Here is a 71,331-nt window from a genome sequence, read left to right as displayed (position 1 = left end):
TAGTCTGGAGAAGAGGAGGCTGAGGGGAGACCTCATCGCCCTCTACAGCTCCCTGAAAGGAGGGTGCAGAGAGCTGGGGATGAGTCTCTTTAACCAAGGAACAAGGGATAGGACAAGAGGGAATGGCCTCAAGTTGCACCAGGGAAGGTTTGGACAAGATATTAGGAAGCATTTCTTTATAGAACAAGTTGTTAGGCATTGGAATGGGCTGCCCAGGGCAGTGCTGGAGTCCCCATCCCTGGAGATGTTTAATAGTAGGGTCAACATAGCGCTGAGGGACGTGGTGTAGTTGGGAACTGTTAATGTTGGGTTGATTGTTGGACTGGATGATCTTCAAGGTCTTTTCCAACCTAGGCAATTCCGTGATTCAGGTTTTTTTATACTTCTTGTAAATAGCTTCCATTCCCGTCATGACTCTGAAGTAATGTAGAAAGTGTTATGTTTGCTTGGCAGACATGGCTTTTGCTTAATTCTCTGCAGCATAATTTTAAGTCACGCGTTTTTGTCCCAGCTTTTGAGCCATAGCTCTTTCATGCTATTCTCCTGCCATCATTTGCGCACACTTGCAAAACTACGCAATGCCAATATTTAACAGATGTCTTTTAGGCCCTTCTCAAATTGCTTTGGGAGTGTGCCTGTTGGTGGTAATGACAATTGTGCAAGATGGTAAGGGAAGCTTGTGGCTAAGCAATGGAGCCAGTGGCTTTCCATGCTCAAGAATGCAGATAGAAAACTTGGACCTCCAAAACCAAAAAGTTTCCTGAAACCACTGGCCCAGCTGCTCCCACCCCTGCTGTTAGACACCCCCTTTTCTGCCTGAATATGACCCCCCAGGTGAGTGGGAGGATGGAGACGCTGTCAGAGACTGCCTTGTCTCTGAAGATACTGAGATTTGTGCTTCAGAAACATTTATGAGTCTTATGAGAATCTAAATCCAGAGGAGATAGTGTTTCTTAAGTAGTATTCCTGGAGTCATAAGCAGAACTGGAAGCCAGGGGTTCCCACTTTTCTGGTTGCAAACCAGACTTCTTGCTCAACATTTTCTAAACATTGCAAGTGTACAAAATTATTGGAGATTTCAGGTGTTATTTTATTCTCATAAAGTACTAAGTTATGTCACAGTTACAGTATAATTGTACTGTGGTTAGATTATTTATTTTAATACCCCTATTGCCACTAATTAATAATATTTAAATATTAGCTGGATGGAAGCAATTATGCCAGGTTGGTGATAAACTGTAAAAATGTATGTGCCATGTGAAACCCAAGGGACCATCATAATCAGGCAATGCAGCTAATTTACTTGTGAGAAAAAAAAAAAGTAATTATTTAGCAAAATATATGACCAGAATAAAATTACATTATAATTACAGTCCTGTATTTATTAAAAAACCCAAGCGACTGTTTTTTCTTTCCCTAAGACTTGAGCTCCAGGCAGCAGGAGAGCTCTGCCCTTGAAGGTGGATATTTTTTAAGAAATGTGATAAAAATTGTAGCACATCACCATAGCAAATCATTTATTCTTTAAATAAATTGGATGTTTATGATGCTACAGTTGCTGTGAAGGCTTATCAAAGTGCTTGTAACCTGCATCATTTACTCTTGATTTTGCTGAGTGATGCAAACGTTCAGTGTCTGCATTGGTAAAAATTTGGAATATGCCTACTTATTAGATTCACATAATATGATTTAATGAGGCTACCACAGCTGTCTCTCGAGTACTTATTTCTGTTGTATTAATGGGGAAATCTGTGTTTTGCTTTTAAGGGAGACATTTAATTTGTTTTACTTTTGCTAAGTAGACCACTGAAATAATTGTTTCACTTGTATGTTGGTTTTAGCCCTGTCAACTCCTTTATCAGTGTAGCAGCATGTTTCATGGCTTGACGCAGTCTGCTTTTATATCGACATGCATAATTTATTCCTACAACCTAGCTTTTCAGCCTGAGGATGTTGAAGGTGAATGTATTGAATGCACTATGCACATAGTTGCAAAGCTAGAAAACTGTAGGTGAGAGTAAAATACTTCAGAAATTCTTGAGTATGTGTACAGACATGCCTTGATGCCCATATGTACGCTTTGTAGAGGAGCCATCAGAAAGTTTTCCCTCACCCTGGTTTTGTGATGAAGCTTGTTGATAAGGGATAGTAAAGCACAAATAGGACAACCCAAGTTCACGGGCATGCCACGTGCACGGGGAGGTGGACCACACACCCACCCACGCTGGGCGAGCTGGGGAGCGCCGGGACTGCTGCAGGGATCTGTCTTGTGGGTTCCTGTGGAGGTGGTGTGTGTACCCCTGCGAGGGCCTGCACACCAGCTGTACAGACTCCTACACCGCAAGGACGCTTTCCGAAATTGATAAACAGTTTCCTCAGAGGAGCTAATGCATTTGGTGGGTATGCTGAAAGTTGCTTTTTGCTCTCACAGAATGCTGGAGCCTTTAGACAGCATGCTCGAGGCAAAATTTCACCCCCTGTGCATTATAGATCAGCTAAAATGATATTGCTATCTTGCCCACATAGTTCATATTTAGCTTTATGTATTCTGTCTCAACCTATTTAATAATTCAATTATGAATAACAATCAGAATTTTTAAAAATATATTACCATTAAACCAGTTTTATTACCTTATTTTATTGTTTTTTTTGTATCTTCGTGGATAAATTTAAGGATTGGGGTTAATCTGAATCAGCGTAAATGTGATTAATGAAGAAATAATTTAAGTTGATTAAAAAGGGCTTAAAATAATGTGATTAGACTATGGAGATTTGGGTGGCTTATTGGATTACACATTTTATTCCCAGAGGGTTGTTGTAAGATTCAGAATGAAATTAAATTGGTCATCCTATTTTGGGCCCCTAGTGACTGGTAATCTCCAGTGCCATGATACCAGACCAGAAGGTATAGTCACGTTCAGTGGTTTTCTCTGGAAAAATAAGGGGTTGAATTTTTGAGCTAATACCTAAATCCTCAGGCCAGAAGATACCACTGAAATCTGATCTGCTCTCCATCATATAGGGTTTAAGTGATCTCCTTTACAATGATCACCTTTGATCTCATGGGACATCCTTTAGGAAGGAATCAGGTGCTGCTGAGTGCCTTTTGAGTGATGGAGACTCTCTTGCCATCCTCAGGAGGTAGAGACCATCATCAGCTGTCCTCACTGCAGGTCGTTTTTGGTTGGTTTTGGAGGGGTTTTTGGTGAGGTTTTTGGTTTTGCTTTTAAGTCTTAGCTTTACTTTGAATGTGTCAACTTCCAGGTGTTGAAGGGATATATCACCTAACAGCACTGATCTTATATAATCATCTATAATCTGTGACAATGACAGTCTACATCTTGAGTTTCTATGGGGTATGTAAGGAAAAGTAATTTGAAGGACTTCTTAAAATACATTGATTCACTGTTTCCTTAAACTACTCAACTGAAACCATTACATTCTGAATAAAATGCCCAGATATGCCTTCCTTAGAGCGTAAGAAGTGACTTTAAAGTGATTCCTTATATTGATTTGGGCTTCTGCAATTGCTCATGACCTGATGATGTGTGTCTTGAACTAAAAGAATCTGGAATCTCTTACTCAAATATGTTTTCCAAAATCTTCCTGATTCTTGTGGATCTTGTGAATTCTTTCCAGTTTTCAAGGTAATTTATAAACTGAGGCTATCACGATGGACAAATACAAAGATATTAGAACTTTTCTATCCTGAGTAGATACCATACAACCCAAGTATACCATTGTGATCTTTTTGTTATAATCTGTGTTAATCATCTCTGATGACAAAGTTGGGTTTTTTCCAAAATTACAATTTCCTGTACATAAGGCCTGTCCCTTGTGTTTCTAGATTTATGACCTCATATTTTGGTCCTTATTGGAACATGCTGCTTTTTTTTTAATGCGTTGCTTGTCAAGCAGTCTTTTGGCTTTTGATCACTGACCCATATTCTTTGTTATTCATCGTTGTTCAAATCTTGGCTTTGTATCATCTTCAGACTCCATGTATATTGACTTTATGCTTTCTTCTAGGTCACTCTGAAAATGCTAAATGGCACTGGGCTAAGAATGGGTCCCTGCAGGATCCCATCTGAAGCATATCTGCGTGATGAGTGTTTCACATTTACTGTTGCATTTGAGACATATCGTTTATCTTGTGTTTGATCCATTTAATGTCTTCTGAGTTTATTTTTATTGCTATATCTTATTAATCAAAATGTCATTCAGTACCAAGTCAAATACATTACAGAAACCATAATATATTACAAAGTCTAAGTATATTACAAAGACTTTATTATGCATATCAAGCAAACCTTTAATCTCATAAAAGAAGAGATATCAGGTTAGTCTGACAAGCTCTGTTTTCCATAATGTTGGGAATAGTTAATGCTAATCATCTTTTTATTCTTTCCTTAATCAAATCTTTTTTCAGCTTTTCCATTATTTTGGCTGTGAAAAATACCCACTTGTGGATATGCTGCAAATCCAGCATTCAGAGGTGTAATAAGGGGAGTACCAGTGGGGCAAGTTTTTCCTTAGACTTTCTAAATTTATTTGGCTTTTCCTCCTGAGTTACTACTGGAATCATTTACTGTTGTTCAGTGAATAAATGCTCTTTTTTACTATTAACACCACCGGTGTTCCTGATCAGTGATGGACTACTGGTGGGATTCAGCCTTTTCCTAATGTTTTCAAATGAACATGGACCTTCTCTGCTGTAACTGCTACCCGCCGCCAGACCTTTCTCCTGCTTGTATCAACTCCACTGTTGTAATTTCTTCTTTTGTCTATTTTTTTCCTTCACTAATTTCATAATTTTCCTTACTTTATAGCCCACACCAAAAACTCTTATTTTCAGTTTGTAATGTACTGCTTGTTTGTAGCTGGTTTTCTTTCCTGTTTAAGAGACAGTGTTTTTAACCAGCACAACCTGGCTCAGGTAATGTTTTCCATGAAATCACTGAAGAAAATTTAGATGGCTTGTCTACAGGTCATCGTTTTCTGTCAGATTTTAAGGATGAATTTCTTTTAAAAAAGTCTTTCAAGTTCCGACAGGTCGGATTCTTGCAATTGTCTCTCTTTTTGGGGTTTTTTCCTTTAAACAGGGGATGCAGAGAAGGTCTGTTTCGAAAAGATGCAGAAATATATAAAATCATTGCAGCTAAAAGCCTGCAGGAAGGTGTGTGCATAGTCTATTGTGTTCATTTTTGAGTTTTTGCATCGTGGGATGTGGTGCATGATGCTGTTCTCCCAGGTGCCCAGGTGATGTGGAAATCAAGAGTCCATCTTCTATAGTTCCAAAGGCTTCAAGCCCAGTAGGTTCTTTCTGGTTTGAATCCTGGCACTCTGAGTCCTGTGGATCGCTGGGATTACTGCCACAGTTTATTCTGCACAGGGAGTGCAGCCTGTGCAGTGATACTGAGATGTGGACACTATGAGGGTGGTGGCCATGGCAGCCTGCACAGCAAGCTGTGGATTCCCTGCTAGCAGGACCATGGGTGAGGACCCTGAAGCTGGGTCAGGTATCTCTGCGTTATCTCGCAGGTGTAGGAGTGACTGCACCTACTCCTGTGCTAATGTACAGAGCAGCTTCTAAATCTTGTTTCAACTAGGGACAGCAGAAAGTTGTTTTGGAAGGACATTGTGGTAGTGTCCTCTGCACTCACTGTGGAGCCATTGCATCTCTGACTAGCAAAAGAGATGAACATTAATGCTGTGCCGAGATGTGCAGATACTGCAGTACTCGTTTTCCTATTCCCTGGGGCCACAGCAGCCCTTATGTCAGGGTTATGCTGTAATTCAGTGAGCCTGAACAGTGTCTGACGGCAATATTTTAGAGTCCTGGTCGTGGTGCTCCAAGCTGTTGGGAAGATGTTGAGGCACCAGATCTTTGGTGTTTCCCAGTTGTTGATCTTGGGTCTTCTTCATTTTTTTTTTTCCTACTGCAGGTTCAGGCTGGTTACATGCCATGTGCACTTGTAATGCTTTTGCTCCATGTCTGTGTAAAGAGTGGATGGAGCGTAGCTTCCCGTTTGTCCCTTATGTGGATCATCTGGCCATTTTCCCCAGATGAGCTCTTCCTACTGTGATTCAGGTTTTGTTCAGTACAAGGCCCCGTGGCTGCAGTCACCTCTGTAAACCTGAAATCAATGCAGAAGTTTTAAGTAGGTATAAATGAGAGGAATTCATGTTGCCTGAACTCTACCAGTTACTCCTGATGCTAGCTGCCTCCAGATTGAATTTAAGGCATGCATTTGATCTAAGTAACTTCGAACCTTCCAACCTGAGAGACTCTTTTGCTGTGCCACCTCGTAACAGTGGTGATCAGCTCAAATACTCAAAATGAATGCTTAATAAGGACTCCTGGTTTGATTACTCACCTCTCCTCCCCGGTCTGAAACAGCCCTATCTGTTGGGACTCTGGTGCAGACTGCTCAGTTCAGTTTACTTATCTGCAGAGGGGGGCTGATAGGAGCTGTGGAGGGAGGAGCTCTGCAAGGCAGGTCCTTTAAGAGGAGAGCAGACAAGTCATTCTAATGATGCCTACTGTTGAACTTCTCCAGTGAGGACTATTGAGCATCCCAGAATAGTTAAGCTATTGTCTTCACTCTGTTTTCCTGTCCCCAGAATGCCCATTTTGCAGGGTGATGTTTCCTCCTGTTTTGATGAGAAGCGGACTGTAAAGTCATTATTGTAGGTCTTGGTGACAGTGCACTACCCACACCTGATGTCTGGGTAACCCTGAGGAGTTGAGAAAAGCCTACTGTAAATGCTGATATTGCTGTTCCCCGTGACACTTTTCTTTCCTCTGTGTCCGAGGTCCCTTAGTTGTTGCTTTCTCATGAATGATGATAGTGCTTAGGCTTCTGCTTGCAGCTTGAGCTGGACAAACTGCTAGTTAGTAACAACTAACTGGATTTGCAGATGTACCATCCTGACTATTTTGGTATTTGGAAAGTTGCTGGATGCTGCTTTCTCATGTATCTGTCCATGTTGTATTTTTGTTCTGTCTTATATTTTCCATTTATTCCATTACGTGTGTATCCCAGCTTTTAAGAGCGCATGCGTTAAACTTTTGATCTGGTCATTATTCCACATGTGCTCAACTCCCTGAATTAGCAGGAATTTTGCCTTGAAGAGGCTACTGAGACCTATCCCACAGCATTAACATCTGCTCATGCAATCTGTTGAGCTGTGCAGTTAGCCCAAGTGTGACTGGCAGCATCCCTGCGGCTGCCTGTGCCAGCGATGAGGTTGGTTGGTTGTACAGCCCCTGTGCAAAGGTAGCTGCTTTGTGCCATGAGGTGTCAGCCTGGATGAATTTTGAGTAGGTAACATTTTCTTTGTTGTCCTGTAAGTTGTCACAGTGGATATCTGATACTTACATCCTACAGGCTTTGCCAAGAAAGATTAGAGGGAGTTCAGCTCATTAATTTGTTGTAATAGCAGAGGCTGTGAGGAGGACTGATAAAATCTGAAAACGGTCAGTCCTGGGATGCTTTCTGGGGATGGCCAGAACGTGACTGAGATTCACAGAAGAAAGCTTTGTGTGCTAATATTGAATACCAGTTTCCAATGGTTGTTGCTACTTGTAGTAATTACATACTGGTACTGTGGGTTCAAGCTTTGAATTATAGATTATCCCACTGCAACTACTGTAAATCTTTTAAGATTTTCAGGGTCTGGGATTCTGTCTATGTATAACTGAAATACATAGAACCATTCCTAAAAACCTCACCCTTTAGAGCTAATTAGTTTCTCCTGGGGAAAAAAAAAAAAAGCAGTTAAGCAGTTGGCCAATTAAGTGGATCATCTGGAGTTTCCAGAGTAGATAACTTTTTAAGATGCACTGTTTATCACAATCTATTTGTGAGGACACAGTAAGCTGACTGTTACTGGTTTCTTAGTGCTAGGTTCATGGGGGATAGCAAAAATCAGTATAAAGCTTCTGGTGAAAATGTGAATTGGGAAAACGGCTCTTAACCACACTTAACAAGTTTAGTTCTCAGCATCATTACTGAATTTCACATCCTTTCACAGAAGCCCTGCAGCTCTTTGAGGGCTTTCGGTGTCTTCCTGTTGCCCTTAGCAGAATCCTGGAAGACTGTCCATGGTTTAGAGGCTTTTCAGGTAACTTAATTTCAGACAAATAATAATTCATGAGCTTGACCTCCGTGTGCAGGGTTGCTATACAGCTCTTATTGCTGCCCCTTTTCTTAAATTCAGATCAACGATTTATGTCCTAAAATTTTGACAAAGTGGGTGGGATGAGGTGGAGAGCATGTTTATTCATATTTTTTTAATCCCACTTATTTATTTCTGTTAGCTCTGTGATTTAAACAGAAGAAGATTGAGTGGTCAAAGGTCAGGGTGGATGGGGTGGAGTTTTCCCACAACTGCTGATGGCTTAGTGATCCCATTGTTTACACATCCAGTCCCTCTGACGAGGATGATGTGTTCAACAGGAGAGCTTCTCCTATTTTAGGAGCATGCTTAGACTGGAGCTCTGAATCCCTCTAGAATCGTTTAGAAAATTTTAGATGCAGTCAGGCCAGCACTCAGCTATGTCTTCTTGGTGTTAACTGATTTCAGAGCATCTGTATGTACACTGACAGCTAAGCACATGTTGAACTGGTCTTGTGGTTGAGGTCTTTAGGCTCAGGAGCAGGAGATGGAGTCAGCCACTGAGGTCACTTTATAGGGGGTGTCCAAAGAACTGAAAGAAACCATAGTATAAGTCACTTTTGAAAGAAGTGTCTTGCTTTGGAAAGCACAAAGTTACCCGTATAAGTAGGGGTTTTCTTTTTTGTATGTGTTATGTGCATGCAAACTCTTTGTGTTTGTTTCCAGTAGCAGTGTTTTGTAAAGAGCTAGGTTATCTCTGGTAGAGAAGGCCTTAGGGTGAAAAAACCTACAAGCTAGTTGCTTGTTTTCACACTGATGTTCTTTTTTTTGGCAAATGTCATCCTTTCCTTTCCTTCTTCCATTGCCACAACGAATTCAGTGTCATCAGTACAAGTGGCTGAGGATAAAGGGCAGTCCTAGGCCAGTTACTATGTGGTAAAATCAATTTTGATGGACCATCTTGGAGAAAGACAGACTTTTGACCTCCAAGATTCAGGTATACATCTCACTGTGTTTTCTGATTACTTTGATTAACGAAGGGGAACAAGTGCTCTTGTGTGGGTAAATACTGTACAGAGGGTTTTACTGGTAATTTGCAGGGTGGCAGGTAGAACAAGAGCATGAGAGAGCAGGTTTGCTATTTATTCACATAGATATTGGTAGCTTTTAGTTTGTCAGGGGGCTGTACTTGTTACGTGAATGGTAAAAGGGAGCAGGAATTTAGCCACTGGAGACACTGCAGCACAGAAATATTCTTAGCTGGATGTCTTGTCTTAGAAGAGCAATGTGTCAAAACTGGCTTAAGGTAAAGATTTAAAGACAATAGCTAAACTAAAATTAGCAGCGTAATTCTGTAGGCTCAGTTCAACTAAACTCAGCATAAGATCAGTGGGGAGGCAAAGTATATTTAAAATGTCTTCTTCAGGCTCTGATATGAGTGAAACTCAGTAGAGGGAGGACACTTCTTGAAGAAAACACTCCTCTGCTCCCCAGGGTGATCCCTTGAATCTGGAGGTGTGTGGCCTGACTAAACCATGGTGTCAGGATCTGGAGATGCTTGTTCAAGCAATGTGAATGTGGTAGAACAAAGGTGAGTGCCTGCATGATTTGTCAGGCTGAGAAGGCAGCATTTGAGTTTACAGAAACACATTTTGAGTTTTTGTAACACTAGAATGAATAACTTCTTCATAACTATGAATGAAAACTTTCACATTAAATCTTAATTAGCAGCTCTCACTTTGAAAGACTTGAGTATATTCCTATTCTGTAGAGACCGAGAGGGGAATAGCTGAAGCAGTAATAAGCTCAGTTAGCAATGGCAGTTTTGCAGGGTTTGTGTGTATTATACAGTATATTGAGGAGATTGTTAGTATCAGTTAAAATAATCCTGTCAATGTCAATAAAACTCAAATATTGTAATTTTAGGCGATTAGTCCATGGATGAGACCTGAATTCCATTCAATTGATTAAAAGATATGGGGAAGTCCTACTCAGAGATGAAGAACTGCTATTGTACAATTCTGGTGTTCTGTACATCATACCACCAAGTATGAAACCAGAAGTATCCATCAAGAATAAAAGCAGGGAAAGAGGACACAGAGGATAATATAATTCCCTCCAAAATCCCTGAGAGGTTAAAACCGAATGTTAAAAGGCAACTTTTGTTGATTTTCTGTGAAGCTAATTAGGTTTTTTCCCACCTTAATACATGAAAAATAGCTGATTAATTCCATGGCTTATGTTCATCAAAGAGCACAGGTATCTTGAAACTAAAAATAAATGGCTTTTATTCTTCTGCAGAAAAAAATTAGTCACATAACAATTCTTGCCTCTCTAGCAAAGACAAAATGGCAGACCTGTAGCTATATCAGTTACGCTGCTCTGATGAATTTTCGAGGTATGGCCCTGAGGAACCATGCACCATCAAGCACTGAATCACTGCAGATTCAGAGGCCATTAATACATCTTCCTATATGAGAAAAATAATCTTAATTAATCATAAATCTAAATATTGCTCATATAAACCTAAAGAAATAGGAAAGAAAAGCTCTTCTAGAACCCACATTTATATTCATTAGCATCTATTGCTTGAAGATTTTCGTGGCCATAGCTGTGTATTAAAATGCAGTATGTTAATGCAGAAACAGAATATTTTAGCAGAAAACTGTAATTTAAAAAAAGTAGCTGACCCAAGGCACTCGCTTCATTGACTTTCTTCCTATTTTTTAAGATCAATTCTCATAAAAGTACTATGACAGAGTAATTTTTCTCATCAGTAGAAGTCACTGTATCGGTTTATTGAGAAATCTTGAGCATAAGAAGTTTAGAGGCTTTGATTTTGTTCCCAGCAGATCCCATGCCTTTAAATCCAGTTTTTGGGTTGCTGAGGTTTTGGAAATATTTCAGATGTTATTGAATGGAGTGAATAACAATAGCAATTTTGTAGAAACATTTATAGTGATTAATTTGCTGAAAGTGTCTATACAGACATGCAGACAGTGATTGGAGATGTTCTTGCAAGCACCAAGACTGATGCTCTGTGACTGGGAGAGCTACACTACTGGGTTCTGCTCAGGCACAGACAGCACACAGCAGCAGGACACGGGTGGATGGAGGGCTCTGCTAGAGCAGGGTTACATTTAGGATTTGCAGGGGAGTATGACTTGAGGAAGGGTGAATGACACGGCAGATAAATGGGTACTGCAGGGCACCAACTCCTGGGGTAGGGGTGGGTAGTCCATGCTGCAAAGGGTTTGAAAGTCAGAGGGTTTGGTGTCTCAAAGCAGGTGTCCAGGGGCTGTTCGGAAGCTGGTCCCTGGTGCATATCTTCTGACTGAGCCTGAAGGCTGTGGTGTAGAGGGCTGTGTGCCTATACCCATCATCAACATTTCCTCACCTTGGGGCTCCTTTTCTACTCAAAATCCAGGCAACAAAAATCCCTTCAAAAGCAGGAGGTAGAGGACTGGGAAAGTGTGGCAGGTGGCTAGGGAAATAAGAGGGAAAGTAAGTTCTGGTAATGCAGACCTTAACCAGGTGGTGGAGCTTCCCATGAAACCTCTCTTCCCATATATTGCTGTTTTGAAAATGTATTGGACACAACCGGATACCACCTCCTCATAGCTGTAGCGGGTTGTTGAAATCTGGAAGGCAGCTTAATAGCTGCAAATGTCACTCATGCAAAAATGGTATCTCTAATGCTGCAATCAATCAAGTTGCTGTATAGCTCAGTATATTTTATAGCTCAGTTGGGAACTGAATTGTGGGAAGAGATAATGTGTTGTGTTTTGAGGTTCAGAAGAACATGAATTATCTTTACATAAACATATCTTCTCTATTATTTATGCACTTGTGGAATGGCCAAAGAAAACTTACTCATTCTTTTTCTTAATGTATTCCACAGGATCCTTCAAACCAAAAATGTGGAAGAAAGAAAACAGTGTCCTTCAGCAGCATGCCATCAGAGAAGAAAATAAGCAGTGCCAGCGACTGTATCAGCTTTATGCAGGCTGGGTGTGAATTGAAGAAAGTTCGTCCAAATTCCCGGATTTATAACCGTTTTTTTACTCTGGACCCTGACCTGCAGGCTCTTCGTTGGGAGCCTTCCAAGAAGGACCTTGACAAAGCCAAACTTGATATTTCTGCTATAAAAGAAATCAGACTAGGGAAGAACACAGAAACATTCAGGAATAATGGACTTGCAGACCAAATTTCTGAGGACTGTGCGCTGTCAGTAATTCATGGTGAGAATTATGAGTCCCTTGACTTGGTTGCCAATTCAGCTGATGTGGCCAATATTTGGGTATCAGGATTAAGGTACTTGGTTTCTCGTAGCAAACAACCACTGGATTTGATGGAAAGCAGCCATAATACCCCAAGGTTTGCCTGGCTAAAAACTGTATTCGAAGCAGCAGATGTTGATGGTAATGGCATAATGTTAGAAGATACATCCGTGGAGCTAATAAAGAAGCTTAACCCGACCTTAAAGGAATCAAAGATTAGATTAAAATTTAAGGAAATCCAGAAGAGCAAGGAGAAACTGACAACACGAGTAACGAAAGAGGAATTTTGTGAAGCGTTCAGCGAACTTTGCACAAGACCTGAGGTTTATTTCTTACTCGTACAGATATCTAAAAACAAAGAGTATCTAGATGCCAATGACCTCATGCTGTTTTTAGAGGCTGAGCAAGGAGTGACCCACATAACAGAAGAAATGTGTCTAGATATTATACGCAGGTACGAGCTTTCTCAAGAAGGGCGGTTAAAAGGTTTTCTTGCAATTGATGGATTTACTCAATACCTGTTGTCCCCAGAATGTGATATTTTTGACCCAGAGCACAAAAAAATTGTCCAAGACATGACACAGCCTTTGTCACACTACTACATCAATGCATCCCACAATACATATCTAATAGAAGACCAGCTCAGAGGGCCAGCTGATATCAATGGTTATGTCAGAGCTTTAAAGATGAGTTGTCGGAGCATTGAACTAGACGTCTGTGACGGCCCAGATAATGAACCCATTATTTGTAACCGTAACAACATGACATCGCCACTTGCCTTTCGAAATGTTATTGAGGTAATAAACAAATTGGCCTTCTTTGCTTCAGAATACCCCCTTATTCTCTGCTTGGGGAACCACTGCTCGGTACAACAGCAGAAGGTAATGGCACAACACATGAGAAGGATCTTTGGAAACAAACTGTACACAGAGGCACCTTTATCCTCAGAAGTCTACCTCCCATCACCCGAGAAACTGAAAATGAAGATCATTGTGAAGGGGAAGAAGCTGCCCTGTGACCAGGATATATTAGAAGGAGAAGTCACGGATGAAGATGAAGAGGCTGAAATATCCCGGAGGCTGTCAGAGGACTTCTCAAGGGAACCGAAGCTGATCTGGCTCTGCAAGGAATTGTCTGACTTGGTATCCCTATGCAAATCTGTCCAATACAAAGATTTTGAGACATCCATGAAAGCTCAAAATTATTGGGAAATGTGCTCCTTCAGTGAGGCAGAAGCCAGTCGAATTGCAAATGAATACCCTGAAGATTTTGTCAACTACAACAAAAAATTTCTGTCCAGGGTGTACCCAAGTGCTATGAGGATAGATTCCAGTAACTTAAATCCTCAAGATTTTTGGAATTGTGGTTGCCAGATAGTGGCAATGAACTATCAGACCCCAGGGCCCATGATGGACTTACACACTGGCTGGTTTCTACAGAACGGGGGATGCGGGTACGTTCTCAGGCCTTCAGTCATGCGTGATGAAGTGTCTTACTTCAGTGCAAATACCAAGGGCATTGTTCCGGGGGTCTCTCCCCAAGTCCTACATGTCAAAATAATCAGTGGTCAGAACTTTCCAAAGCCCAAGGGTGCATGTGCTAAAGGGGACGTCATAGACCCCTATGTCTGCATAGAAATACATGGAATTCCTGCAGACTGCACCGAACAAAGAACTAAAACTGTTCAGCAAAACAGTGATAACCCCATTTTTGATGAAAGCTTTGAATTCCAGATCAATCTGCCGGAGCTGGCCATGATCCGTTTTGTTGTTTTGGATGATGACTACATTGGGGATGAGTTCATAGGGCAGTACACCGTCCCGCTGGAGTGCTTACAGCCTGGATACAGGCACATACCACTGCGGTCTTTTGTGGGTGATATCATGGAGCACGTTACTCTCTTTGTTCACATTGCAATAACCAACCGAAGTGGAGGTGGGAAGGCCCAAAAGCGCAGCCTGTCAGTGAGGATAGGAAAGAAAGCAAGGGAGTACACCATGCTGAGGAACACTGGTCTCAAAACTGTCGATGACATCTTTAAGCTGGCAGTGCATCCACTACGAGAGGCGACTGACATGAGAGAAAATATGCAGGTATGACACTTCGGTCATGTGTGTTGGTGTGTCCTGAATGTGGAAGTGGACATCCTGGTGTGAGCTGCTGGTAGGGCAAATTTACTGAAGCTGGTGGAAGTTGGTGAAGCTTCACACCTACAACTGTTGTCAGCCTTTAACTGGACATTGGAAGACTGACCGTAACAGGCGTTCTCTACCAAGTGTGGGATTAGGCAAAAGTGTTCTAAAAATCAATACGCCCTCTCCAAACACATGCTTTACTAGTTGTTTTTGTTTGAGAAAGCAGAACTAAGGGTACATTTGTGTCCCCAGGCCTCAGGTCTCAAAAACTTAATTTCCTTGCTGGTCCTGGAAAAAAAACAGCAAGCTTTTGTTTTGCTAACTGTGTGAGGATTATGCTCTTAATTTTCTTTGTCTGGATGAGTATAAGAAACAGTCAGTGGATTTGCCATTAAGGTCTTATGTACACCAGAGAAATCCACTGTGCAAAGAACAGTACATTTCCCTCAACGTGTGTTTCCACCGTTTGCCCAAGGGCTGCAGATGTTCAACATAGGCACTGAATGCCACTTGGATGCAATTTACTCCCTGCTAAATGGCTGTGTTGGCTTGGCTGGCTGAGTGCCAGCACAGACACCGGTGCTGCGTCCTGGCTCAGAGGGTCTCCTGGCACGGCGTCCGCTGGCCTGTGCGGCTCCGAGAGCGGCCAGAGCCGGCTGGGGGCATCGGGGTCCAGGTGCACAGCACCATCACAGCTGCTTGGGTTAGACCTTTGTGGCTGGCGGGAGGTGAAGTGGCAGTGAAGCCAGACAAGAACCAGCCTGCCCTGTACTGTTCTCTGGAGCAGGGGGGACTCTGCGGGTTGATTAAGGGGCAGCTCAGTTCCAAGGTCCAGGCGCTGCCTAGAAACAAAACTGAATAGTATTAAACAGCGAGTTTTCCTTAATAAATAGTTGAAATCAGCCATAGCTGTCTCCTTGGTAAAGATACAGAAACAATACATTTTTCTTTCTTGAAAACAGGAGAAAAACGCATGGCACTTCATTGACCCCACTCTTCTGGACAGAGTCTAAAGCAAATTAAACGTTGGCAGCTGGAAAAGTTTACGAAATGACATAAGTTTTAAATCACTCCCAAAGGAATAGTCTAAGCATATTTTTAAGAATGGGAAACTCTTCCCAGCCTTTCCTTTGCTGCAGGCCTTGAAAGTAACTAGTTTGAACCGCTGACTCCACCTTCTGTCTAGGTCAGGCACTATATGTGAACTATATAAAAGAAAACGAATCTCTGAATCTGACTCAGAAACAGCATTAATGTTCCTTCCAAGTGAAATTCAGTACAAGATCTTGTTCTGGGGAATACTTCGTAAAGACACAGTTGTTAGTTTTAACTGCATGTTAATATATTTGATTAATAAGAAAAGCCTCTATTAATTAGCTGGGCATTTTCTGATGACTTTTTTCAGCAAGATGTGGGGGGGAACATTTAGAAGGTATGGTTTGTTATAATACTCCTAGATTTTGTACATCTTGGTCACTCATTGTGTGACCCAGGAAGCTAAATGATGAGGGCATGTCAGCTGTTCATCCACTGACTTGATAAATAAATAAATCCTGGCATGTTAGTTTGGTTTGACCTGTATATCCAGTATTGATTTTCTTACATGTGACCCATGAAGGGGAAAGAGTGTTTGTGTTTCTTTATGATGTGGTAATGCAAGGCTGAAAACAAAGTAGTTTTTTCCTGCTTGCCTTTCCCATGGGAAATATGAGGTCTGTCGAACTTGTTCTTGCTGGAGGATGATAATGACGGGAGAATGAGGCGATTAGAGCATCAAAAGCAATTGGAGTCTGAACAGTTGGGAAGAGAAATAGCATTTTAGGCTGATGGTTTAATATGCTGGGGACCAGAGCTTGTCCCTGTTGGGGCTGGATTTGCAATGCAAAATAGCTGCAGAACTGGCAGCTGGGATACCTGGGCCTGGGGGAAAGCTGCAGCTGGCAGTAGGCTCAGGGAGCTGAGAGCGGGGCTGGCTGGGAATTCCTGTGTGTGCCAGCACCCCGGGGTCCATGGGGGACCCAGGGATGGCGGGCAACAGGGGAGCACAGCCTCACATCAGGAGATGGAAGCGGGCAGGCGCCAGTGAGGTACTGGCAGACAGGGGGGACTAAGTGGCAAGCAGCAACATGTCTCAAATATTTCTTTTCCCTCCCCCAGAATGCCATGGTGTCCGTCAAGGAGCTGTGCGGTCTGCCGCCCATCGCGAGCCTGAAGCAGTGCATCCTGACACTGTCCTCGCGCCTCGTGAGCAGCGACAACACCCCCTCCGTTACCCTCTGCATGAAGGACGCGTTTCCTTACCTAGAGCCTCTGGGGACCATGCCCGACGTGCAGAAAAAGGTCCTGGCGGCGTACGACCTGGTAGGTGCTTACCACTGCTACCTCTACTATCCCCACCATTTGAAGGCGGCAGGCAATGCCCGCTGGCTTTCACATGCCCACATGTTTCAGTTAAATGAACAAGGCTCTTCAAATGACTTAGGCTATGCAAAATTGTTCTTTCATCACCAAAATGCCACACTGGCCTTTTTGTTGTTTCTTTTTTTTAAACACGATTGTGGCTAGCACAGGTTGGCACTTGAAGAGGACTTTGTTTACAAAAAGAGCAACATTTTGGCATGTACTGCCGGCTGTTAGTTGTCCTTGAAAGCAGTAAGATTTGTGCACTGCCCTTTGCTGGCCTCCCCGCAGCAGTGGGCAAGACCGTTAGGCAGGGAGCTGCAGCAGGGGAGTTGCCAGGCAAAGCTGCACCGTCCCCTTCCCCACATCTTTTAGCAGCACTGTAGGTCACTCACTGTATGACAGGAAGCTGAACGATGCGGGCATGTCAGCTCTACATCCCCTGACATGTGGGCAGCGCCCACATCACTGCCAGACAAGTCAGTGTTGCTCTTGGGGAGGGCATGGCAAAGTTGGAAGGGAAGTTTTAAAAATGCCCATTTGCATGGGGAAGGAGAGGTCAATATGGTACAGAAATACTTATAAAAAGGTAGAGAGATGAACTGCAGTAATTCCAGGTGAGTGCCACTGCTCAGCCTTGCATGACATATGTCACTGCTGTGGGTGTCTTCCAGCAGCAGAAGTTGTGGTCATGTTGTGCCTCTCGGGCTATGAGACTGCCCCATTGCTTCCCACCCTTAGTAGATTGTCTGCAGCAACCAGTAGCAAACCGCATGGTTTTACAAACCCTGACTTAGATATTACGCTGTGGCAACCAGACTAAATCACGATGCATGTTCAGTGCACGGCAGTTATTTCTGCAGCTTATGTTCCTAAGTAATAAAATGCTGAATAACTGTGGGGGTATCAGATTGCTTTCGACCCTGAAGCGTTGTGAAGAGGGATCGCAAGTTTTGACCAGTTATTCAAAGTGTCAAATGGTCACCTCCTTTTCATCTCATTTTTTGCAGCTTTAACACACTTTTCAGGAGAAAATTAGCTTGAAGAAAGCGGGAGACACTGATGTTGATTAAAAGAGAGTTACTAAAAATACTCTGAAGTAACCCTTGGGTTCCTCCCAGAGTAGTTTATATTACTTGAAGGTGATTAAGTTGAGGTAATAAAATACCAGCTGTAACAATACCAGAACAAGGATTTGCAAATCCAGCTGATTGCCATATTTTAGATTGGACTTTCTTTGGATAGATTTGTTACATGGTGTGATGTCTGCCTGAAAGAACAAATACCACATAAATAAGAGATTTTTCTGTCTTTGGAGGCCTGCTTAATGGAGTTTTTCCCAGAATGAAAGTGTCACCTCTTATCTTTATAATTATATACTGAAGAGTACACATGGGACATTTCAAGGCCTCCTTGTGCTTTGGAAACAGTTTTTCAATTTAAATAGTTGAAAGGCCTCTTTCGGATACAGATAAAAACACTTGTATAACTGTTTTAAGTCATGTTTGCTATCACATTTGTCTCTGATGGAGGAAGATGTACCTTGAATGTCAAGACACAGTGCAAGGAGTATAAAATCAGAGGGCTGAAAGAGAGAAGGAAATTTTTCTGTGCCTGTATAAGGGTTGATTTGAGATGGAATTCTGGCTAGTGAGAACACGATACTTTAAATTATTTTAACCCACTTTGTCTGTCTGGGACTGCCTTTTACTTTGCTAAAACTGTTTGCTTCTGAAAAAGCAGAAGACAGATTTAATAAATGTTTTTGCTATATTTTGGATATTTGCCTTTTGAGGCAATGCCAGCAGCAGATTATTGAAATCTATTTATCCTTTTCTATGTTTAAAAAAAATGAGCTGGGTCTATCAATCTTGATATTCGAAAATACAGTGTGGGGAGGGGTTTGCAGTTTAATATTGAGAGAGGGCTTTTCATTGCTATGGTGTTCAGAATGACCGGGTATAATCCATGGTGTATTTCTTCTTAATAACAATAATATTTTTTTTTTCTTTTTTTCCACCGTTTTTTTGTGCAAATGAGAGCACAAGGAGATGTTAGTGGAAAGCAGTATAAAATATTTTAGCTTGTTATTTACTGATTGACTTTTATTCAAGTTATACTACAGTTCAGCATTTTAAGTTGTTAATAAATATGGCTTCAAGAAACTGGATCCACAGATGTTTGCTGCATGTCTCTAATTCCCCAGAACTGTCTCTTCACTTCAAAGCACTTTTTGGGGGAATAGGCCTGAGAGCAATTTTAAATGCATAAAATAAAAGCTGTTGATGTTGGCCTCCTTCTTGTATGAATGGGCTGTACCTCTTAATTCCTTTTACAGTAAAACTGAAAAAAATTGACCCTAAATCTCATAGTGGGAAGCTGTGATTGTTGGTCTGCCTCACTTACTGGGCTCCACAGCCCAGGTAGCTTGAGTGCTGGGCGAACCCTTCCTCACCACCTCCAGAAACACAACATATTTCACATTCTTTAAAAAGTCTGCTTTGAAAATAGTCAGATAAAGACAGCCCTAATGTGTTAGAATTTTTTTCCCCGTACAGGAAATTGCCAACTGAACATACTTTTTTCCTTTTTCCCCCTGTGGAAATGATAAACTCTGCCTATGTGTTTAATGGGGCATAGACAGGGCTGACAGTCCAGGCAAATGGAGGTACAAATGCTCACAGACCTGCCACAATGATCTGGAAAACAATTAACTGTCTGTTCTTTCCTACTTGGCCTTTGTCAGCAGGCAGGATAGACAAAGACTGGTTTGTGCAGTTTGTTTGTTTTTTCCTGGGCAATTAATTTTACCATTGTGTTCCACATTAAATTTTTTCTTTTGAGAGAAGCCTTATTAGAATAAAATTTAATGTGCTTTGTTTAAGGAACTGGAGTGATTTTTCAGAACTCTCTTTTTTTTAAAAAATTGTTCCATTGCAACGGTTTAGTGGAACTCAACAGTTGCCATGTCTTGTGGAGGAAGAGACTTCATTGATGATGCTGGGTTGTATGAGAGTTTCTGCAGAGGAGAGCAGGGAATGGGATTTGCTAAAACCAAGAAAATAAGTGGAACAGTTGATAATACACATACAATATTTTTGAAAGTGTGTCAGCTACCAGCAATACAGTTTAGAGTGGTTTATTTCAACTTACAGCTTTGGTTGATACCATACATAGAGCATGATGAATGGATTCCGGTAATGTCACTGATTCCTACACATACGTCTTAGGATAGCGTAGCGTGTGACTTACAAAGCTGTTCTTCAGACCTTTCCTTTCCTACAAGGAAGGACTGTCCTTCTCCCCATGGCAAGATGCTTGTTCAGGTGGGCAGCACGTGCAGTGTGCCTTACAACCTGTCAAATTGATGGTTCATTTGATCACACCTTAAAAAAGGAGATACTCAATGTGAAGAGAAGGGATGGGGCCCAGCTGGACTTGACAGATGGTTGAATTATTCATTGCAAACAGTTACCCTGTGAAGTTAGGATTTTTTTTTGGTTGAGAATTGTTCAGAAACAGATTGTGGTTTCTCTGCACGATGTATTCATGTGCTGATGCAAGCATGCATGAACTGAGGGACACTTGTGCACTTTGCATTTCAGTTACTGGTTTGACATTATTTTTTCCTCCAAGATCAAATGATTGAATCATTTGCAAATCAAAAGCAATAAACAAGTTATAATAAATGTTCTTGGTTTCACCCGATTTCCTGGCTCGTGCGCATACAGGAATTTTTCTAGAAAAATAAAATAAGCTCCCCAAGTATATTTACATGGTTTTGAATCATAAACAACAGAAAGTGTAAAAAAGGTTGAACAGAGAAGCTGTTTGTTCTGCAGACTCATGTTGACATTAATGTTTTTCTCTGTATTCAAACCTCTTTACTGGAACTGATCTTGTTACTTTGGATCAGACAGGTAAAGAAGAACAGCATGTCTGTAGGTACTGTTGAGAGATGGCAAGTTAGTTAAGAATGTCTCAGCCAACATGAAGATGGATTTGGGATTTTTCAGAAGAGAGGTAATATCTATGGTGCTGCTGGGAATTAGTTTGATGTATTTAATGGCAGTGGTTTTGTTGACACAGGCATTCTAGCAGAAATCTTCTGAGGTGTGTGTGGAAGGGAACTTAGTCTTCTGTTCTTTCAGATTCAGTCTTTTTGGGTTTCTTTGTCTTGATGCAGACATGACATCTCTTTATTCCCAAGAAGAAAGTCTGTTTTCCCAGTTTATGTCAATGTAAATGACTAAATAGATTTTTGTGAGCTTTTGCACTAAAATTCGTATTTTGCCGGGGACAGTGTCATCCCCAAAGGAATGTTTTTCACAATTCTCTGAGCAGCTGAAGACAAGGGATATTGCAGAGCAGAGTGTCCACTGCCAAGGAAGTGTCATGAAGCACTGACGTCAAACCCAGTCCAGTACATGGACATTGTCTTGAATTTGTATCTGTTTTAAAGATGAAGATATTTCCATCCAAAATTGGTCATAGACTGGGAAAGCAATTATCCCGTTTCTTTCTCCACTTCTTATAATTCTCTTTCTTCTTTACACACCACTCTCACAGTTTCTCTGTCTGATAGCCCATGACCCTTAGTCCCTTTTTAAATAGGACCTGAAAACGGTCAGATCAGAACTTTTATTACAAAATGAAGTTCCATTTGGATACTTCAGTTACTCTGTTTTAGCATAAGCTTATTGAAATCTGACCCCTCCTGCTGTTCCTCCACTGCTCCTGTTATTTTTTGGAGGACTGGTCTTCATACACCAGATCACATCCTGCAACACTCTGACACCATGTTTTCAAAAAAATATTTATAAGCAAAAATTCATTTAAGGTGAATTTCATTCAGTTCCTTCGGCAGTTTACCGATAGATAAGGTATTTCAGATGTTTCCCATTGATGTAACCATCCCTGATAACTGTTTCTCTTACTGGGCTGTTGCAGGAAAAGGCTCAGATACAGAAACCTGGCTTGAAGCATATTGGGACAGAGACAAGGCAGACTGGTGGCCAGCGTTCCTTCCAACGTCCTGGCACCACGTGCACATCCTTCCTCTTTTGCAAGACTTGCTGGCACACGATTGATTGCCTGGCTGTTTCTTGTCCTAGATGTCTGCAAGAAATACTCAGTGCTAAAGAGGGAATCGTGTTCAAATTTTCGTGAGCTCAATTTGTGCTTCAGCTGTTTTTCCAAATTGGTTGTGGTTTTTTAGCCTTTTTAATTTTTGTCCAATGTGGGTTGGGGGTGTGGGTGTGTGTGAGGTTTGTTGGTTTGTTTGGTTTGGATTTTTTTAAGCGATAGAGGCACAATATGATACTTCTTACCCAGGCAAACTCTTCATTGTCAATGAAAGACATAGGAGATTGGGACAACGGCCATGAGGAGACACTTGAGAGAAAGCTGCTTTTTAGTTTGATGTTCAGTCAATTTCTGTTCTGAACTTTGGAATATTTATAAGAGGATTCTTTGAACTTTCCCTTTTGTATCATTTATCTTCCCAGCAGGAATAGTGCTTTAATTTACCACCAGGAGCTTTTCCTGTCTTTTTTTTTTTTTTTGGTCTTTTTTGGTGAGCTTCTGCTGTGTTAATTTTCTCTTTCCTTTTCAGTTTGTAGAATAGTTTGTAATGAGAAAAGAAATTGGCCTCTAGCACAGGAGTTCATTACAGTAAAAGAAATAATATTTTTTGTTCAGTTTGTACTGATTCTGTGATTAAACTGCCTTTAGTACAGACAATAAATAAGCCTGTTAATTTCTTGTAAGTAAAAATATGATGCCCTTAGTGTTAAGATTTTTTAAATTTCACTTAAAATGTATTTATCTTCATAATTAACACTTAACAGAAGTGACAAAGTAAAGCATTATTCTTTCCATGAAGCAATGGGATTTTAAAATTGATATTGCACATTCTATTTAGACACTTAAGTAAGACAAGTCAAGTTTATTTTCAGCCTGTGGTCTCTTCCACCTTCTCGGTCTTATATACCAGACAAGAGAGAAATTCCTGGGTTTGTGCCAGCTCTTGCTTCCCATGCTTTTGTGAGAAACCAGCACGATTGTAACAGGGTGCTTCAGGTAGGTGGGATGAATCAGGATTAATTTTCTTGCTTTCAGCATTGCATAAGAATTATTTAAATTAAATGAGCTATTTTGCAGAAAATACCTGACCTAGGCAGATGAGGCTTTGTATTCCTCATTCCCATTAATTTATTAAATGTGACTTGTACTTCTGGGACTCTTGCCACGTGCATCTTTTGTCAATTGAACAACCCCATATTCACTTCTTGTGAGAGCATTTCTAGTGCTGCAGCCTCTCCAGGAGGGTTAGCATCTCTAGGACTCAGAAAAATCCATGTGTCCCTGCTCCCATGGAAACGTGGAAGGGGTTCCTGATGAGAGGAGAAGCAGGGCTGTCCTTGGTTCCCACAGAGCTCTGGTGCTGCTGACGAGCAAGCGCAGAAGGAAACCCATGACCTCTCTGCAGGTCTCAGCCCTCAGGACACAGGGCCCAGTACTGAAGTTAGCAGGATCCCAAATGATGTCAAGGTGTGTGGTGGTTTCTCTCATTCAGCCTTCTCCCCTTCTGCTTACTTTAATAAGAATAATAGGAATAAGGTTGGTCAGCAAGGTAGCTTTTTAAGTCCCTATACTGAGGTCTGGTTTTGTGTGCTTTCACTCCTATTCTTGTCCACTTTTTTTCTCCTGTAGTTATGTTAAACCTATCACTCGGTAAAGTTTACCACCTTCTTTCTGACATGGGAAATGCAAGTTGTCCTGAGCAATCTTGCCAGCTTCAGCAACTGCTAAAAATTTCCTCACTGACTCCCAAGTGGACCCAGATATCAGCATCCATCTTGTAAAGGTTGCCTTTCAGTATATGTTGCTTGGAGGTTAATTCCTTGAAGCTCAGCATTCAGGAGTTAACACTGTAGAAACGTGAGTTTCCTGAGGGAGCAGGATGTCTCTCACTCTGAGAGTCACTCACTGAAGCGAGTTGCCGTTTGGGACCTGACATTAAACAGCAGCCTGATGGGCTTCAGGCACATAGCTGGGGCTTACCCAGCTGCCCGAGAGCGCTGCTCAGCACAGGTCTGAGCAGAGTAAAGGTGCATGGAAATTCATGCTGTGAACATCAGAAAACCCACTCTTCACATTTGAGACAGATTGGTGGTTTCTGAAATGTTACTGTCAAAACTGGGCTTGAACATCAGGCTATCGTGTGATTTGTGGGGTTACCCTCCCAGCAGAAAACCTCACAGCCTTCCATGTTGTGTTTAGGGCTCCTGGTTCGTGTCTTGGCACTGCGGGAAACAGGTGACATCCCCAAGCAGGGTTTTGGATGTGATGCCAGCTGGGAAAGCAGGGGACCATTCAGACTGGGAGACCATGGCCTCATGCCAAAAAAGTGTATCTAGATGCCATGACACAGGACTGTGATCAGGAGCTGTTGATGAGCAGACCCATGGTAACAGTGTCTCTCAGGGGCTGAGGAACAGGACCAGGTGGAGGTGTCCAACGTGCTGCATCCCTGGCCAGCATCCTCCACTGCAGTCAGGAACCCTGCCAAAGCTTCTGCCTGCTGTCCTGTGCAGGAAAGGATGTGCAGTCTCAAGCTGAGGCTCTCTCACCTGCTTTTACCTGCTTTAGATTGAATATTGACACATTGTTAACATTAATTCCAGTAAGCAGTCACTAATAACTTAGCTTTTTAGGTGATCTTTACAATGTTTACTTAATAAATATCCAAAGGTACTGTCTTGTGTGTAAGTGAAAACATATGAAAGGGGAAAATTTAAAAAAAAAAAAAAAAAAGAAAAAAAAAGAAAAAGTGGGTTTTCAGATTAGTTTGGCTATTTTGTGAGAGTTGTATCAGTTCTGTTGCCAGGATTTCCACAGAATCCTGTTAAGACTATCTATTGTGATGTGCTTTAAGAAGAAACAAAAACCACCCAAACCAAACCAAAGGGAAAAAACCCCACACCCTGGATAGCAGCTACTTGCTTGTTACTTTTATCTGTATGAATCAGTCTCTGGTTCTTCAGAGTGAACACCCAGGCTTCATCCTTGCATTAGCCTGTTGTTATGGTCTTGTACTGCAGCGTTAGGAACCAGGATTCCCTGCCTGCTGAAGCTGCACACGCAGTTCTTGGGAGCAGAGTCTGGCCTGTCACGTAGGATACCAGGTCCCACACGCTGTGTTATCACAGGTGGCAAAGACGCCATAGGCTGGCCCAGTGTGTATTATTTCTACCTAGTACATTATTTCCTAGAGGAACCTGTGAGGGAGGATGGCAGGTAGTGCACTAAGGGCATCCCCTAACCCCAGACACTGAGCTAAGGAGCTCAGAATCAGAAGATTTGTCATGGGTCAAAAGCTGCTTATTTTTGTCAAAATTACTGCCAAGCAGGAAGACAGGAGCCGGTTAAATTCTGCTATATGATCTGTTTTTAATTGTTTGTTCTTGCTGAGCTGAGAGCAGTGAGTCTTTGATGTCAGCATCAAAGGAATAGAGGACTGTTCTACCTACTCTGCAGTATGGGAAAATTGACATCTTACTGCCACTTTTCTCTTAAAAAATGAATGTAATAACTTTGTGTTTGAGAATCCTAGAACAGGCATACCAGAAACTCCTGGGAGACGATCCAGTATTTGGCGGAAGATACAGTCAAACTTAGATTACAAAATTGCGTGATTCTCAAGCCTGCTTTTTTTTGTGCATGGTAGGATAATTTCCTGTGGCCATATATATATATGTATGTGTGTGTATATATGTATGCATGAAACTCTCATAAGTCAAGTTCTACTTCAGAGATCTGAGCACAGGAGAGTTGGATGCTTTGGATTTACTGTCCCAGCTTAAGATGCATTGGCATTGCTGGGCAAAACCTTGCTGCTGGGTAGGAAGTGCAGGCACATACCCCTGGGGTCCAGGCTCAGGGTGGTGGGTGCTCAGGGCACAGCAGCCGTGGTGATGCTGGCAGCACCTGGCTGGCCCGGGCAGCGTTGGGTACTGGCTCATGGGCTCAGGGTCTGCATGTGCAAGAGATGCACGTTTGGCTTCTGTCTGCCTCTGTAGTGACTTGCAGGTTTTTTCAGGATTCTCTGTCTCTTTCCTGCTCAGACCAACTTCGGCATTTGTAGTTGGCAGCTGAATGGCTCTTTCAGCACAAAATGACTATCTGCTGTGGTACGGAAAAGCCAGAGGGTGGGTAGAAACTGTCATTTCTTTCTAGATAACAAGAAAAAATATCAAAGAGGAAAAAATCAACATGATGCATGAACAAGCAAGTAATAAGAATGAAAGGCAAAGGATACTATCAAAAGTAATTTCAATTTCAGGCATATCCACTGGGCATGTTCTGTTAAAAAACAATTTTGCATTCTGCAGATGTATCAGGCCTTTTTCTCTCCGCCTGTGGAGCTGGTAATGGATTTTGTTTTTCTGATGTTCTTGTTATATCAAAGCAAAGGCATAGGTATTTGTATTAAGTGCAGGCTGTCTTCATAGAATTAGAAATGAAAATGACATGAGGAGCAAAATTTGGATCTGAGTTTCTCCAGAACTTGGAATTTGGGTGTGACAAGTGGAAGCATCTCTCCTCCCTTGTTAAATAAATTAAAACAGTAAGACATGCTAATTTGCAAATGTTAATTTAATACTGTTATACTGTCTTCCACTAAAATCATCAAAACCTACTGGTTGTGTTTTCATATTTAGTGTGTTTGAAAGTAGGGAGGCTTTTAGCAGTTGTAGCATTTTGGCAGAGCTTTCAGTGGTGGCTTCTGTAATTTCAGGATGTAACATTAGGCAGTATTCGGTTTGCTTCATTTTTAATTGGCACGGCTCTCGTGCTGCTTGGATTTGATGGGGGTTTGTGGTGTATGTCCCGGGAGAGTGAGATTGTTCTCAGGCATAGTTTGTGATACAGCATGTTCTTGCCTTCTGTAACAGATGTATGTGCCACCTTTTGCAGTTTCACAGAATATAACATTGGAACAATTTGCTTGCTTGCCTGGGCTTCTGAAGGGTTTTGGAAGGTTTGTTACTGTCAAAGGAGAATAGTGTTTGCAAGAAGGGAGTCTCGGGAAACTTGTCACATAATGGCCACTTCATCTGTTTGCTGTTAATGGGCTACTTTAGGAAGATGTATAAATAGGGATATCTCTTGAAACTTGTGAGTAGGCTTGTTGAAACTGACTGCCTCTTTTGTTTTGGTTTGTTTTTTTCCTTTTAAACTTCAACAGAAATGCTGAGGATAGGATAAGATTTGGATCTGAATATCTTCAAAAGGAAACTCAAGAAATACTATTAACTGTCTGAACTGCTGTAGTGCATAAAGTTCAGCACAGGTTTAAGTACCTCTGGAAATCAGCACTATTCATGACTTGGTAACATTTTTGATAATCACTTAAGTCAAGGACTATACTTACTTCTCTTTTTGTTTCAAGAAGAATACTAATTAGAAAGGGCTCAGTTTCACATAGAATAAATTTTGTTTGTCTGCTGACTCTGCTTTCTTCTGAAATCACTGGTGTTTCCTTCATGTTATTTGTAGTGGGGTCTCACAGATGTAAAACAGCTGTTCTTTAACTTCTGAGCAACTGTCACCTGTCACTTAGCTTGATACAGATCTGGGAGCCTTGATATGAAGGAATGTTCCAATCTCTCTACTGTTGCTTGCAGGGCAGTGCTCCTTTTAAGTTTGAACCTTTGTACTTTTCTGTGGACTAGATGTTGCAGGAAGCCCTAGTAATGCTGCTTTTTTCCTGTTTATTTTCTGACAGATGATTCAAGAGAGCAGGGTTCTCATTGAGACGGCAGACATCACTCATGACAAGATTGTTCAGTGCCAGAAAGCAGGTAATCCTTCTTTATTGTGCAGTTCTGGATGGGAAATGGAGAACGATGTGCCATAATTTACTTACAGTTTGTGACTAATGCAGCATCTTTCACCTGGTATTTAAGTGAGCATCCTGGTCTCTCCCTGGCAGATCACCCGCCTAAAGGCTCATCCTCCAGTAGCAGTGCAGTGGGTTTGTGGAAGAATTTTCAGCTTTCACCTTAAAAGCTATTTCTCCATCTGCTCTACAGCTCTGAAATGTCTGACAGCATTTAAATTAGTCAAATGAACTAGAAAGGCATTCAATTACAAAGAGGGAGTGAGAAGATGTGTGCTGCCTTTACTGAGCTCCATTCTTTACCACAATTGTTCCCTTAAACATAGAGGGGGCAAGAGATTATGAAACCCACAGGACCGAGCTCTGTTGCCTACCTTTACTTACTTTTGCTCTTTAGATTTGGTTTACACCTTGGAAACTTATGCTGATATAATTCCATGTTATCACAGTGAACCTGTGTAGCTATGCATTATGTACATCAGGTATGTGGGTGCAAACCACTGTAAGTAGGCTTAAAGTAGGTCATATGTTGCTGGTTTATTGTACTGGATGTCTTCAGCTGAACTAGAGCTCTGCCTTGTGTGCACCAGTAGAAAGGGAAGAGGTGGTTTTGGAAGTGGCCACCTGTGTGCTGTGTGTGCTGCCGCAGGTTCACACTCATTTTTCAGGGTAGTAGAAATCACCGAAGAGTCTGTGATTCACAGTTCAGCTCTATGCAAACCTCTCTTCATCACCTGCTCAGGATAGCAGACTAGACTCAGAACTGGGATATGTCTCCTGTAGTTTCCAATGATACACAATAATAAGCCCTGCTAGAGAGATAAGAGTCCAGTTTGGCCCTGGTAATCCTCTACAACTAAATCCATGAGCTTTCATGTATCAGAAACCATGCTGAAAAAAATACATGCAGGTATTTCTATTAGGGGTTCACACTGCAGAAATTAAATCTGGTGTCAGTTCACTCAGTTGTACAGCTGCACATTTCCTAACCTGTAGCAAGCCCTGAAGGTCAGTAATGCAAACACTTGCTAGTGCATTTAATTTGTGTTCTTGGGTGTAGTCTTCTGGGACCTCAACAATCATAAGTCCTATTGTTTCTGATGGGCATTTTTGGATTTGGCAAGTGACACAGGCTACAGCCATTTGCTTCTATTAAATATACATAATGAAAGTGATGTTTTGTAGTAAATCCTCTAATTCATCTTTTTAATTAGAGGAAATTTGGAAACTGTTTCAACAATACCATTTAACTGATTTTCATGTGATGCAAAAGCAGGGTGGAACCTAGTCCTTGCTCCTGGAAATTCAGAGCTCTGGAGCCATGCTGGTGCTGTGGTAGCAAAGGGAGGAGAGGCAAGCAGCTGTTTCTTGCTGGATTTCATGGGCCTCATCTTGTGTCATGTCTCAGCTTCTGTGTATCTGCATAAGCAACATAAACATCCTCAGCCCAAAGCATTCATCAGGTGCTGAGGGTTTAGGAGTGGGACAGTGACAGGAAAACGCAGGACCAGGGGGTCTTTCTAAATGGTATAATTTAAGAGCAAGACTTTGCACTAAATTTTACAGACTCTCAGCAGTATCAGCTAGCTTTCTTCTCACCCTGTGCTGTGCACGGAGGACAACCTATGACACTTGCCAGGGCACTGGTGTTTTTGTGAACAGAGAACACAATGCAGGACCAGGCCACCACGCTGATGGTCAGAGTTTCATGCAGTTCTCCTCTCCTTCCCCAGTAAAAAGACGGATTTCTCAAGTTTGTTCTTTTTGCTGTATCTACTTGTTGTTTTCATTTGTTTTGCTTTGTTAGCCTTAAAATACCACTTCTGGTTGAGAAGGTGGCTGGGGAGATACGCTCTTCTGAAGCCTCAGGATTTAGACAGAGGAAATGGGTAGGAGAGAGAGGATTCCTCACCATGCTCAATTGCCAGTTAGTTAGTTGCAAGCGTTAGGCAGGAAAATTGTTAAATAACATTTTCAGTGTGTCAAGATGAAGCACACAAAATTAAGATGTGTGGAACTACAGTTGCCTATGACCTTCTCGTTCACCTGGTCCCTTTGAACATGTGTTCCCACCAGATCTCTGCTTCACATCTTAGCCTGTTTTGGTCTGGCTTCCCTGTGCCCCAGGGTCTTGCCCGCTCCCCCAGATGGCTTCTCAAGTGGCTGGTTTTGTTATTATTTTTTCATGTGCAGTCTCAACCCAATGCACAGTGGTCAGCAGCAGCCTGGAGGGCTGAACTGCTAAATGTTTTTGTTGGTGGTCCTGCCCACAGCCACAGTTTGTGGCTCGCTCTCTCCCAGGCAGCACTATTTCCAAGCTACAGGTGGGGAAGTGAGGTCCTGAGGGAAAAGTAACTAAAAGGATGCTGCATAAAGTCAGGGCTGTCCACGTGGAGCTGAGCACCATTAGCTTCATATGTTTTATTTTTTTTTGAGTCATTTGAAGGTCACTTACTGAAATGAAATGATTTGTAAGTCAGTTGGCACAAGGCACACCTGCAGGGAAATCTTCCTCAAAATGCAATTATTTAGATTGTTTTCCAAAGGAAGTGCTGCAGGGGCTTTGTTGCCCTTCACAAGCAAAACCTATGAGTGGGCAAAGCTTTGGAAAATAAGCAGTAGAGAAATCTTCCATTGTGTGGGGTTCAACTGTCTCAGTGTTCTCAAGCTCCTGGAGTCATTGCAAGGCAATAAGAAATCTGTTGGTAGTCTTCCAGGAGTGCTTTGGGCAAGCTAATGCCAAGTGCAAGCCTGCCTTGGGCTGTCAAAGGACTGACTCCTTCAGCAACCCACTAAACAGCACTCTGAGTTTACTCCGTGCAGGTGTTCTCTCGATGGGCATTTCTTTGATGTAATTTCAATGAAGCTTGAATTTGCAAGTGACATTTGCCTGAAAACGTTAGGGGAAGGAGAGCTATGAAACAATTGGAGATGGAACATGGTTTGCTCAGCCAGGATGGGCTTCAGACATTTTGGAGTGGTTTAGTGCCAATTTGGCCCTTGTAAACTACAAGTTAGGGGAACACAAGCAGCTCTCTCTCCATTTTGTCTCTTAATCCACACCAGACTCACAGGAATGTTTGCATACACTGTGCAAATCTTGTGGAATTGGTGAGCTAATTGCACTCATTAAGATTTTTAATCTGCTCCCAGATTTCCTGAATTCTTGTACTCAGTGACAGATGTGCAGACATTTGCCACAGAATCTAGCAATGAAATGTAACAATTCCCAGGGCTGTGGTTGGAAGTCTCCGTTCCCCAGGCTGCAGGAATAGCAATCCTGTGATTAGCAGTATGCATTTCTGACATAATTTATCACTGTGAAGTACAAGGGCTTTTCTTTATGACTGTGCTTAAGATTAATGAGGGCCTTTGCATGTGGGTCTGTATTTGCTGTGCTAAATAGGTATCTTCCATGTGTGTCAGACTGCCTTCCAAGGTACAAAATCATCTGTTCAAGGAGAGTGACAAGAGATTGCCTTTTGTCGCAATATTGCCAGCAATGCAGACTGCAAGCAGAAGTGCTGGAGGAGTGTTTGTGTGGGGACCAGGCACATGCCTCTGTGGGACCCCGGCACTGGAAAACACTGTTACATACAAAGCACAATCTCAAGACATGGCCCTTTTATTCTGGAAGATGCTCTTCAGGTTGGAGTCATAACAGGGAAAGGGGGGAAACACAGAAAGAGATTATAGGAAGTACCAGCTGCGAGACTGAAAATGCTCCCTGAACATGTTATAGTGAAAATCAATCATGCACTGGGTGATGTAGCAATCTGTAATTTTAGGAATGGAATTCCATGAGGAACTTCATAACCTCGGGACAAAGGAAGGTTTGAAAGGAAGAAAATTAAGCAAAGCCATTGAGAGTTTTGCATGGAATATCACAGTGCTGAAGGTAAGCACAGAAAGCACCGTTTGTATCTTCTCTTAACTTTATAAGCAAACCTTTGGTCTTTTAGCTCATCTATTTATACTGTCTTACTAATACTGAAGCAACTTTTTTTTTTTTTTTTTTTTTTTTTTTATTGAGATTTGTCAAATATGTCTAATTATAGCTCTGGTTTGGAATCTGTGGAAGGGAATTTATCTAAGCCTGAACTAAAGAGGAAAGATAGCTTCTGGTTTGTATGCTCAGGGACCTGGTTTTGGTTTGTCTGTTCTAACCCACACACCCTGAACATGACCTGTCTGAGGTCTCTGTGTGTCAGATAGTTATTTTATAAAATGAGAACTAGAGCATCTCTTTAGGAAGGGACAGGGTGGGGGTGGGGGCCTGTCATGAAAGGAATATCATAGATCCTGCAGAAATGTCAGGGTTGTTTCAGAAGGGGAGCACTATCCAAACAGCTAAAAAAAGGATTTTCATCCCTCCATCCTGGCTGCACAGTGACACATGGCACAGTGATCACATTACTCGACAGGCTTCAGCTACCAGTTCAGCACCAACCAGCCACAAATTGTCACGGTAGCTGGATGTCTGAGCCTGGGTGAAGTTACCCAGGGACAGCCGAAGATGGAAGGAGGAGAGGATCTGCTGCAGCCACAGCAGACGGCAAGGACAGGACCTGAGCCAAGCATTCAGGTTGTTAGCATTCAGCTCGCGCCTTCTTTCACAGCCTCATTTCCCACTTTGCTCTGATAGATCACACTTTGATTTCTTCTCGCTTTCTCCCTGCCACTTCCTCCCTTCAGCTCCCGTTAAGCAGTTGCCCTGTCTGACAGCATCTCCCTATGACCCCGCAGTGCCTTTGCTGGCATCCCGGGGCAAGCCAGATGATGAGAGGGAATTTTTACGAAGTTCCTCATCAAATATCTACCTAAACGTAACATGCAACAGTGGTAGCAAGAGAGATGCATGCTTCAGCATTGTGGAGTTGGAAAGAGCACTAACATGTCCTGAGCAGGCGAGGGGAAAAAGGAGTTAGGAACAGAGAGGCTGAGGGGCAAAAATGGTTGGGAGAGCTGTGGGTAGTAGCAAAGGGTTAGAGAAGAACTGAGGGACACCTGTGGTTTCTTGCCTATGTTGACTGACCATGAGAGAGAGAGGAAGTGAGTCAGTGTAGGCTCAGTTAATAGGACCTGTGATGAAGAGAAAAGGCAACCAGTTCAAACGTGGTGGAAGGAGTTGACCTTTTCCCCACAGCATAATTGAGGCAAGTAGCTAAAAAGGATAAAAAAAAAAACCAAACCAACCACTCAGCAATTCTGAATACCTGAATTCTGACACATCTTTAGCTGTGTTAGATAAAATAAATGCGTCATGCTCAGAAGTCACTCTAAACACAGTCAGGGTTACTCTAAACTTTTCCATTTTTAGATGTTTTTTTAAATGAGAAGTTTGAACCTCTGAGGGTGACCTGTGATTAATGAAGGTACAAGTAGGGTATCAGAGAAACACTGTCCATGAAAAATAATTGCTGTCTAGCACACATTGTCAACATATTGAAGAGCATTTCAAACATCTAGTCAAGGTCAAGGAATAATTGACATGTTTAATTTCTAAGCCACAGCTTCTTTTTTACCCCCTCATATAATAAAATATTAACAGAGTTTGTGGCAACTACCCATGGGTATAAATGCACATGAAACACCATTTCATTCTGACTGAAATCCAACTCAGCAATGACATAAGATGGCTAGAAGTGTGGTTGTACCTCAGGTGTCTGATATGAGACCATCAGTCATTATTCTTAAACTTTTTTTTTTCCTTGAAGAATACTGCATTTCAGAGACCCTGCCCATAGCAAACCTATTTGCTGGTTACAGTTGCATCTTGTGTTTGGCACTGACTGTCCCCTCTGTGTTGGTGAGAGCTCCCTGGGAGGATTTGGTGAGGAGAGGACAGCAACCCTGACCCACTCAAGCCATCGGTGTTCTCCATATGTCTAGTGTCAGGGTGGTCACTACAAGTATAACTCACTATATGTTGGTGTAGTGATGTAAGAAAAGAAAAGATTAGCCCGTAACGTCTCACAAATGCATCAGCTGTTTTACGCTAGATGAGGTGAGTGAATGGCACAACACTGATGGGAGAAAGCTGCTTTGTGTGCTCGGGGCTGTTGGAGGCGATTATATCGTGCAGCAGGAGTCAGTTTGTGTGAGGTGCCCATGAGCAGCAGCAAGTATTATGTTGTGCTTATGCCTGTGAGATGATTAATAGTCTTTTCCTAGGCTAGTGAAGCTAAAGGCATATTTAATTAATGTATTCCTTTATAAAGACTTATTGCAATAGGTAAGCTTTGAATACAAAGAGGGGATGCAATAAGAAATTGCTACTGGCAAAATCATTAAATAGTTACAAAGTGCAAGATTAAAGTATATTTTATAAAAATAATAACTGTGGGCATTGTTCTTGTTTTAAAATGCCCCAAGGTACTTCTACGAGGTACCTAATAAGAATGAATCTAAATAATATCATTTTCTTCCTTAGTTTGTATAAACCTAATTACATATTAGTAATACCCACTAAAAGGACAAACTGTTTGCCAGAACATAAAAAAGATAGTAAGAACAGGGACGTTAGAACTCAGTGACAGTCAACTTTGACATATATGCATATTTTTTTAAATGTCACATCTTAGTTGGTCCCATGTTGTGTAAAATATTGTCAGTCTTGCAGCTCATAATATTGAGAGGCACGACATCAGTACACTAGACAGAAGAATCGTGTTCTCACAGCCACTTTGCAGGAATGGTTATGATCCCACATTTAGTCTCACTTTCTTTTTCATTTCCATACACCGCTGTCTCTGTGCCTCTGTGTTCCTTTCTGTAGTTAATTACGTGCCAGTGAAATGCAAAGGTAGCAAAAGAAATTTTGCGTTTAGCACCTCGTGGGGACCATGGTGCTAGGAACAGTTCGTTTCATCCTAATGAGCACGCAAAACTGCTTGGCTTGGCCGACCCTCTCTTTTGATCAAAAGTTCACAATCCATTTTGCCCTTTTTTAAAAAAGGCAACCATTCATTTCATGGAGTGAAGGGGTTCCCAGGGGTGCGTGGGCTGGTGCCTGTTTCTCCCCATCTGCCGGTGTTCTTCCCGCCTGGCCTTGGCAAGGTCACCTCCTCCCTGGTGCCCGTGGCTGTTCTGCCAAGGGCAAGAGCTCCCGCCTGCCTGCGCCTGGAGGGAACTGGGCACCTGGCCCTGGAAGACAGAAGCTGAGAAGCCTCGTTAGGGCAGTTCTGGCCGTGAGCTAGTGAGTCCTTCTGAGAGCAGGGACATTAACCACTTGCACTCGGTGCGGCCGTAGAGCACTAGACAGCTTTCAGGTTGGGAATGCTCGGGTATGTTCAGGTGGTGTGTGTGCAGGGCCAGCTCGGGGATGCTCCCAGCCCTCTTGGCTGCCCCCACTGCTGGGGCCCTTCTGCCCACGCCGTCTGTCTCTCCTGTGGGATCTTGTCCCAAGCGTTTTCCAGTAGCTGAGGCACTCTGCATCTGTCACATCTGTAAACTGCTGAATTAATGACTGCTCTATGAGTTTTTGAGAATGTTTGGGGAAAACAAACGTGTAGCCTGCAAAACTGCTGTCCTTGCTGAAGCAAAACTGCAACAGACTGCCAGGAGGTGTTTACTTGGGCAAAGAAGTTGGGATCTGCCAGAGTCCCAAAAGTCTGGCGAGTAAGCCAGGCAAAGTTTGAGTGTGCTGACTGCAGTTCAGATTTACTGCTCTCACGTGGACACGCATTGCTCTCTGCAGATTTATTTTGCTGAGCTATCTGTGCTTTGGTGGATCAGCACAAAGTCTAGGAACACCACCACCAGATACTTGACTGCATGTTGAGGGTAAATATCTAGATAGTTAATATACCACATACTGGCTTATTTATAGACAAAACATGGGAGCACAAAGGTAAAGTGGCATTTACTGGTTTTGTCTTTTACTGAAGGGGAAGACACCCAAATGTTTGAATCTAGTCTCTACTCTGAAATGTGCGGGTTTCTAAATCTTTCTTGCTGCCCATGATAAGATTTCACCTCTGTTGCCATAAGTGTGTTCTTTCTTACTAGGACTCCAACTGCTAGCACATGCTACAAGACATCAAGTGGTTAAATTTTCAGGGATCATTTCAGCATCCATCCATGAGTATCTCTGCTAATTATCCTGCATTGAAATTAATGCTGATTAGATGTATAAAGGGAGGTTGCTGAATGCAGAAGGTGTACAGTTATTAAACTGCTAATGCAGTTCACTCTTTGGGGGAGAAATCCACAATTTTATGATGTAGTCGTGACCAATGTTAGCTCTGGTGTAAGTGGCTTTATGCAGCAAAACAGTGCACAAATAGCACTTTTGGAGGATGATGTCCACAAATGGCCTGTTTCTTCATCACAGTCATTTGTGACAATCAGCCTTCAGTTGCTTGGGAGACCTGCAGCAACCAGACTTCTCACTTGGGTAGTAGAGCCCCAAATGTGCACTTTGAGGCTACTTAGAGAGATAAAAGCCAGATTTCTGAAAGATGTACTCACAGACTATCTGGCTTCACTTAACCTGAGATGAATTTACATCACTATCCATTTTCTTTAGGAAGAAAAGCAACGTATCAGACAGTGAATGTTATTCTGAAGCACCTTATGCACAATGTGCACAAGATCAGCACAGAGCTGTTGATGATCTTTGGAAGAACTAGGCCCATTCATAGCCTTAATTTAAGGATTATTATAGGTCACTATGCAACTGTTTTTTAATGGATACTCTACAGTACTCTCAAACCATCTTGTAAGTAAGATTTATTTGGGTCTTTTCACAGCAGTCCTTTTTCCTGCAGTTAGGAAAGAACCATGGCTTCTCTCCTAGGCGTGCTACAGAGTGAACAACAGAGCAGCATGGCAGAATCTTAGGGACATTTCCTGTAATTAAGCACAGTGGTAACAATATATTCTACCACATGTTGTATAATTGCTGCCAAAGAATTTACACGACAATTTACACCATCTAGATGTAAAGTGAGAGGATGGTGAATTCACCAGCCCCCATAAAGCTGCTGTATTCCATGTGTCATGTATTTCTTTCCCCATAAGTGTCAGTTAGGCTTCCCCCCGCCCCCCCCATTTCCTCATATCTGATGTCTCTCCTTTCCCCAGCATATCTCTGTGGACGTAAGTGCACGGGTGCTCAATTTGTGAAACTGCAAAAATAGATGAAATACAAGCCATAGTAGCTTAGCAGCAAATTCTTGTGATTTGCTGTCATCTTGTGACAGTGATAGTCCAGCAAGAGCAGTAGGCAGGAGTGGTTTGTGCGGCACGGAGTCTTCATGCTTGCCTTTAAATGCAGGGCTTATTGTATTATTCCATGTCTGCTTGTCTCCAGATCTCCCTAGATAAATGTTTTGAATGTGGTTACCCCACAGGTTCTCTTTCTGGAGAAGTTAAATGCCTTTCCTGCCATCTAGTCCCCATGTTGTTTGCATTTCCTTTGTTGATGCAGTTCAGAGTGGTGTTTCTAACTCTTAAACCTCTCCAGACTATAAGTCCTGGCTACTTTTGAGCGATCTGGTGTCTTACTCCTAGACCAGTTTAGCTGCAGCTGAGATTGACTGAGCCAGTCCCTTTGATGGGACGACAGGTTTTACAAACGTGAGGAAATGCAGAGCTGCTCTAATTATTTGTGTAGTTACTAGATCAGGTTGGTCTCTTTCACATGAAGTGAAGGACAAAAAAGAAAAAGTAAAACAGCTGGCTTTCTGAGAGAGTGATAAAGAGAAGGGGAAAAGGTCCAGCATGGTCAACATCCATTTATTGTAAATGCCAACCTGCTTAACCTGCTTAGCTAGAAGCAGTTTATTTAAAAGTAGAAGGAAAGCTGAGGAAGAAGATAGGTTTAGTTTGTTCCTCTTAGGCATGTGAAGAGTCTGGAGGAGCTGCATGGGAGCGTAACTTGTTCTCTTTGTTCCCTCTGCGTACTCTGAATGCAGTGGTGAGTGTTTCAGAGGCTCCCAGCTTCGGAGCTCATTCAGAGGGCAAAGCCTGTGCTCTTGGCGCTCGGGCTGTGCTGCAGAGCTCATCTGTCTGTGGGGAGGTATTTCAAGATCTTTCTGGTGTAGGGAGTTTGAGAGTCCTTTAAAAGATAGTGAGTTACAAGTTAAGGAGGTGAAAGTGTGTGATCCATGTGCGAAGCTGTTTAGGTCAGTGTATTTTGTAAACCGACAGAACCAAATTGTGTAATTGTTAGGTTAGCAGATCCTTCCTGTACGTAGCAGAGTGCTGTTCTCTGCTGATTCGGTAGGTAAATGCCTCCTTGAGCTCTCCCTGACACTGCTCACAGCGCTGGCTTTTGACTTACTTGCCCGTGGCCAAAGGCAGGAACCAGAGCTCTTTAAAAGACTCTTGGTCTCAGTGGATTTTGTCAGTTGTATCTCATGATGGAAACTTCTCAAGTTACTTCCAACAGTATGCATCAGGGTAAAAGGAGTGTAATCCCAGTCTCTCAGCGGTACTAGTTAATGAACTGGAATACGCTGTTCTCCTTGGCCATCAGCCATGCTGCTGAGGATTGCTCTGGGGAGGATGTAGTGAGCAGTCTCAGACAAGTACAGCACCGCTTCTCTGGGTACCTGGCTGCTCCCTGTGAGCTTTTGAAGCCCTAATGGTGTTTCTGACAAGGTCTCTGTTTTCTTGGCCAAGGAAAATTTCAAGACATGAATTGAGTTTAGAGCAAATTAAATATTCACATGTGTTTAAAATATACATGGAGGCCACCCAAGTGATCTTAAATCTGCAAGTACCAAATGCTGGCAACAGCAGGGACTAATGGGGGAAGGGAGAGCAACAATCGCTGGGGTTCACAGCTCGTGCTCCTTCACGATACGTGAATTTCTGAAGAGAAGCGTTAGGGCATGAAGTCCCAGGAGGTCTTGACAAAGCAGAGAGACTTTGTCCCGTATTAGTCAGTTATTCCTGGGGGTTTTGTTGAATAATGTCACAGCAGGAGTGTTTCGCTGACTGGCAAGAAGCGACTGTCCAGGCATTTGGATCAGGCGGAGTCGGTGCTTAACTGCCCAGGCACAGGGATTCATGTGCATCCGCACTCGCCTGCCTGCAGCCCTGGTGCTTGTGGTGAGCAGCACTCACCTCTCCACCTCACGTGGCCCCCGCAGGACCAAGCCCAGTTAATAGTTCTGTTCATTCAGGGAGCACACACCGTGTTCTGTCTTTTTCCAGCCTTTAACAGCTATTTGGGTGCATATAAAATAGGACTGGAAGGGCCTGTGAGAGGCTGTATAGTTTCTCCTGCTGCCCCAATGCAGAATCAAAATAAATATTTTGTTGCTGTGGATCTAAGCCCTGCTTAAATGCTTGCATGGAAGGTGCTTGGTATGAGGCTGTGGTGTTCTCCATGGTGACACCCAGTGTCTGGAGCACTCAGGGACCCAGAGTCACTTGGTACTTGAGGAAGAAGCTGATGGCCAGAGTCATCTGAGGATAAATATGGGTCTCTACCATTTTTCTCATTTCCCTTTTCCTCCTTCAGCAGCAGGGCTCTGCTCCTGTAGGTGTTCCACAACAGTAGGTTTAGGGACAGGACCCTCTTGCAATCTGTGTGGGACCCAAGTGCAGGAGAGACCAAAAATGGAGGGTCACCAAAGTTCATCCAGAAAACAAGTGCTGTGAGCTGCCTTCCTTTGATGTAAACCTTTTTTTTCCTTTTTTTTTTAATATTATTTTTGACTGGAATCCAAAGTTCTGCATTTCAAATGTAAATATTATTCCTTCATTTCCACTGGGATGGGTTTGTATGTGTGCAAACACATGTGCATGTATGCATATAGGAGGTGGGACAGGCCATCAAATATATATGCAGAACAACAGTAACTTTGGGACAAAAAGAACAGATTAGAGAAATGAAAGATCCTATGAAAAACCTTGGCTGATATCTTGCTTAGCCCCTTTTCCTTGTATTTGACTAAAATAAGCCAGAGATAGATGGCAAGCGATCTTGTAATGTGCCTTTATTTTGAGTGATGTGACAAATTTCCAAAAGCCCTGGACCTAATGCCAAGCCCCTGGCTGTGCCTGCTGGGCGAGGTGCATTGCCTTGCAGTGATGGTGGTGGGAGGCAGGGCCAGGAGCATGCGGGGTCCCTGTGCCCAGCACCCCTTGTGCCAAGGCCACCTTGGCAGCATGGGCTTTGAGCCCAGCAGAGGGTTGGCACGCTGAGGTGCTGTGTGTAGAAAACCAATTTTAGTGTCGCTTCACAAATGGAGGCTTGTCAAGATGTTTAAATAGCACTAGTCTGCCAAAATAGATGTCTAGCTCTCTCCTTGTGTAGGCTGGCAGTGCAGTGAAACCCCGTGCTTGGTTGGCCGTCCTGCCTCAGTTACCCCTCTGTGCCTCACGGTGTCTCGGTCTTTTATGTCTCTCCTTTCCAGACTCACACAGCCCTTTCCTCTGCATCGTCTCAGTTGTGTGTATCATCTAAATCATGCTAAAGCAGCAGGAGAACCACCACATGTCTGGTTCTTCCCCATCCTTGATCTGAACTAAACTTCTCAGGACTCTAAAGCTGTGTCTGCCTCTGATGCAGTTTGTACGAGTGTATGACTCCATGTTCGTGCTGACTTCACCCTGGGGTAGCTGTGTGGGATCTGGCACTGCTCGGCTCCCATCGGTGGGACAGACCCCATCACAGCCTGCACCCCAGCTGCGCTGCTCTTGTCTCTCATCTCTACCCACCTGGAAGGGATTTTGGCACCTGGGTGCGAAGGCCAGATTCTTTCAAGGGGGTGTGTCATTTGGTCCAAAGACTTTGCAACTGGAAAAGTAATTAATACTGTTCAGGTGGTAGTGTGTGAAAACAAAGACATTTTGTTCTCTGAATGCTGCTTTGAACAGTAACGAGATTATCAGGTATGAGGAGGCTATTTGAAAAATCAGCAGGTGGGATTGAAAGTTCCTTCAAGGTATTCATCTTTTGAGGAAAAGGAGCTACTCCGGCATTTATGTGTGCCTGAGCAGAACTGAGCTGGAAAATGGGTAGTACAAAGGGGAGAGGGGGGGGCAGAAGGATGACTGAATGGAAAAATTGTTGTAGATGGTTCCCCACTAAAGGAGGATTGCTTTGGTGTAAAAACTGGGTCAGTGTTGTCTCCCATCCCTTGGAGGAGGAGACAGTGAAGGCAGGAAATGGAAGTGGCATAGGAACTTCAACAACTTCTGCCACCATCCTCTCCCCTGCAACGGTGACGTTTTCAACTAAGACACAGATATCAGAGACTGCCGTACCTGGCAGTGGAGTTAATTAACGCAACCTGGAAGACGTGGAAGTTGGGAATCTCGTTTTTTTCCAATATGACAGCATGACCTCATTTTGAGGAATTAAAAGGGCTCTAATAAAAGTATAAGTTTCAGGAGAAATTCACACCTTTCTTGCTTTTATCTGTCAGTGACTGCACTAACAAAGAAAGAAAATGAACAGCTGCCTCTGCAAGGTATTAAAAATTGCATTATAACCCAAGCCAGGCCGTCAGCCCTGCCACACGCAGCTCAAGCAGCGAGGCAGCGTGCTGGCTGGGTGGGAGCCTTCCCTTGGGGTCCTCTCCTGGCCTGTGGGGTGGCACTGGGCCTGTGCCCAGGCAGTGCTCCTGCCCCAGTGCCTGGCACTCCTGAGGGGCTCGGAGAGCCCTCTTCCTTCCCCCACCGCTGGCTGTGTCCCCTGGGGCTTCATCTGGGTGGTTATTCATGGCCCTGAAGACCGGGATAGCCTTTGCTCCCCTACATTCACTGCTGATACTGCTTCAGGGTGGTCAGTTAAGCAGCGTGGTATTTCTCATGCCGAGACACACAAAATGGGTTTTCACTTGGACTTGGGGACTGACTATGGCTTAGAAAACTCCAGTTATCTCTTTATGCAACTTGAAGGATTCCTGATGTCCCTTAAATGTAATAGTATATGAGAAGAGAGATTCGGTCACGTGGTTATTTATTATTGAAAAGACACGATACATTTTTAAATAATTTCAGTTGTATTTTAGTGTCCATCATTTAGCGAATTCACTTTACAACTTAGAGGTGACACTGATGGTGCCTGCCAGGTGTTTTGTCTTCCTCATGTTTTAAACCGTAGAATGCCATTGTGAATCAGCGTCCTGTGTCTTGGTGAAGGTCTGGCGGAGCTGTGATTGCTTCAGGGCTAGTGAAATATGGATAGAGAAAACTCCCTTTGTCTTCCTCCAGACGTGGAGCATGTTTGTGTCGGCTCAGCACCCTGCCTGGGTAATCCACAGGCTCGGGGGGATTTTTACCCAAAGCTGTTCTGTTCCTACACTGACAAATTCCCTGGTTCATTAGGCATGGGTCTTTGTGCCACCTGGGAGCTTCTCCGTCCCACAACCTGTGTGTGCATTGCTGTCGTATGAAGGAGCGTTTCTCTGAGTGAAGGGCTCCGTTTCTAGGTGGTCTGTGGTGGGACAGAGCAAGAGGGAGTTGTTGCCTGAAACCTCCACCCCCAGTCTTTTTTTCTGAATTTGCGTAGGGCTGTTGAGTATCAGGGAGAGAGCAGGGTACTGATTTGTACATGGTGGAAACATTAAGAGAGGATTGCTTGTACATTGTTTTTTCTTCAGCATTTGCTTATTGTGAAATCTGAATTGAGCCTTTCTCTGGGAGCTGTAAACTGGTGCTAGCCTGAAATACATTTGAATGTAAGCTTCGGTGTGTGCCAAGAGGTTTAACGTCTTCTAAAAATTACCTTTGTGGTATATTTTGAGCTCATTACAGCTACTGTCAGCAGATCACATAACAGTTTCCCAGCACTTATAAATGATGCGAAGTTGACTGCTCCTTTTGTTATGTGAATTACGTGCCACCATCGACAAAACCCTTCTCCCTGTGGGGGAACAGGTGTCTAATTTAAGCTAATTCCCTGGGGGAGCTCAGGAGGTGATGAAAGCTGAGGGTTGCTCCATCTTGCAATTTCCTCCCCTGCCGTTGCTAAGATGGTGGTTGGTTTTTCCCTGGCACTGTCAGTGGCCTCAGTCAAATCCGGTAACGTACTCGCACTTTATAACGGAGTGATACCTGGCCCTTGTGCATTGCTGGAGCTAGGAGCTAGCATGTCTCTGTATGACTGCTGAGTTCTCCCCCTCTCCCTCCCAAGCATAGATAGGCATCCTCTCTCCATGTGCTAGAATGTGCATAATACCATTGCTTGCCAGGACCTTTGACAACTTCTGCACTTGCCTGAGTACACGAGTCAGGGAAACTGAACTCTGAATCCAGCAGGCAGAGATTTGCTGGCATGACCTTCCCCATTTCATTGTGCCAGTCCAGCTTCCATTACTCCCTCCTGACTTTGAAAAGATAAAATGTTCATCCCCACCACTATTCTGAGGGTTGTGGTTAAAATGAAACACTATTTAACTCAATGGTGGTATTGATCCATTTTGTAGTCTGGATCCACCAGCAGTAGAGGACTGTGGAGTAGAGACTTCTGTGTTAACATATATGATTATTGTCAATATGGATCCACCACAGGGAGGGCCTGGACAGTTAATCAAAAGCCAGAAACTGCGTTAAGTGAAGGCTGTGGGTGGTCAGTGAGACCAGGCATTTGCTTTGCAGTTATTCTTCCCCAGCAACCCAGGTAGATCACTTAAGCCCTAAATGTGGCAGATGTTCCCAAAAACTTTCATGGGAGCTAGGGCGATGAGATGCCCAAGTGCATGCAGGTGGAAGTAAGCTTTACTGTATAAACAGTGGACTGGGAAACTGCAGTCTTGTGTGTTGTGTCCTTGACAGCTACAGTCTTCATTTACCTGGGTCAGATGAAATCAAGTGCAAGGTGATGAACCCTGCAGGAGCTAAAAGACCCTTTCTTATGGGTCATTTCCCTATGTACAGATGGGATCCATCTGGGGAGAAAAGCTGAGAAAGAGACCAGTGATTCTCTTGCTGTGGCAGCTGCTGTTTATTTTTAGATCACGAAAAGGAAAAGATGGCATTGCTTATGTCAGATAGGCTATGTACATGAGAGAGCAGATTAAAAAGACACAGGAGTAAATTAAAAAGGCCCATATAGTAGTTTTTTCTCCAGCATTGTCTGTATTACGGTCCTGTATTGGCAGGAGGAGCCTTACTGATCCGCTGTGATAGCTCTAAATTGGCAGAGCAGTGACTGGCGATAATCTCAGTTAAGTGCTCTGTGTTTTCTCACTCCGTGTCGCTTGGGCTCCTGCTCCATCGCACCAGTGACCTGGCAAAGCTGGTGTACCTAGCAGCAGGAAGGAGATGAGCCACATGAAGGCACTGAAAAGCACCTGAAACTTTTTTTATGTTTTCAAGCACTGACAGAGGTGGTAGGGGTTGCAGAACTCAGCCTGAGGGGCCAAATTTAGCAGTCTGGATGAATGGGCTGAGACACAAGGCTGCTGGCAGCATCAGGAGAAGGACCGTTTCCTCCAGAGGGTGGCTCGGTGACCTGAAGCTGAGTAGTCTAAATTCATCCTCTTCAACCCTCACCAGTAACTGTGGAGGTATTACTACAGCCCTCTGTATCAGGCTTAAAAATTGAGTTCAATTTTGCCAAAAAGCCTCTTTTCTGTGGCATGGCATTATAATGAGTTGGAAATTATGCTTGTTCAGTTTCCCTTGTTGACATTTTGGGGCAATGAATGTGTAAATGAAAACTACATTCTCCATCGTGCACCACTTATTTTTGTGCTTGGCTCACCCAGTTTGCTTTGTATCTGCATTCCGATCTTTTATGGAGGGTTGTCATGTCCAGCCATGCCTGCTTTTGACTTCTCCTGATTTTCTCCTCCCCTCCCAGTCACTTTGTTTTGGTAGCTCTCTGCCTGCTGGGATAGTGTGCTGCTTACAAAAATAACCACACCAGCTCCTGTTTGTACTTGGTTTCACATCTACACTGGGAAAGGGAGGCTGGGGTTTTCACAAGGGAAGCAAACAGCTGCTGTGCCCACAGGAGCCTCTTTGACCTCTGGCTGGGGGAATGCGAGCAGAGAAGGTGACTCAGCTCTGCTTTTACTGACCTCACTGGCCATCTCACCAGCAAACCTGCTTCTGACTGCAGGGGACCAGAATGACAGGGCTGGTCCCTCTACAGGGAATGTCCCAGCCGATGGACAAGGTGGATCAGAGCATTTGCTTAGGGATCTTCCAAAAACCTGTTCCCTCCTAGCAGTTAGACAGCCTTTGGTGTTATCTTTTTCTTTCTTCACTTAACCTTTCACGGCATTTGGAGTTTTTGGTCACAGCTTAAAGCTTTCTGCTTCAGCATAAAGTTATGGTCTGTGCTACTTGTGAACAGGTTAGAAACTGACTGCCCACAGCACTTCACAGGAAGGGAGGAGAGCAGCCAAACCACAGGGGCGTCACGTTCCATCTGGGTGAGTAGGAATGGGGAGCTCGGGTGGCTTCTGCAGATTCCTGCACCCCAGTCAGCTGGTGATGTTTGCCAGCCACCACTGCAGCAGGAGGATTTGCAAACCATATAGTTGCTAAGAAATTAGGGTTTGTGCCAGGCAGTTAGTCAGAGACAAGGGGAGCATAGGGAGCTGCACAGCTGCACATAGGAACATGCACTGCGCAAGTATGCTCTTAACTTTCCAGAAATGCTGTGCTCTAACGGGCATAATTTCATTTCATCTTAATTAGATTATTTCAGTTAGCATTAAGCATAGCTTCAGGTATGGTGTTTTTAGCTGTTGTCCTAAACAGTAGTCTAAGGAGAGCAGTAAGTGTAGTACATCTCCTGTAACACTCCCTGCACCAAAAAACCCCCAAATCAGCACACGTTCCCATTGTCTTCAGTCAAAACAGAATCAGTTCAGAGATCAGTAAACCCTTTTCAGCTTCTGATGAATTTAAGGGACATTTTGCTGTCCACACTTGTGATGAAGGACATGATTTTGATGTTAACTGTGGCTTGCAGCCTGGGTGGCTGTGAGTCAGCACAGAGGGCACCAGGGAGCAGGGATGTGGTAGGGTGGCAGCTATTCCCAGTCACCTGTTTTGCTCAGGGGTTGATTTGCACAGTTATTTTGTTAGCTACAAAACATATCTTTTCCTGCAGCTGGTCCTTTTACTCAGAAAAATGAAATGCAAGAAAATTCTGTGCTTTCTGCTTTATTTTTCTTTACCTTGTTTTGGTTTTTTGGGACTCTCTGGACTTTACTGGAGTTACCAGCTGGTGTTGGTACATGTGGGGAATTTGGTTTTGTGACCAAAGGAGGACTAAGAAATAAATACCTAGACATACAGCTTTGATTTCCATCTCATGGCTGTGTATCAAAAATAAATTTCTTCAATAATGTGGGGTTTTCTTAGCATTGATTGTGCACTCCTGGGCTCCCAGCCAACCCTTTGATTTCAAACTTAGCACCAGAAAAAGGCAGACTTCTAGGCATGGAGGGGTTGACAGTGAGAGTCCGTACATTTGTGGCTGTGCTTGCAAACTGTCTACTAGATGTAGTGCCTGAGAGACGCACAAGCAGCTGAACTGCTCAGCACATGGCTAACATCAAATTAATGACATTATTTCTGAAAGCAAATTCCTGCTGCAGCACAGTTACAGACAGTCGATGTTCACATTCATTGCTTTTGACAGCCTGATACAAGGTAATTTAATTTAAACACCCAGATGAGAGAGAAGGAAAAGGCATTTTTTAAAGAAATGAAAATAAAAGCCCACTCTTTTTATACATAAAATGCCTGCTTGAAGGAATAGATTAGTAGCCATACAGTGCAATTGATTTGCAAGAGCCCATGGATTCAGTGGAGAACTCTGTTTAAAGATCAATAAGGAGTGCTACAGCATGAGTGCTTTTGGCACTTAGGTATTCAAGCAAATGCTTGACATTAATTCCTTCTCAGGCTCTGGTCTGGGGCCAGTAGGGTTTGGGAGGGCACTTGACTGTGTTTCAGAGAGCAAGCTGGCCGTGTATGTCCTTTGCCTTTATTTCATTAGGCAAATCCCCTAAAAGAATTACAAATACAGACCCTCTTTCCTAAGTTGCTATGGCTGCCCAAGGCAGTGATATACTCATGCTGGCAAGGCCAGCAGCCAGAATCAGAAGTTTCTCTGAGTATTTGCTTCTTTGCTAATTGCATGACTGCTTTTGATGTTCTCCTTGTATGACAGAAGTGTTTTGTTCATTTCCACCTCCCGGGCTGCCCTCAAGGTCTGCGTTTGGCTGTGTTGCATGTTTTGGGGATATACAAGTGGTGGGCTGGCAGTTTTGTAATAAACCAGGGAGCCTTGTCTGGTGCGGTGCCAAGGGGACTGTCTCTTGGTATCCAGCACAGCCATTTAGATTTTAACTGCACCTTTGCAACAGCTGGAAAAGAAGGTGAAAAATGCCATGGGTGTTTATCAGAGGAGTTCCTCACCAGCAGAGGCAGCTGCCGTTCCCTCTTCCTAACCCCTCACGTCACTGCCTTGAGCTCTGGGCTTAGCTGTGCAATGAACTGTTCCTAGCCTCCTAGCAAACTAACCAGGCTAATGCAGAACACCTCTGTAGGTCCCTGTTTAATCATCCCCTCCAATGCAGACCTTTGGGGTGAGACCCAAGTGGCAAATGAAGTTGGTTTAAAAGTTTTGGTGTTTGTGTCTCGTCCCACACAGTGGGTTACAAGGGGGGTAAATCTTTTGAATTCCCTGAGAGCCTGCGTGCTGGTGGAAGAGCCAGTCTCTGCTCGGCAGAGCCGCAGGGCCAGCTGAGTGACCACAGTGACTCAGAGGAACAATTGTGTTGGTGACTTTATTAGCTGACCACTTTAGTAAGTGAATGGAGACAATTTGGTAACAATCAACTGATAACCATCAGGAGAATGAATAAAGGCACTTTGGTGATGAGACTATTTTCCTAATAATCTGTCAATGAACAACCGGTCCCAATTCAACTCCTACAAAATTTATACACATGAATAAGGAAGAGGGAGAGTGAGAGAGAGCAGAAAGAGGAAGGAGAAAAGAGAGGACGGGGGGATAGGAAAAGGAGAATCGCCACCATTGGATCCCACACTGTCACAGAGTAGCCACAGCGTGCTCCATAGGTGGCAAGTTGACAAAGACACACGTGGGGTATTGCCTTCATATAGTCTTTCTTGCACATGCGCAATAGGTTGTTCCAGAAAGTTCTCATTTTCTCTGGCTTGTACCTGTGCAGTTAGGCAAGTTCTGTCTCTGGGCAGCAACAGGCGGGAGGAGGAGAGAAACAGCCAACAGCCCACTGCCCCGCCTCTGCAGAGCTCGCTCAGCTCCCCCTCCACAGGGTGACCCACTCGGGTTGTCTGAGACATCCTCTTTACAAACAGTTTCTTGTTTATGAACAGTTTGTGGCAGTTTGCACGGGACAACTGGCAACTAACGCAGATTGGTCTAGTTTGGGAGTTTAAATATAAGTAGTAAAAATCAGATAGAGCTGGTTTTCAGGTGACCTGGGTATTAATCTTAACACACCACGTTTACAGTTTTAGCATCAGGCCCCATCCCTGGGCCAGAGTACCCATCTGCAGTCAGTCACAAATCCACTGGGTGTGTTAACAGAGTAGTTCAGCTCGTGGCTGTGATGAGTAGTCACACTAGAGCCACAGGTGATGTTAAGTTAGGGCCATTCTGAATCCTACTTTACTTTATTCTTATTTATGTATTCTAATTATTATAATTTATTTATTCATTCTAATTAACCTCTTCCATGTCCCTTTACTACAGTATCTGAACACCTGCTGTGGTTGCAGAGATCTGTGCCTTGGACACTGGAACCTGCTGGGTGCTCAGGGCAAGCCAAGGCCGAATGGGCTCTGTGGAGGGGCCATAGTCAAGATTACTGCCCGCTTTCCCTTGAACTGCTGAGAACCCCTTCTGCTTTTGTACAGAGAGCTCCTGGCCAGGTTGCTTTGGAGTTGCCATGAGAATTTTACCAACCACCTTATTATTCTCTTGCTCTTAAAACTGACTGCACTGTAAAAGAGACTATGCTTTGTAAATAGTATTTGCAGAGATGGTTACCCCTCAGCCCTTCACCCAGCATTTGTCCTTAAGTTAGGTGCTTGCTGGCAGGAGGCTGCTGGCTGGGTCCTATGGTCTGAGGGCTGTGTGTCTCAGCAAGCAGGTGGGTGCCCTCAAGGCTGCCCGTGTTGCTTGCAGGTCTGGTTTAATTTCTGAGACTCGTGCAAATATCAGGTGCGAACAGGAGTTTTTTTCCTAAGTAGTAAGACAGTTGGGAAATACAGTGCAGCCCAGGCTGGTTCTGCGCTCCTGGTGCTTTTCCTGGAGAAATGAGCTTGAGTTTCTTTCAGCTCTCTGAACCTGCTCAGCCCCCTGTGTAACTAGACAGGTGGGAAAACCTGGAGCCAGCATCCATACAGCTGGTTGATGAAATAAACAGAGAAAGGATGAAGTGAGGAGTAATCAGGGTTAGATACAGAAATACTAGGAGATTGTTTCTGTTAACTATTCCTCCTCTCTGTCATCTTCCTCACCCTTGCTGACCTAGGTGTCCCAGCTGCTGGCTACAACGTGTTGAGCAAATCAGCCCTAGAGCTTCTGACCTTGGCACAACCTTTGGTTCAATTTTAGTGCTCATTTAAAAACATGTTCATCTTGTTTTTATCATGTAACCTTCTGCCAAAGCTGCTCATGACAGTCTATTCCACAATAATTTCTTCCCTGCTCATGCTTATAGAGATTTAAGACTTCATATAGGGGTGACTGCCTTTCCCTGGGTGAATATTTTCTTTTTCGTACATCTCAGATCTGTTCTCTATGTGATATAATTGATTCTCAGCTCTAGTTCCTTCTTGCAAATCTTTGCTAGATCCTGCTTTGGGAAATGGGAGAGAAGGTCTCCGGCTGTCAGTAACACGCTGATACACCAAAATGAGATGCTCAGTTTGACGTCTGAAATTACTAGCAAATACCGAGAAACGCGGTGACTCAGGGCTCAGTGAGGGCTCGGTCGAATCGCCCAATTTGCTTGTTGGAGAAGCTGTTGCTGGTTTCAGCCAGGTAGAGACAAGCATTTGGTTCAGAATGGAGTGTGTGGGAAACTACCCCCAAAACCCAGACCTTAAATGATACACCAGAAGCATAAGGAGTGCTATTTAAATGCATCGTTTAAATCTGTGGCCTTTTTATTTTCATGACGGGAAGTGAATTTCTGCTATGCAAGGGTTTAAAACAAGTAATGTTTGGCCTCTGCTTTTCCTGTGAGGTAACTAATTTTTGCAGTTCTTTTATTTTTCAGTGCGCAAGAAGTGATTATAAGCTTTGTGTGTAATCTTTGTGTACAGTAATTTTTCTTGCCAACGTGTGCATTATAATCTCTGTCACAGAGAATAAAGCAAAGCTCTTGACAAGCTAAACATGGTAATAATGAAAAGGGTGGGTTTTTAAAGTCTGCACTGGTACAGAAATTCTGTATGTTTTTTGAGTACTCTGTTCTGAAATGTGGATGTATCATAATCAAATTCGTATCAATTGTTCCCACATTTAACTTTGAAGGAGACATGGAAAAATATCTGCTTTTTGTAATAAGTTTAACGTAGCAGCCTAATCATTTCATTAATTATTTCCTCCTCAGGATTACATTTTCAAAGCCATGTACAATCATTTAATTTTGTGTCTCCTTATTAATATTAAACACAATTAAAGTCCCACTATGACACTTGGAAAATGCACCCCTTATGGTAAATGCTGCCTCCACACAGAGTATCCCAGTATCCCAGTAGAGCTCCAGCATTTCTGCTTTACAAGTCCTTTGGCACAGACTATTGCTGCCATTAACTTACTTGTGTTACCTTTGAAATGTGGAGCGACACAATGCTTGTGGGGTTTTTTATTTGGCCATGTCTGGCTTTTTCAGCCAAACTGGTGGCCACTGGTAGCCTCTGGAGATTTTATTTTTTGATTAAATAATAATGTAAGAGCTTGTTTCTTTGAGAAAGTGTGAAAAAATAGCAGTAATATCATGAGCAGTAAGCATGGGCAGTAAGACCTCTGATATTTATTGTTTGTTTACTCAGCCCTGGAGGAGCGGAGAGGAAAGCTCCCCTAATGTGCTGTCAGAGAATGTGTCTGCCAGGAGATAAGCAACCGTCTGCTTTAGCAAGCAGCAGATTACAAAATGGCCTTCGCAGCCCGGGTTTCAGCCTCCCTGAAAACACGGCCAGTTTTGAACAGCGGGAGGGCCCTATTGCTCAACGTGGGCTTTCCCACTTCACCAGTGGTAGAGCAAGGTGCTTCGCATGGGGCAACCTGTCAGTGCAGTTCCCTTCTGCACGGGTGAGTGGTGGCCTCAGGGCCCTCCTGCAGCCCCCCAGTGCCGGGGCGGGCAGCTGCCAACGCGGGGCTTCAGGTCCTGCCCGTGCGATAGCCACAGTCCCCAGTGCTGGTGGGTGCCCAGAACTAGCAGCGCATCGTGACCTACATCTCACAGGGTGTTTCCTAGAAAGCACAAGAATGGAAATAGGAATTATTAATGTACATACCCGTGCCCATAGTTTTATATTTATGTAGCAATATACATGCAGCATATTAAAAAAAAATAGTATTGTGGAGTCGAACACAAAATGGTGCCACTTGCCTGACCCACCTTCTCTCATTTAGCCAACCTCAGAGTCTGGGTTGTTGTTAGATATATTGAGCTGTCATCTTGATGCATAAAAACTTACGAGTTTGATTTGGCAAAAGAAATAAATAATTTTTAAAAACATAGAGAATTTGCCCCATCTGTGGCCCTTGCCAGTGTCTGTCTAGAACTACTTCTGCTTCTTAAAGCCTTTCATGGGTTGACACTGAAAGTGAGCAATATTTAAAGCCATGTCAGATTATCCATATTTTCTAAGTAGCATGAACCTGTCAAGGTAAAGGCTTATAATCCTACAGTTGCTTGACAAGCTGCATTATTTGTGCTATAATGTTAATTTGTGCTGAGGCTCCATAGTTAGTTGTAGTTAGGTGTATGAAACCTGACGTTTAATGTTCCCTAACTCTAAATAAAAATGGACCCCTTGATCAGTTTTTCAAGTAGAACACTCAATCTATTTTGGTTTAATTTAGCATCGTGCTGAATGCTGAGTTTAACCTTTCTCACAAGTATTTATTTTCAGGGAGGCTGATGATATCAGTAGCCAAAGGGGGAGAGAGAGAGAGAGAGACAGAGAAAGAGAGAGAGAGAGAGAGAGAGAGAGAGAGATATGGATAGATGGATGGATGTTGAAGTGGATCATTGTGATCTCTCTTTGTCTGGAAGAGAGATGCTTTGTTTGTAAGGGCAAAGAGGATTGTTCTGTGGACAGAGATGATCACAATGACTGATTTATGAAGGTTATTTCAATGCAATTATACTTGTAAAGTTTACTCTAGCTTCTATTCAGTATTTAGTTTGTTAAGGTGTTGACACAATTTTGCTGACATTTTTCTTAAGTGGATTATGCTCACAGCCAGTTTTTCAAAGCAAACAGATGGCTTTTCAAACAGAGCATGCCCACAGATTTCTTTTTTTTTTTTTTTTATGGTGTTTCTTGAATTATGACAGCTCTGTCAGAAGGGGCTGGTTTGTCGTTAATTTTCTTGTGACAGATGATTCAAAATCATTTTTGCTCCTTCGGCTTACTCAAATGAACCAGCTGTTTAAAAGATACAAGGAGACTAAGACATAAATCAATTGGTCTATACATGAATGGGATGGCACTATTTTGATAAGTCCATTTCTGTTTTTAGATCACTGTAAAATAAGAATGTCTTCAAAATATTGGAAGTATGCTCAGGAGGAGTGTTTTTCTTCTTGGAACCTGAAGACATGTTGTGCATTGCCTCAGACGAAATCTGTAATCTGAATTGCCTGGTTACTTAAATGTGAAATCAGAATATGCATAAGGGAGAGCGGGTGGCTCCGCACCCTCACATGGGGTGTGAAGTCCCTTGGCTTCTGGGGACTTCAGATATGAGTCTTGGCAGGGTGGACTCCGGCTGTCATCCTCCAAGCAGGGGTGTATCAAGTCCCAAGTAGCCTCCCTTAAACGAACATCTCAGAGAGTCCCTAGGAAAAGACATGGTTTGTGGACCACCCTGAGAAAGAGTTCTATGCTTTGCCCTCACCCCAAGAAGGAGGAGGAGATACGAAGAAGGTGACATAGACTCTGCTGAAGCTCTTTTTGTGTCATCTTATGGAGTTGCATCCATGTTGTGCTTCTGCACCTGCTTCATGCGTGGTACGACTGAGTGCTCCCACTGCCCAGGGTAATGCTGGCCATGCTGCAGCAGGGGACAGGCTTCTAGAAGTCTTTCCCCAAATACTCCACCTAAGGGAACACCAGGTGCCTCAGGGTACTGAGCTTTCACTGTCATCATTTTGCCTCTCTGTTGCACTGGCTCTCCCAGGTTTTGGGCTTAGTTGTTCTTGGTGCTGTAGGGATGCCTACTTTTGAGTTGCTTCTTGTGCTAAGGGAATTTTTCTGTTCTTGTGCATGAATAGATAGCACCAGGTTTTGAATTAGAGAAGTTAAGGCTGCGAAGCATCATCACACCGATTTTGTCTGCTCATTGTTGCAGCCTTTGGTGTCTTCAGTCCTGTGTGCATGATAAGGAAAAGCACCAGCCTCACTGCAGCTGGGTCTATTTCATCCTAAAACCAAACTACTTAAAACTGGATTTGTGTATTGAAGAATCTACCACCCTTTTTGATAACATTATCATGTCAATAATGATACTGCTGTTGGATCTCTTTGCTTATGCTGCAGTGTGTTGTCTCTGTCACTACAGCACTGTCATGATTCCCGTGCCATTTGCAGACAGGGAGGAAGACCGGGGTGTGCCAGGTGCTCAAGGCAGCTACGGGGCTCCTGGAGTCCTGCCTACTGCCTTTAACCGTAAGATCAACCTCTGTCCTAAAAGCAGGATCACAGCTATGTGAAATATGAGCTGGGTAAATTATCCTTGTTTTGTTTTTTCAAACCATGTCTGCTTGCTGAATCCTAAGCTATTTGTCTGTGTATTCCCATAACTGTCATGCTGCTGAGATACAAATCTCTTCAAAAGAGCTTCATACCAAATAGCACAGAGTCACTCACACAGTCCCAGTACCTTCTGTAATTCTCACATTGAGTTGGATTCCCAGCATCTGGGTAGTTATTTGCATTGTTCAGCAGGGACAAATTCATGTCACCGGCAGATGAGGCAATCATGTTCTCGGGTGCGGGCTGCCATCCCTGGATGACGTGGGTTCCCATGTGGTGTTTACCAGTGCAGCAGGACTTGCAAGCCACCATTGTTTCTTCGTTGTGAGCATTGTTTACAGAGGCTCAGGCAGTGCAAGCGCGGTGCCAGGCACTGGCGAATAGGCAACTGTGCTAAGTGGTGTGGGATAAATCCTTCCTCTTAGCTCTGGGGAAAAGAAGAGCAGAGAGATGCTCCCACTACTGGAAGGTGGTGTTCTGTGACTTGTCTAACACATCTAGTTTGTTTTGAAAACTGAAGGTCGGTGATCTGTTGCCCCTTGAGTGTGCCCCAGGTCCTGCTGTAATATCTGTTGTCTCCCCTGAGACCCCCGAAAGTGTCTGTGGTTTGCAGGAGCTCAGCTCAGGGTGCAGTGGTGTGAATGTGACATTTCAGTCAGTGTAGGTCTTCCTTCTGAATATGTGTATAACCAGCTGCAGCGGGTGGTGTACTTTAAACTGTACTTTGGGTGACATTAGGAGAAGAGCAGCTCAAGTTCTTAGTGATACTGAATTTTAATAACCAGATGCATCTCCTGACTTTTATTTATTTGTATCCTCTAGCACCAGCATCTTGTAGCTTCGTGGCACTTCAGATGTCAGTATTGCATAAATACTCATTTTGGCATTTCTGATGGCACATTTTTCCTGATAGTTACAAATTGGATTGACATCCTGTTAGTCACCTCACTTCTACATGCTCTGGGAAGATCCAGAAGCAGACCTTTGCTCCTGAAGTCTCTCATTCCCTTTCACCTGCTCGAAGGTCCCACATAAAATGGTTCTGATGGAGTCACTGTAGCACTACGGGATGTTGTGTTTCATATAGGGGCAGAGCTTGGCCTGCCTCTGCCAGTGGAGGGCCTGAGGCTGGGCAGCAAATTCGGGTGCAAGGAGGGGTGGGTAACCAGGTTCTCACAGCTCGCAGGGGACCCCTGGCTGGGGACATGCAGCCATTGCCACGTGCGAGCTGATGCCAGGGCACAAGGATGGAGCAGTGGCACGGGAAGGGGGTACCATGTCCCATAGCTGCCCTGTCCCTGGCAGGTCCTTGCTGTTTACTGTGGAAGAGCAAATGCCTTTGCCCAGGGACTCCTTAAGGCCAGGCCCAAATTACTTCCCAAGGGGTGACCTGGAAGTGGGGGGAGTCTGGTGCCTGTCCCCCTCACCCTGCCCACTGTGCTGGCTGCTGCCTTACTCACTGAGCTGGGTGCCGGGCTTCAGAAGGGCCTTCGGTCCCTTCCCCAGGGGCTGGCATTCACAGGGGGCAGAGGGGATTTGAGACAGGGCCTGGGATGCATTCCACGGCACCAAACAATATGGCCAAGACACAAGAGTGGTATTGCCGCTTGGGGTCCCGAGCAATGTGTGTGATCCCTGACTCTCTCCTGTGTGTCTGTCTGTGCATCCTCAGGGCCAAGGAGACCTCCTGAAGAACGCCAAGAACGAAGCCCTGGAGAACATGAAGCAGATCCAGCTGGCGTGCCTGTCGTGCGGACTGAGCAAAACTGGAAGCGGGCATGCAGACGCCAAGTCAAAACGGTGCCTGGAGGCAATACAGGAGAAGGATACCGGAGATGAGAACGGGAGGCTGTGAGGGGAGGCAGGGCTGTCGCATTTGTCACAGATTTCAATAACTCTAAACTATTTTTTTAAAGCATTTAGAAATTCACACAGGAATGCCCTCTACAGGGTGTTGATAGTATTAAAATCCTCACAATGTCAGTATTTTAATGCAGTTAATTTATCTAAGTTAAACTCTGGTAGTGAGATTTCTAATGAAGCCAAGATGTCTGTATGCAAGTGCGTGTGTGTGTGTGTGTGTGCACATGCAAATCCTGTAGACGCCCTTTCATGCATTACATTAGCCATTTGCTAATTTATTCCTTTGTCATCTTTGAATAGGCAGTTCATTCTGAAGATCAAAACAAATAGAGTATTTGTATCAGTTTTGTGCTCTCCAGCTTTTATCATTTAACTTATAGGTTACATTAGTGTTATGTTGTTTAAACAAACAAAAAACAACAACGAATGTTACCAACAGCTGGTTTTGTGAAGGCAAAACCAGCGGTTTGCTGCAGATCCTGAACGTGATTTTTAGTGAACAATTCAAACCAAGTAAAAGAGATATATAAATGGTCAGAGTTGCTGAATAGATTATGATTAGATTTGAGGTGTATATTTCACGGAATTTTAGCAAACTGTTCTTCAGGATACACCCAGATAGTGCGTACTAATCTAAGAACTAGCTGATTTATTTCATTCCAGTAAGTCATTGCTACCTTGTAGATCTGCAGGACAGCTACAGTCCTTGCTGATAGGCATTAACTCGTGTAGTAATGAACATAGCTAGTCAGCCCCATAGTTACGAGGAAAGCTGTGAATATCCTTCAGTGATCAAGAACTCTGAAGGTGAGCTTCAGGCCATTCTGAAACACCCGGTGGTGCCAGTATTGGAAGGGAGGTTTTACAGATTTCACAAACTGTGAGCTTTACTGCAAGAGGTATGAGAGGTCAGATCTTGCTTGCCACCTTCTGCTTAGATGTTGAAATCAGTTGGATGAAGCAAGCAGGATCTGGTCTTACGTTGTTGTGATTAAGAATTACACTCAGCTAGAAATTTGAAGCAAGGCTGCAGAACAGCTACAGATGTAGTGTAGAGAAATAGCTTGGGGAAAAAACAGGGTACCAGCATTTTTGTGCAGCAGTTACAAATATCTTGACACATGTCATATGTCTAGGGTAGTTCTGAGAATTGGATGCTCTTTGTGTTGCTGTAGAAAAGAAACAGAGAACGTCACGAAGCAGTGCATCCTCGTCCCTCCCAGTGTCCAACTCATGTATGCTCACACCATTCATTTCAATTGTTTAAGTACTGTGCTTGAGTGTAGTATTTGTGTTACCTTTAACAGGACTAAGTGTTTTATGGTTATAAAAAAAAAGACTATATTTATTTAAAGCATTGCTTTTATTTTGAAAAGCTACTTTTTAAATTAATTTGATTAACAAATATGCTAATTTTCTGAACTTAACAAAAAGTAATTGCTGAAAGTTTGACCATTGGAGAATCTTATATAACTATTGTGTTAAGTTATTTTTGACTTCTTAATAACACTATTATGTTCATGTTGCACATTACTGAGAGAGTAAAGCTATGAAACAACTTTGACCCATGTTTTTAAAGTGATTTAACACAGAAGGTAACCAGTGAAACTTGGATAAAGGTGGGTTAGAGCGGGTAAATTGCTTGAGAGAAGGTCCTGCAGAGGTTATAACTCAGATGTCTTCAATGCCATTTCAGCTTGCCATACTTGTTCAGATCCAGCCCTGAATCCTACATTAGAGGAGCCTTCACTGAGCTCTGGAGAGGGGTGTCTTCTGTGCTTCAGGCAAGATATGAAGCCCGGACTGGCGGTGTCAGCATGTACATTCATGTTTTGACCTCCTGAATTACCTTCCTGATTTCATCATGGGTTGTGTTTGTACGAAAAACAATACTTGGCCTTCAGTATTTACAGTTAGGGAGGATGGAAACAGTTAACCTAGCACCACCGGTTGTGAAGGATCAGCCTTCAGAAAGCACCTCTCCCTTGGAAGGGAGAAGTAGCTTCAGGAAGGGTGAGTGGCTTGCGTTGTGGTGCTTCATTTAAACCTAGAAATAGCTTGATTTTCTCAATTCAAAAGACTATCCTAATGTCTGTATAGGAACTGCTGGAAAAATACCTTCTAGTCCTCCTTCCTCCTCTCATGTTATGAACAAATGAACATAAAATTACATAGAGAAGAGCTTGCTTTCTGTTCTCACATGGAAAGGGGTACCACATAGCTCTCGCTCTATATGTATCTGCAGAACCAGAATACAGTGGCTGGAGAGAAATCCCATAGCATGCACACACACAGCTTTCATGCCGTGTTTCACATTCATGTTGTGTCCTGTGCCAAAGTCATGCTGTGTGGCTTTCTGTGTCAAAATACAGGGAGTAGAAAACCTTGGGTGCTCCTGGCCCTGGCGCCCACAGCCTCACAGCCGGAGCAGCTCCACCCTTCCTCCTGCACGAAGAGAGGGCTGGCAGCAAAAGCTGCCCCTCTTTGAAGTCACTGGGAGTGGAAGTGGATGGTAAGTGGCAGTCGGAGTAATAAAAATTCAGCCTTGAAGGAGAACACATGGAAAATTCATATGCAGCATCAACAGCAACAACACACAGGGGACTGACTGCCTGGCCTTTCAGGAAGTGTTTCATGATATGCCTGACTTCTTGCAGTGGCACAACAACCTTCTCTGGGCCCTGTGCTGGTACAATTTTCCTGATGTCCCACCTGAATGGGTGGATATTATCTGTATCGCTTCTGGGGGAGTGATGTCAGGAAAGGGTTACACGTATCTGCAGTTGTTTACAGTGTGTTTTAGCAACTAGAAATCAGAGAAGCTCTCAGGGACTGGTGTGGGGAGGTGTCTGCCAGAGGGAGTACAGAAGCAAATGTACCTGGGTTCTCATTTCAGTTCTGCCACCAAATCCTACATCTCTACACTACTACACTACTTATTTTCTCTGCGTCATTCTCTCATCTGTAAGAAAAGACTGATGATGCTTTACTTCCCAGGCACAGATTAGATTACACATTTCTGAATGCCCCTTGAGTGTGCTGGTGCTCTCAGGAGAACATCCAGGCATTGTGTTTGGCCTGTCCTGTAACCCCAGTATCTGCCGAGTCCTCCCACCACTGGTGAGTGCCAGGGAGCCAGCATGTGTGAGGAGGTCTGGGCCATGACCTGCTCCCCTCTCCTGAGGGCATCGCTTCCTCCAGTGTGCAGGGGTACGTTGCCCACGTGATTGTGTGTCTGACTCCTACCAACCTGCACCTTTGGTCAAGCATGGCAAAGGGGCAGACACCTGAAAGGTGTTAAGTTCCCACAGATTTCCCAAGCCAAGATAGGGTGAGTGGCTCAGAGGGGCCCCAGCAGCACCTTCTCTGGGGCACAAAGCTACAGCATGACCTCTATGTGTGTTAGGCACCGGGGCCCATGAGCAAAAGGTGGATGCAGCGGTTTCACTTGGATTTTGCTTCTTATGTGCATGAAAGAATCCAGCCATGAGGCATGGAAAGAGGCTGAAGTAGTCCATCTGTTCACAGGCCTGATTAGTCTTAAATCAGCGGGAATAGTTTTTACCAAATTTCATGTGCTGGCATGACCAGCAGGGCTGACCCCTTCCCCCTCACTTCCCTGAGCTCAGCACGAGTTAAAGCACCATGCTGTTCTCCTGCTTTCTATATCATTTTTCATGCATTTTATTCTCTGTTTTTAAAAGCATAATGCAGCTTTCCAGTGCACACAAGGTGAGAGTTTTGCATGTTCTTCCTTCTGAGATTCATCTCCCAAAATAGATTGTTATCAGATAATTGCATGCACAGAGGGAGCTTGCCTGTATAATAATCCATCTCTTCCATCTCTCTGTTCAGACTAAAACATTAGGTCGTAGCCTCCTTGGCCTCTGTCCCACTCCTTTAGTGACAGACAGCAGCCTCACAGAGGGGACTAACTCTGGAAGCTTCAGAAAAGAAAGGTGAGAGGGTCGTAGGAGCAATCTCTTCTTGCCTCCACCACTTGCTGTGGGACTGAGGGTGGTGGCCTTGGCTCATATCACAGCAGCAGTAGATGATGTACGTGTTCAATAAGTCTGAGATTTAGTTCTTGTAAGGTGCAGTGCTTAGAAGGGGAAAGGTGATTGTGAAGGCTGAAAACATCTGGGCACAGTGAATGTGCACTTGGGAATGGAGCAAACCCCAGGCACCCAAACGCCCTCCCTTGTCAGCCCCTCTCACCTCCCTGGGCAGGCATGAAAATCCAAAGGCTTTCATAATATTGTTCCTGGTAAAATTGTCTCCAAATTGCCATACAGCACACAAGGCAGTATGCTTCCCTGGGCAGCTGGTGAGTACTGCTGGGATGCATTTCCTGGATCCGAAGCATGAGTGCTGCTTGAGACTATTCTGCCGTGGTCCCTTCTTCCCTTTGCACAGACTCGGGCTGAGCAGCCTTGCATTTGAGTTCCACAGCATGTCCCTGAAAAAATGTTTCCTTTTTAAAATAGTGTTGAAGAATATGTGAGTTCAGTAACTGGGATGTGAGCAACCAGGCCAGAAATGTGATGCAAGTGCTGTCCCACAGGGTGTTCCTCTGCAATAGAGTATTGCGTGAACATGCTCCTGGTCAAAGAGGTCATGTTTTAAATGAGGATTTTCTACTCTCTTTGATGATTTGAAACAGTTTGTGAATAAATTGCTTTTGCAGAAAATATTCATGGAGTAATTTCAAGAAAACGTGCAGAAATCAAAATCTCGGCAGACAGCGCATGAGCAGGAGGCAGTGTTACATTTGACAGCTGTTTGCTGTGCACAGTCCACACTACACTACTCTGGAAACTGGAAGAAAAATGAATGCAAAGGCAAGTTTGAGTTATTGGTGGTGTTAGAAGTGTTTTCCCTGTTATACTGCACAGCAGGGTCTCATTCATTTATTGACATGAATATAATAAGGGTTGGGAAGTAAATGTGATAGTTGAGGCCAAAAGTAAGTGAGCATGGAGAGGAGGTGGCATGTCAGCAGGTCGCATGTGTGGAGGGATGCTGGGCTGTGGGGTCTGTGTGGGTGAGTGCTGACCGAGAGCCCCCAGGAGGAGCCGTCGCCCTCCCTGCTGTGGTGGTTTGGGCAGGGCACGGGTTGGTAACCGGTGGGTTGTTCTCCACTAGCAGAAGTTTGTACAGATCTCTGCGAGGGCTGGGGGCATGGCAGCCGTGGCAATCAGTCCCATCCCTGGCCCATGGATTATGTGGCTGTGGGAGAAATCCTCAGGGAACAGGAGAGTCTGCGGCCGTGACCCCAGGACTTAGTGGCATTCCCACCACCGGAGCCCTCCCACAGCTGGGGCTGTGGCACTGATGACACTGGCTGTGAGCAGCTTGTCGCTGTGGCCCTGTGGGTAGGAGTGCTGTTTCAACGCAGTTGCGGGTGTCAATCATTTTTAAGTGACATCTCATTAAATCGCCTCATTTGATTCTGGAATGCAAAATCACAAAATTGCTGTGCTTCAGTGATATAATGTGCCACCAAGAGCATCACAGCTATTTCTGCTTGCTGTAACGTACCGAGTGTTATTTTTCGTAAAACAAAACTGATGATCTTTTTTGACCCAAAAGTATTGGTCCTCAAAGTCAACCTGACTGAATGCCTATAGTTCATCCGCAGTCTCTGAAGTGTATTTAATCAAGAGTTTAGAATACAGGAAGAGATTGAATATGCCAGGTGAAGCATTAATTTCAGATGGCAGCTGAAAATTCATCTAAATAAGATACTAGGTATAGAGGATGGAGATCAGATTAGAAGTAGATAAAGACAGGTATTAATCTGGTTTGTCAGGGAGCACGTATGGGGAGAATGGAGGAATACAGATGAATTATTTGTATGCTTCCTCAGATAGGGCCTGGTGGACCAGCTACACATAATACAATTAGAAACGAGATACAAATTATGATGCAGACAGCAGGAGCTGCTATGATTATTTATGATGCTGATGGATGGAGAAGGGTACTGGCAGCAAAGCACAGCAGGAGATTCGCAGCTTTGCAGTTGCAGCATTAGCGTGCCATGCACAGGGGAGAGGGCAAGCGGTGCTGCTGCTCTCTCCTGCACATAGCAAATAGGCTAAAGGATCAGTTGCTGCTGCATTTTGTAGCTGGGTTCTCCCAAAGTGAGAAATGAAGAAATTGAATCTCCTGGAGAGGCAGAAACAAAGTATTGAAGAATGTATTGATATTGGCAAATCCATTACTTGCTGGTGTTGACATACTGTCCTTCCTGCCTTCGCCATCAGGATTCATGGGCCCTGGCTTAGCCGTGCTCTGCTGGTTTGCAGCAGCCTTCCTGCACAAGGTGTTTCCAAAGCCAGGGCAACTAAGCTACAGCTGAGCCATGCCACCGCCTTTCCCTCAGCGCCAGAAGATGTCTGATTTGCTCCTTTGCTTTGTGCTCCTCGGTGGTCTCTAGGTTTTCTGGAGTCCAAGCAGTGAGAAGGAAATGATTTGTGCAATGCTTTCGTGTGGGACCAGCAGGCACCCAGCCCAGGGCCTCAGGGAGCCTTCACTGGGATGTGTGGGGCTGCCCTGGGCTGGCAGCACTCGCTGTGGGGCTGCTCACTCAAGAGACCACCTGGTGAGGCTGGATTTAGGAGGCTCAGACCAACTGCAGTGTGAGCAGGCTCAGCTCCCGCCAAAGCCAAACTGTAATTTTACCTGCTAACGCTGTGACTACATTTCACCTGAATCTTGTCTGTGAGTAGCTGGGCACCCACGCAAACCAGCCCATTGATTCCTGCTGAGGCCCATCCCAGCCTCCTGGTGCTCCCTGCCTCACCAAGGCAAGCGGTACATTGTCCCAACTCTTGAGTGGGAGGGTGGCAGGCAGAGTTATTCTGAGGTATTTGATGTATTGGCCAAGGAAACAGTTAGAGGTGTACAGCAATGGGCAGCTGAAGCCATGGTAGGGTACCCTCTTGTCAGATCAGCCAAAACATTTTGGAGGTGATTGAGTGCAGAGTTGAAGAGCTGTCATGAGAGTAAACCCAAAACACCAGCTCCATGAGATTGGCTCAGGTTCGCAAACTGTGTTTGAGGTTGGCTAGGACTTGATGTGAGGCACATATTCCTTACAGCAAGCAGAAGCTCATCCTGTGTTTCTGGAAAGCCTGCTACAGTATTTAGGGTCCAAGTGGAAGCAGGATGTGTGTGAGTGACCACCTGCAATCCAGCAGGCTGGGACATCAGCAAACCCAGGTGTATCTGTGGGTCGGGAGCTGTGAAAACTTCTAGCATTGCCATGCTCTGCTCTCTGTGGTGGTTCAGACATGTGCCATATTGACCATTTTGCAAAGGAAAGCTTTTCCCTGGGCTGAGGCCATCTGCAGAGCTCAGTCCCTGGGGCAGCGCAGCAGGGCCGAGCAGGGAGTGCCCTCCAGGAGCAGGGAGAGCTCTGCTCCATCTGCAAGACAGCATGCTGGGACGGAGGTGTTACCTTGAGCTACTTGTCAGTGAGTCTATTGGCACAGCTGACCTCTTTGCTGAGATACGGAAAACCACACATCAACTTGCATCTAAATTGTTTGCATTTGATACTTGCATTTCTCATTGTGGCCTCTTGGCCCCTGCCACTGAGTGCTTTGAAAACATTGTGAACTTTTATTTCAGCAGTGTTCTGCCATCGCAGGATGTATAAGAAGAGCTACAATGTGTGCAGAAAATTAATACCATTGAATGACAATACCAGATATGATACTTCTGCTTGTGCAAGGGTGTGTCAGTTCCATAGAAGAGGATTACTTTTTGTTGTTGTTGTTATTGATTCTAACTTGTTGTTTCCTAGCAAGGTGATTGCAATAAACCTGTAATTGTGATTCAGTTGGAATTGTCCCTCCCAGGTCTTGAGGAGATGTGTTATGCGAAAACTGACACCATGGTCTGTCACACTCTCTTCGTGCATAGAGGCTGTTGCCAAGGGATTTTTTTTGTTAATGCTTAAAGGTCATAATTAACATCAAATGAACACAAATGTCCACAGGAAAAATGTTTCTACCAGGCGTCAAATAAGGACAGATGCAAGTCTCCGATGTGGAGTCAGACAACAGCATTAATGAAGACAGAATGGCACCAGTTTTGATTTCTCCCATTATTTATGTGAATTGGATGTGAAAATTGACTAAACAGTATTTAGTAATGATGCACATGGGAAAGAGCCTTAGGCCTGGTGAGGAATTTTTATTGGGTAGGCTTACATGCTGAGGCCTCTAGATACCAGCTATCCAGCAAGAAAAAAGAACTCATGTGTCCCTAGTACCCAAGGGAGCCGGTAGTGGTAAGACCTGCCTTTTGCTAGAAGGCGGGCGGGACACAGATGGTGCTCTGAGCTGTACCCTGGAGAAACTCCGTGCTGCAAGAGGCTCAGTGCATCCCTGTGTGGTGCCCTCCAACCACTGGGAGCTCCCCTAGAGGGGTTTCCACTCAGAGAAGCTACACAGTTAGCAGCATCTCAGCCTGATGGGGAGACCAGGGTGGGCTCCTGGGGACAGTGGTGCCGGCCACTGCCTGTAGCACCAACTCTGTGCATGGGGCTGCCAGCCATCTCACTCTAGTCAGGTCTTCCTGAGCAGATAAACCCCCTCTATTGTCAGTGCTGAAACAGGTATTTTTAGGCAGCGTTTTGTACCACCTGTTTTAGCTGCCCACTTTAGGAGAGGAGTAGTTTTACCCTAACAGTGCCTGCTTCATGCCATATCTTACAAGAAATGGTAGTAGAAATCCTTGAAGAGAAGCCAAGCCTTTATCTGCATAAAGGACAGCTACCTGTGACAGCTTGTCACAAGGTGTACACTTGTACAAGGCCAAGTGATGTATCTCTTTGCTCATCTTTTGCATTCTTTAACCAAAAAATACAAGAAATATGATGGCAGAGTTGTGGGGATTCAGGTTAAAGACAAAGGGGCAGAGACTGCCTTTGTTTGCTAAGAACAGTTTTATGATGTTAAATGGTTTAAACCCTCACATCTGCAAAAATCAAAGGATGCGGAGAAGGGGCAGCTTTCAGCTCCACAGGCTTTGTGCTCCTAGCCTCAGGCATTGGGGCCTGAGGTGGACTGTTGCCTTGCCATGGGATGATGAGCCAACAGAATCCCCTGTAGCCGAGCGACATTTCTGGCCACAGGGGGGAAATGGAGACCTGTCAGGAAGGTGAAGTGCCACATTTCTTTTCGTATGGTATTAACATTGCAACCTGGCCTGATGGGAGCATGAAAATAATCTTTAAGAGACCAAAGCAGGCACAAGGACAGTGGCATGAAATTTGGAAGGTCAGCATCAGAGATCCTAGTGTGTCTCTGCTGCTCCCACATAACAGGTTTCAGTCCTTTTACCTGGGACTGGCTGTGCTCTTACAGCACATCATGAATTCTCTCTTTCCTCCTGCACTGAAAACAGTTGCACTTTCTCCTGGGAAAGGCAAATTGATTGTAGGGAGTTCAGAGAATGAAAGCTGAGCAGGTGGCTTTCTAGATTATACACTTTTCTTGGCAAGAGCTACTTCTCTGAGTGTCTGCCTGCAAGAGAGAATCACAGAGCGCACTGTAATTCCCAGGGATGGGAGCAGTGGTGACTGGAGAGTGAAGGCTCTGTAGAGTGAAGCTGAAAAGGTGAGTCTTTTTAACTGCACATTCCATTAAAATGGGCGGCTGGACAGAAAATTGCCTCTAATGGCATCCAGAATGGCTGAGATGTCAGACGAGGATTTAGTGCCATTGCCTGTGTGGTCACGTCTGCTAGAGAGATGCAGTGCAAAGCACAGCCGTGCCTCTGCCTCCTGCCACGGCAGAGGTCAGCCCTTGTGTGTGGGCAGAGCGGGGCCCTGGCACCTGGCACGCACCCTGTGCAGCGCTGCGGGACGGCTGCAAGGGTGCAGGGTGGCAAGGGGGAAGGTGTGCAGCCTCTGGTCTCATGCTATATATATTTTAGCAAGTGAAGGTCTTCCTCTTGGAGAAGGTGCCTCAGTCCTGCGAGGTCCCTGCTGAGTGGTTGGTTTTGCCAGATGGCAGGGAAATAGGCCATGAAATAATTTTCTGTCATGCCCATACAAGGTGTGCTTTGTCCTCTTCTCCTGGAAGGGGTCCCATGGGACTTTGGGACTCCCGGGTCTGGGACTTTATTATTTTAACGCTGTTGCACCCTGCAATATTTCTGCTTACCGCATCCATCAGGTGAGGCGGCATGCCCTCACTGGACACACAAGGGACATGGAGACAGAAAGCGCAGGGGATCAGCAAATGGGAGACCCGAGGTCTGTGGCAGAGCATGGAACCAAACTTCTCCCTGGGAATGCAATGCAGCCCTCACCATCCCCATGCAGGCTACAACTCCCTGTCCTCTGTGAACCATTAAGTCCAAGGAAAACTTTTAACTGGAGAGTTAAGCTTTTCTTTAAGACAGATGAGACAGAGAGAGAGAGAGATGATGAGGGATAAAGGCAATTAATGACAACAGTCTGTCTTTTGAATATAGGTTGTTTTGTGATTGAACAGGAATTTTTGAAAGCAGAGTTTAAGCAGGCATAAGATTAGCCAAGATTAGTAAGGATTTCTGCCTGGTAGCCTAAATCTGATGTCTTTCAGTTACTAATCCTTCTTTCAGGTCAATGAATCTTCTTGTGAGAAGGAAAAAATTATAGGTTATACAAGGTAGTTCAGGGGTTTCATGTGAAAGAGATTTAAAGCTGTTTCCAGCACCTGAACTGCTTCCATCATTTAGGGGAGCCAACACAGTCCTCTCAGAGGAAGCCCCAAAGATATCTTCTCTTGTGCTATGCTGGTGCTCATATGGAGAGGTGCCCAAAATGCTTCAGTTACAGAATTTTACTGGTCACTTCCTATAATGGTGTCTGAGCCCATTATTTAGGACAAGAGATCATGGGTATGTTTTTCCCCAGAGATTGTTCTACCTGGAAACACTGGTCTGCATAGCATGAACACAGGCTGCAATTCAGCAAAATCTATGGGGGCCAAGCAACCCCCTTTGCTTCAGTGAAACTACCCATGTATCACACTGATGGTGAGAGTTTTGTGCTGAAGAGGAACACAGAAAAACCAAGGTTTCCTACAGCCAAAGCACTTTCCCACCACGGGTAGGACACCCTTACGAAGGGCTCTGCACTGGCAGTGGTGTGCCACAAGCTGGGCTACACCAGCTTTATTTGCACCTTGGTGCAGGCTGGGAGGTCCCCATGCTGTGCCTGGCTGCAAGATGTACATCACAGTCCTTTCTATGAGGCTGAACCTCACCATCCTTGATGATTTTTTTTTTATCGACCTTCTTCAGCTCATGGTTTGCAATGGTTTTTGAGCAAACAAACTGGTTTTGGCCATGTTGGTGCAGGCTCATCCTCAGCTGTTTCTTTTGGCGAGGATGAGCAGAGGCCTTCCCAAGGAGCCTCACACTTGTTACTGCTGTGCCACAGTCCTCTACCTTGTCTCTGGCTCTGCTGGCGAAAGGCTCCCACTAAGCTCCGTGCTTCTGGAAGCGCCCGGGACATCGGCAAATGCTGAGAGAAGTGATCATTGGAGGGTTTCCTGTGGGCATGTCAGGTCTCTTCAGAAGGCTTTTCAATCCCTGCTTGCACTTGAAGAGCCAAAGCCACTTGAAGTCTCTTCTGTGTTATCATTAACTTCAGACACTGCAGTGCACAAGGTCACTGGGTTAAAAATCCTTTAAAATGCTGTATGAAAGGGAAAACAAAGCTTTTTCTGTAGCAACTTCAGGTGCAGCAGCAGAAGGACAGCTGAATTGTTTAGAGAATAATTGCCTCAAAGCCTCTGCTTTTCAGGTCTGCCCTTTTCATGCAAGTTTGTGCTAAAACTGCTCCCTTGGGCTGTACAGTGGGAGCAAGAGGACGGGGAGGCTATGTCCATCCTTGCAGGCAGGACCAGTGTGCCTGAGAAAATGATGAAGACTTTTCCCCTAATGCTTGGGGCACCCCTGAGTGTGTATGTGTGAGACCAATTACAAGCTGCCACAGCTGCACTTAACCAGTGTCACGCTGAGGCTGAGAATGTCTCTATGTGATAAATGTGTGAGGTCCCGTGTGTGAGCCTGTGGGGGTGCTGCAAAGCAGCCTTCATGATCGTGTTCCCCTTCCCAGGGGAAGGAGGTGAGCCAAAGCCGGATGCCTTGTGGACACTCACTTCATGGAAAAGAGGCTTGTTTCAAGTAGATAAAATGATCCCCAGCTGACTTTGCTTGACTGAGATAAGTATGTCCTTTCCACAGAGCATACATGTCATTTCATCATGTACGCATTTACTGGGGCCACTTCTCTATTCATCCTACAGGCTTGATCAAATTGTCCTATTTCCAAGAGCTCAGCTAATGCTGCAGGTGCCCCTGTCCCGCTGCAGCTGTGAGGCAAAACCTTCATTTAAACCTCAAGGAGAGATATTTGTGTTGACATGTCAGATGTCATGTTTGTGAAGGGCTACAGTGTGAGCATGAGCGACTACTGTGACTCAGGTGGTATGCTGTAACTTGGTTGTCTGTTTGTACTCCAAGAAAAAAACAGAATTCGGTTTCCCAGTGGCTGAATGGTGTTAAACTTACGTGGACAGCTAAAATGGCCTAGATTTGAAAGTTAATTAAGATCAACCTAATTAAGGCTAAAGTATCTGTGAATGTGAGTATCCCCAACAGCATTTGATGCAGTTTAACACATTCACCTTAAATTCAGACCTTTAGTTAATGGAGACTAAATTTCTTGTTCAACAAGCACTGAGCTGGAGACCTACCCATGGATATAGGGCAGCTCCCAGCAGGTTAATGCGTGGCTGCTGCCCAGTGACTGAAAACTGGCAGCAAGGTGAGAGAACAGGGCAGTTAACCAAAAAGCTCTGTGGTAAAGAAACCCCAGTGTGTGAGGCCCTGTTTTGTCATTATAATCCCTCGTGCTTTGCCTGAGCCATATGGCAGTAGTTGCTTTTCATAGCTCATCCCCAGGGCACAGGGAATGCCAATCTCCCGCTTGTAAATTAGCTGGTGCATTGATAAATTAGACAGCAATGTGAGCTGCAGCGGATTATTGCACAGTTACTCCCCAACAGTCAATGTGGTACTGTGTTTTCATTGCTCTTGTCTTGCCAAAAGGACGAGAGGAGCGCAGAGGTGCTGGCTGGTGGTCAGGGCACTCTTGGCAGTCGCCACCCACCATCCTCCCTGTGCCTGTCCTCTGGCAGAGCTGAGGAGACCCTGCCCAAGCCTGGCCTTCATTGAAGGGCAGCATCTCTCCCTCACAAATGAGGAGGTTGCAGCAGCAAGGACACAGCCTGGGGAACTGAGCCAGCCCATGGTCATGTCGAGGGATATGACTACCTTGGCCACTCCATCTCCTCTGGCAACAAGGTGAGGCCAGTATCTCCCATGACTGTGTCAGGTGAACCTGACTGCTTCACCTCTGGGGAAAAGCTTTTCTTGCTTTTTTCTTGGAGCAAGGTTGGGGTTAGTATAGATGCACCTCAGCCTGGGAAGCCTCGCTCTAGGTTTCATGGGGAAATACATCATTCAGCCTAGAGTTTCTAGGTTTCATGCATTATTCAGCCTGGAGTAAGTCTATGACCCACTGCTGAGCTGGCAGCTTGTCCTCTGTTTGCACGAGCAGCTGAGAGATTCTCTGTGCTAAGTGAATGTCCTCCCAGCTTGGAAGGGGCTGTGCTCTTAATTCCTCTGCTTGGCAAGGCTTCTGCACTTGTGTTTTCTTCTGAATCACAAAGTTCAGTGGTGCAAACCACTCTGTCACTATAACTGAAACTCAGGCAAGCTAGACAGCTCATGCCACAGACACAGGTTTTTAAATGAGCTCTTTCTATTACCTGTGTAGAGAGAAGTTCCTAGGAATCATCTTGCACTCTTTCTCTCAGATCATTAGGGCATATGAATGACTGCTGACTAACGGAGGGGAGATGAGCAGGGACAGGAGTCTCCTGGAGGCCTGGAGCAAGCACAGTATGTTTCCATTTTGGGCAAGTAACTTCTTGTGCTGTGATGGTGTGGGAAGCAAGGAGTGCATTTTTCACCTTGACTTCCAGACTGTACAGAATGAAGCCTTCTTGGATGAGGGAAAGCTGAACAAATGTGGCTACTTCGAATCAAAACTGCCTTTTTGTTGTACTCTGATGCAAACATGAAACAAGTGGTACAGCTTTGGCATGATCCTCAGACTGATGTTTTTCAGTATTTATTTTACATTGTTTCAGACGGTTTTCAATGAATATAGTTTATTCACTATCCATTTGGCATCTTTATCTGAGCTTAATAGTCATCTGTGGCCTGAGTAAAACAAATATTTCGGTCCTTAAATTATGTATGCACTGCAGCACTGCTCACATCTCAGGCTTAAAGACCTTTGTGCCGTTATCCGATTCTCACAAATTTTTTGCTGTTTCCTAGAAAATGACAGCAAACTTTTGCTGGACTGCTGGAGAGCAGTGCCTGGCTGCAGCAGATTGTGTGCCTCGGGATGTGGATGGGGAGGCTGGCGAAGCTGCTCCCATGCTGTGAGCTCAAGAGTCTCCTCCTTGGACACCAACCGTGAGCCCTTTGCTTTTCCCCTTCAGCAGTGGTGGGCCACGCTTCTCTCCCACCTCTGTTTTTCCCTGCTAGGCATTTTCTTGGCCAGGCTTTCTGGATTTATTCCCCCTTCTGTCTTTCTTCAGTTCTCCAGTGAGCATAGTGTAGCTCCCTGGCAGTTGCTATAGAGATAACAGAGCCTTATCTCTACCTCTGCTTTTCTCTCCCTTTGTGAAAGGTGCTTCTGCCCCTCTGTAGCTTGGCTGGCTGAGCCAGCTGCATCATCCCAAATGTGCCAGCCTGCCCTGCTCCCCGCCACATAAGCAGGCTGTCCTCCAGACTGACCAGTTGCGTACCCTGACCTGGGACGGGCAGCTTAGCTATTATATTGTACTTGAGGCTCTCAGTAAGATCTGCATTGATCTGTGCACAGGAATGGACGACACTGAATCTCCAAGTAGCCCCATGGTGTGACTTGACTGGATGATCCTGCCTGCCCTTCCCAGCTCTGTGCCCCTAAATCCACCTTCTACTTTCAACCTGCCAGGGACTCTGGTCTTCCTTGGGTACAATGGCCAGAATGTGAGAGTGTCAGTGCCCGTGAACACTGCGGTGCTATGAACTCTTGCTCGCCTGGGTGGGATGTGCAGGAGAGAGGCAGATGAACAAAGAAGGGGTAAGAGACTTCACCATGGTTGGCCCTTTCATTTCCCTCCCTCTGGGCCCTGGCCATGACTACAGGTTGCTGCAATTTGTAGTTGACTCAGCAGCAGTACTGTGAGATTCAGTGCTGATGACTGGTTGGGAGATGAGAGGTAACTGTTTTTCCTCCAGATCTAATCTCACACCCCAGGGGGAAGAGATCATATGGAAACTGAGCGAAGTGCTGAGAGTTAGTGTCCTCTGCTGACCTCATGAATACAATTATCTGAAAAGATTACTTTTACTTGGCCGCTTTGTGCATGCTGTTTCAGAGCTATTATCTTAAATGTTGACTCAAAATGATCAATATGCCTTCGAGAAGCTTGTCCTAAATTCTTCTGACAAATTATTAATAGAAGTCATTTGAGCAGTCGGACTATTCAGAAAACTTAGACTTTTTACTGTTCAGAAGATTGGCTGCTGGGAATGCAGTATGCAAAATATTAATTTTGCTTTACACTTTTCT

General features: G+C 44.2%; 1 protein-coding gene and 1 long non-coding RNA gene across 4 annotated transcripts in view; both read left to right on the top strand.

Annotated features, from left to right (window-relative positions):
• Positions 1-12,022: 12,022 nt before the first annotated feature.
• PLCL1 (phospholipase C like 1 (inactive)) lies at positions 12,023-56,694 on the top strand. The gene is made up of 5 exons (XM_026852157.1): positions 12,023-14,494; positions 16,694-16,897; positions 27,729-27,804; positions 31,631-31,740; positions 55,435-56,694. The coding sequence occupies exons 1-5, from the start codon at positions 12,074-12,076 to the stop codon at positions 55,615-55,617; spliced, it is 2,994 nt and encodes a 997-aa protein (XP_026707958.1). The 5' UTR covers positions 12,023-12,073; the 3' UTR covers positions 55,618-56,694.
• A 9,550-nt stretch (positions 56,695-66,244) lies between these two features.
• LOC113482001 overlaps positions 66,245-71,331 on the top strand; it is a 34,097-nt gene continuing 29,010 nt past the window's right edge. For all 3 annotated transcript variants that reach the window (XR_003398766.1, XR_003398767.1, XR_003398765.1), the window contains exons 1-3: positions 66,245-69,599; positions 70,044-70,184; positions 70,597-70,839. This is a non-coding gene — a long non-coding RNA (uncharacterized LOC113482001). The remainder of the gene's footprint in view (positions 69,600-70,043; positions 70,185-70,596; positions 70,840-71,331) is intronic.

This window comes from Athene cunicularia, assembly GCF_003259725.1.
Source record: "Athene cunicularia isolate RWA chromosome 7 unlocalized genomic scaffold, athCun1 chr7_part1, whole genome shotgun sequence".
NCBI classification, from domain to species: Eukaryota; Metazoa; Chordata; class Aves; order Strigiformes; family Strigidae; genus Athene; species Athene cunicularia.
Note: the sequence above shows the minus strand (reverse complement) of the source record. Positions and strands in the feature narration are given on the sequence as shown.

What these genes read in the sequence shown, in the direction of transcription:
- PLCL1 (XM_026852157.1), top strand. Translation starts at nt 12,074, where the DNA reads ATGCCATCAGAGAAGAAAATAAGCAGTGCCAGCGACTGTATCAGCTTT. An exon ending in ACATGAGAGAAAATATGCAG is followed by an intron (nt 14,495 to 16,693) that starts GTATGACACTTC and finishes TCCCTCCCCCAG; the next exon opens with AATGCCATGGTGTCCGTCAA. An exon ending in TGTTCAGTGCCAGAAAGCAG is followed by an intron (nt 27,805 to 31,630) that starts GTAATCCTTCTT and finishes CTGTAATTTTAG; the next exon opens with GAATGGAATTCCATGAGGAA.